This window comes from Marmota marmota, unplaced genomic scaffold (genome assembly GCF_001458135.2).
Source record: "Marmota marmota marmota unplaced genomic scaffold, marMar, whole genome shotgun sequence".
Classification (NCBI taxonomy): Eukaryota; Metazoa; Chordata; class Mammalia; order Rodentia; family Sciuridae; genus Marmota; species Marmota marmota.
The window spans coordinates 23,968,173-24,040,261 of NW_026000026.1; the positions used below are offsets into that span (position 1 = coordinate 23,968,173).

General features: G+C 47.4%; 1 protein-coding gene across 1 annotated transcript; it reads right to left on the reverse strand.

Moving 5' to 3' along the window:
* Positions 1–14,812: 14,812 nt before the first annotated feature.
* Znf341 (zinc finger protein 341) lies at positions 14,813–58,202 on the reverse strand. The gene is given in 16 exon segments (XM_015481634.2): positions 14,813–16,045; positions 17,667–17,737; positions 17,986–18,097; positions 22,076–22,208; positions 23,607–23,703; positions 35,641–35,849; positions 37,386–37,579; positions 39,516–39,709; positions 42,613–42,703; positions 44,251–44,446; positions 47,130–47,287; positions 47,290–47,380; positions 48,273–48,422; positions 51,326–51,522; positions 53,584–53,694; positions 58,080–58,202. Coding segments are annotated over 16 exon segments (2,577 nt in total). The 5' UTR covers positions 58,111–58,202; the 3' UTR covers positions 14,813–15,503.
* Positions 58,203–72,089: the final 13,887 nt, after the last annotated feature.

Sequence of the window (72,089 nt, forward strand, 5' to 3'; positions counted from 1 at the left end):
ATTATATTTAATGATGTTATAATTATAATGTTATAAAATATTATAGTTATGTTAAATGCTATATGTAATGTATAGTGTGTACTATATATTATATGATATTATTATTATATAATTAATGGGCACATTCTATGAACTACACATTGTGAAATGTGTTTTACACATATTATCATATTTAAATCCCATAAGCAGCCCATGATAGATAATACATGTTCCTATTTTGTAGATGAGCAAACTAAGACTCAGAACTGAGCGACACAAACTAGCTTCATGTACTAGCCCTATTTTTACAAATGCTGTTCCCTCTACAAGTAATGCCTTTCTACTCTTCACACACCTAACAGGTTTCTTGAAATCAGGGAGAGGCTAACTACCTTGGCACAGGGCTTAAACTGCAAAGCTTCAAAATTTGCCTTGACGACTTGGGCAAGTTACTTCCCCTACCCTGTGTGCCTCCCTTTCTGCAACTGTAACTGAACATGATGATAACAGGACCTCCTAGAAGTTTACATGAGATAGGGAATGTAAACTGCTTACTTAGCATAGACCTGGCACACAGCAGGCAGAAGCACTCAAAAATGTGTATTTGAGCCAGGTGTAGTGGTGCTTACCTGTCATCCCAGAAACTCTGAAGGCTAAGGCAGGAGGATTGCAAGTCTGAGGCCAGTTTTAGCAACCAGTGAGACCCTGTCTCAAAATCAAAACCAAAAAGGACTGGGAATGTAGCTCAGTGGTAGAGGGCCCCTGGGTTCAATACACAGTACAGGGGCGGGGAAAAAGTATTATTCCTAAGCATTCTGGATCATCACTATGGGCAATTATAATTAAAGCAGGGGGCAACCCAGCACTTTCAAAAGTAACAAAAGTGTTGAGGATTTTTTCCCTGTGCAGTAAATTTGCCCCACCGGTTCTAGGGCTGCATTTCATTGTTATTCCTTATCTTTGCTGTCAAGAATCACTTCTCAGAACTGTAGATAAGGCTGGAGCTGAGTGGTAGAGTGTGCCAAGGCCTGAGTTTCATCCCCAGCACTGCAAAAACAAAAAGAATCACTTCTCCTCCATTAATAGCCGATCAAATACATCATTCTAATTTGCTGCTTTCAATCTTTTGCATTTGTTAGACTCACATGAAAACAGAGTAAATCAGATCTGAAGTGTTCTACAATAAAGAAAAATATGATTTCTCAAAGGTCTTTTATTCCTCCCTGGACCTTTCTAAGTTACTTGGAAAAAAAGAATTTTAAATAAATGAGAATTTAATGAACTTCTCCTCTATTACATGAGAAAATATAGATGAATCTTGTCTCCTCCTTTGGCTACGATCCACATATAAATAATAACCACGCCTTGGATATTGTTGTGGTTGTTGTTTCAATATGCCACAATCCCCACCTGCACATTCAGACAGTCACTCCCAGAGGGGTAGAGTTCATGTCACCCAACTTTCCATGTTGGAAGAAATTTTCAAATGTGGAAGACATGCTAGAACTGTCAAGAACTCAAAGCAGCACGAATTGTGAAGTATAAGTCACACTTGTATTTGCTCTGTGATTGAGACATTGCAATGTTTTCATCAAAGTAAAGAGAGAGAGAGAGAGAGAAAGAACCAAGGATGTTTCAACTAAGCCCCATAATGGGTACAACAACCACTTCAGATCTAAGCAGTCTGCACCCTTGCCTCTTATCTAAGTCATGCTCGAAGGCACACAGATGATAAAAGATTTGCTAGGTTTGAGCCATTTACCAAAAAAATATATGAAGAGGCAGGTGCTGCAGACCTCACCATCCACAGTCTCACGGTGCTGTGGGGCAAGCTGAGCCCCTCATGTCATAACTCTGTGAACCCAGAAAAATGTCTTGGGAATATTACAGCAGAAAACTCAAATTTAATCTCAAGTACCAGCCCCTAAGCAATTGGCATTGGCCACCTGCGCTGCTTGGTTAAGAATAATTTTGAGCCTACCTCAGGACTCACCTTGGTTAAGAATAATTTTTTCCCTACCTTAGGAAAAAAGTGCCAAGATCAATTTGTGATGTTCACCTAAGATGCAGGATGGGAAGTGGTGACATGTGGGCAAAGGAAGCTGCATCTTGGCTGACATTTCAGCTGCCATGGTGAGGACTCACAGGGTGAACTGCTTATCAACGGGGATCCTTGGGCTTTAGTTTTCTGGTCTCTTGTGCAAATGCACAGCCTTTTCAAACCTTGACCAACTGGTATTAGTTCATTTAAAACTATGTGAAAAAGAATAAGCCACCAGTACATGTAAGCTTGGAAGACTAACAGGTATTATAGTGAGTGAAAGAAAGCAGACATAAAAGCCTATTAAGAATGTTCAAGCTGGGGATGTGGCTCAGTGGCCAAGTGCCCCGAGTTTAATCCCTGGCACACACACACAAAAAAAAAATGTTCAAGGGGCTGGGATTGTGGCTCGGTGGTAGCACAATTGCCTGGCATATGTGAGGCACTGGGTTCGATTCTCAGCACCGCATGTAAATAAAAAATTTAATTGTCTATCAACAACTAAAAACCAAAAAATTTTAAAAAAAAGAATGTTCAAAATAGGCAAGGGGCTGGGGTTGTGTCTCAGTGGTGGAGTGCTCGCCTAGGATGCATGAGGCACTGGGTTCGATCCTCAGCACCACATAAATGTAAAATAAAGATATTGTGTCCACCTAAAACTAAAAAATAAATATTTTTTAAATAGACAAAACTAATCTATGATGATAGGAGTCATAACAGTGGTTACCTCTGGTAATACAATTACGAGGTATTGGACAGGTTCAATAGCAGGATTCTATGGTGTTCACATGGTACATGAGAATTCACAAGTCTTTACACATAAGATCAATGCCTTTACACACTGTATGTACTTTACTAACATGTTATACTGCAATGTAAAAGCCATCTCTAGTAAGAGCAGCAATAGAAGCATATGGTTTTATTTGAAAAATACCTTTGCATACAAGATCCTATCTCATCTCCATGATCCTTCAAAGCCCTGTAATATATAAGCATACTATATCACCTCCTATTGTACAGCCCAAAGTTAATAGGAATTACCCAAGGTCACACAGTTTAGGATGCCCAGTCATCAATTTGTAGTCTTCTTTGAAAACTTGTCAAAAAATGAAAAATTAATAAAACCTTAATTATTATAAAACTTGGTCTCATATAATTATGTTAAATTAAATATGGAAGATTTTGCTGATTTTTAGTTGCCAAGACAATCAAGTGTAACCAACATATTCTCCTGATTTTAAAAAAAAAAATTTAAAAGGCTGGGGTTGTGGCTCAGTGGTAGAACGCTTGCCTAGCATGTGTGAGGCCCTGGGTTCGGTTCTCAGTACCTCACATAAATAAAATAAAGGTGCATTGATAACTAAAAACATGTTTTAAAAATTAAATAAATAAATAAAAATTAAAAAAAGATTTAATGAACTTTAGGAGAGATCTGCTCAAACTGGTTAAAGGATATATCTGAGAACCCAGATAATATCATACTTAGTAGTGAAAGACTAGAAGTTTCTCTCCTAATCAGGAATAAGATAAAAATACCTATTCTCACCACTTCTATAAAACACCATAGTAAAAGTTCTTGCCAGGGCAATTAAACAACAACAACAAAAAAAAAGATCCAGATTTAGAAAATAATTAAAACAATGTCACTTTGCAGATGACATGATCTGATATATATGAACTAAAACTATAAATCTCTTAGAAAGAAACGTGTAAACTCTGTGACCTTGAATTAGGTTAAGTTTCCTAAATATGACACCAGAAGCAGAAGCAAAAGCAATAAAAGAAAAAAATAGATATTGAACTTCATCAAAACCAAAAATCTTTTGGGGGCTAGGGTTATTGCTCAGTGGTAGAGCATTTGCCTAGCGTGTGTGAGGCCCTGGGTTCCATCTCCAGCTCCGCAAAACAAAACAACCATAAAACCCTACAAACTCCTTTGCCCATCAAAAGAAGTTATCAAGGGGCTGGGGTTGTGGCTCAAGTGGTAGTGCGTTCACCTAGCATGCACGAGGCACTGGGTTCGATCCTCAGCACCACATAAATGTAAAATAAAGATATTGTGTCCACCTAAAAACTAAAAAATAAATATTAAAAAAAAAGAAAGTGAAAAGATAACCCTCATAATGGAAGTAAATCTTTGCAAATCATGTATCTGATTAGAGGTTAATATTCAGCATACACATGTGTGTGTTTCTTTTTCTTTTTCTTTCTTTTCTTTTTTTTTTTTTTTTTGCAGTTCTGCAGTGCTGAGGATAAACCCCAGCATATTCAAGCACTCTACTACTGAGCTGCACCCCCAGCCCCCAGAATATACTTTTTAAAACTCAAGAACAAAAAAGACAAATAATCCAATTAAAACATAAGCAAAAGATTTGAATAGAGCTCTTTTCAAAAAAGTTACACAGTCAATAAGCACAATCCGCCCCAAAGATTGTTAACATCATTAGTCGTTAGAGCAATCAAATCAAAATCCCAATATCACAGTGAGATGCTTCATTCCCACTAGGAGGGCAGAAACTAGCCAACAAAACAGAAAATATTGAATGTTGGCAGGAATGTGGAAAACTGAAATTCTCATATATTTCTGATAGGATGTAAACTAATGTTACTGCCGTGGAAAACAGTTTGGCAGCTCTTCAAAAAGCTAATCATAGAGTTACCATATGACTCAGCAATTCCACTCCTACTTTTATACCCAAGAAACATATGTTCACAAAAAAACTTGTACACCAGTGTTCATAGCAACATTATTGCTAATAGCCAAAAAGTGGAAACCACCATTGATATCTAGCAATGGGTAATGAATAAACAAAATGTTCTGTATTCATACAATGGAATATTATTTGGCTGAAAAAAGGGAATGAAAAAAATAAAAGAAAAAAGTTAAAAACAAATAAAAAGGCATGAAATTCTGACTCATGCTAGATTCATAAATTAACCTTTAAAATGTAGCACTAAGTGACAGAAACCAGACACAAAAGGCCTTATGCTATATTCCGTTTATATAAAATGTCCAAAATAGGCAAATCTGTAGAGATAACATGTTAGTGGTTGTCAGGTGATCGGGAAGGGAAAATGAGGAGTGAATGCTTCCTGGGTACAGGGTTCCTTTTAGGAAGATGAAAACTTAATAGAACTAGAGAGTGGCAATTATCACACAAAATTGTGACTATGCTGAAAAGCACTGGATTATATGTGTTCAAATAGTTGAAATGATGAATTTTATGCCATTTTTTTGATACTGAGGATTAAACTCAGGGGCACTCAACCACTGAGCCACATCCCCAGACCTATTCTGTATTTTATTTAGAGACAGGGTCTCACTGAGTTGCTTAGTGCCTTGCTTTTGCTGAGGCTGGATTTGAACTTGTGATCCTCCTGCCTCAGCCTCCTAAGCCGCTGGGATCACAGGCATGTGCCGCCACACCTGGCTTTATCTCAATTTTAAAAAATATGTTGAAGTAATGAAAAGAGAATATGCTTTGGTGCCCACCATACACATCTAGATTGGAACTGGGGTGCAGGGAGATTTGTGGGGCTACTAGTGTAGCTCAGGAGCAGAGATAGGCTAAGCTTGCATGATATGAAGCCTTGGGGTTAACCCCAGCACCAAAAAAAAAAAAAAAAATCAAGGCTATGGCATTCTTTCATGTACTTTACTTGCCTCGGTTTCCTCATCTGTAAAACAAATGACATCATCTTCCTCACCAAGTCATTCTGAGAATTCAATGAGAACACAGAAAAAAAGTACCTGACACTGAGTGTGCATCCAATAAGTATTTATAAAATAAATAGCCATCATAGGAATAAAAATCAACAGCTGTCGAGCCCCCGCTCTGGGTTAGACAGCTCACATAGAATATCCTATTTAGGCTGGAACTGGGGCTCAGTGGGAGAGAGAACGCTGAGCATGCAGAAGGCCCTGGTTTCAATCTCCACCACTAAAAACACAACCCCAAAAAATCTCATTTAGGGGCTAGGGCTAGGGCTCAGTGGTAGAGCGCTTGCCTGGCACATGTGAGGCACTGGCAGTGTTCGATCCTCAGCACCACACTGAAAAGTAAATAAATAAATCAAAACATTAAAAAATTATAATTTAATCATCCAATGACAGCCCTGTGAGGCAGATAGGTTACAGCTGAAAAAACAGAAGCTTAGAGGTTGAATAACTTGCCCAAGATCACACCATCATTAAGTGGTGAGGCTGCCACTTGGACCCTGAGAAAATAATAGAAAATCCTTATGGAGCACTTTTTAAGCCACACCAGACACTGAGCTGAGCTTGCTACGTGCATTATCTTGTTTCGCCCACACAAGTGCCTGAAGTGGTCCCCATTTTAGACATTAGGAACTGGAGAAACAGGAGGAACAGCTTTCCAAGGTCACATGGTTTGTAGGCTGCAGAGCTGGGATTCATACTGTAAAGGGCAACAGCTCGGCCGCTGGCCTGTCCTGCCCGCATCCTAATGAATGAATGGACAGAGAGACGCAGGCACAGAGAAAAGTAAATGAAGTGTGGTCGGTCTAGGAGCAGGTGTGACCTCCCTGGGGAGTGGGTCAAGTTGGCAGTAGGGTAGATCAGACCCGACCCAGCAGAACCTAGGAGGGATGAGCAGGGGGTAGGGAGACCGTGGGTTGGAGAGGGGCCTACACTTGAGGTGATGGGGGTTGCAGGGCCTACTCCATGCCCATTCAGCTGAGCACATACTGACCAGCTGGCAAGTACTATGTTCTCTCAAGGGCCACAGAGGCTCCAGGAAATGACTTGTGACCTCCTGACCTTACCCCAGAGAAACTTCCTCACCCAGGCCTAGGCCCAAGGCCAAGGTAAACTAGAAATTCCCTTCTGCAAGGAAAGAAAGGTCCATGTCCAAACCTGTAGATTATCTGTAGATTATACATCCAGAATCCCACTATTCGTTACCATCTTCACAACTGTCCCTTCGGTCCAGGTCACCATCTCTTTTGCCTGGACTATTGCAGGAGTCTTTTGTTGAGGGTAGAATAAGAGTCTTCCGAAGTTGTCCATGTCCTTTACCCAGAATATCCCCTTAAGTGGACTTTGCAGGGCCTGAGACAGGGAGAATATTCTAGGGTATCTGGCTGGATACGATGTAATCATAAGAAGGAAGCAGGAGGGTCAATGAAAGCAAACATAACCGAAATGGGGACAGACCTCAACAGATGGACGATGCCTTTTATTAGCAAGCAGCAGGGCTAAGCATCAGAGGGGCACATTTTCAGGAAAGATGACAACTGGTTACAAGAAGTGTCTGATTTTTATAGGGTTTAAATGAGACTTGAATCATAGCAGCATCTGTCCTTGGGCAGCCTGTGTCCTTGGGCAGCCTGTGTCCTTGGGCAGTCGATCCTTTGTGAAAGTCCAAAGCCTACTGTTTTCCTTCCTCCCCAGGACCCGTCCCTGGGGGTTCTTGTTCCCCCTTTTCCCTGGGGGCTGCTGTTTTCCATATCCTTCAGTCAGGGTGAGAGAAAGACTGCCAGATGCTACCCTGCCTGCTCTGAAGCTAGATAACAGGGCCACAAAGCAAGGAATGTAGGTGATTTCTACCTGCTGGAAAAGGCAATGGAGCAGATTGTCCTCACCTCCCCCACAGCCTCTAGGAGGAACACAGCCCTGCCAGCCACCTGATTTTAGTCCAAGGATAAGTACAGACTTCTGATTCCCATTCCTATAAGATAATGAATTTGGGTGGTTTTACGTGTTTGGTAACTTGTTACAGCAGCTATGGAAGCCTCATACACTTTACCACTGGCCTTCCTTGCCCCTTCCACTCTCTATGTGGCAACCAGAAAAGTCCTTTAAAAAATATGTTAGATGCAGGGTGGGAGGGAAAGGGAGAAGGCAGGGGAGTAGCAAGGATGGTGGAATGTGATGGACATCATTATACAAAGTACATGTATGAAGACTTGAATTGGGTGTCAACACACTTTATATACAGAGATACAAAAATTGTGGTATATATGTGTATTAAGAATTGTAATGCAAAAAAAGAATAGCATTACCTTAGATTAGGTAGAGGGAAGTGAAAGGAGGGGAAGGCAGGGGATGTGGGGATAAGAAAGGTAGTAGAGGGCTGGGGATGTGGCTCAAGTGGGAGCACACTCGCCTGGCATGCGTGGGGTGCTGGGTTCGATCCTCAGCTCCACATAAAAATAAATAAAGATGTTGTGTCCATCAAAAACTAAAAAATAAATATTTAAAAATTTTCTTTTTTTTTTAAAAAAAGAGAGTAGAATGAAACAGACATTATTGCTTTATGTATGTGACTGTATGACCAATGTGATTCTACAATATGTATACTCAGAAAAATGAGAAGTTATATCCCATCTATGTATATTATATCAAAATATATAAATGCATTCTACTGTCATGTATAACTAATTAAACAAATTTTAAAAATTTAAAAAGTTAAAAAAAATTAAAAAATTTTAAAAATGTCAGATGCAGTCAACTACACTGCCCACAACCCTCCAACAGCTCTTCATGTCCCATCAAGAGTAAGAGTCAAAGACCTTTCAATGTCCCCCTATGATGTGTCATGTTCCTCCTGACTCCTCCCCTGCTAGGGATTGAACCCAGGTATCACTTAACCACTGAGCCAAAACCCATAGCCATTTTTTTTTTTTAGGGTCTCACTGTGTTGCTTAGGCCGTCCCTAAGTTGCTGAGCCTGCCTCAGTCTCCCAAGCTGCTGAGATTCTAGGCGAGCACCACCACACCTGGCCCCATCTTCCTTTTTCACACGTCATTCCAGACACATTGGCCACTCTGCTGCTCCTGGAACACGCCTGCCCCAGCCCCATGCTCCCCAAACCTCTCCTGTTTTTTTCTTTTCCGGTACTTAACGGCTGCCAACACATTCCATGGTTCACTTTGCTGCTTGACTTCTGCTCTCTCCACAAGGGATCACCACAGATCATTGTTTACGATGTCCTTTAAATGCCTAGAACTATGCCTGGCACATAGTAGGTGCTCAACAAATATTTGTTAAATGAATTTATGAAAGGACCAGGGTAGCAGTGACCTAGGGGGCAGCCTTGCCACAATGAGACCTTAGACAAGACCCTGCTCTCTCTGGGGCCCAATTTATTTTCTGTGACTCTATAAAGGACCCACAGCCTGAAGCTGGCCTTTGGCCACCAGCCCTGGGCTCTGTGTCTGAGTATACACCGAGCACCCTGGGCAAGTACCCTTAACTCAGAGGTGGCGCTAGCCTCCCTGGTCACCCCTCTCAGGTCCTGGGAAGCCAGGCCCTCACTCACTGGCTGGCTTCTCTGGCTGCCATGGGGGTTGGGACAACCTGCAGCTGCCACCTCCACTCCTTCCTCCCCAGGCAGGCAAACTGGTATGACCTGTTTTCCTGGTCCACAGGGACACCTGCTCTGTCAACTGAAACCTCCCAGCCACTGCCTCATCAGATTCTTCCTCTGTCTTCAGTTTTATCAATATTATCTCCCAGGATTTGGGGCCAGGGGTGTCTCAGCCTACAGGCAGGCTCTGCACCTCATTTCCCTACCATGGGAAAGAGGATGGGTCAGGTGTGCCTCGTTTTCTCAAGTGCTCTTGTTCTTCCGTCAACAAATACTGGTTGAACAATTCCTGGGCACTCCTAGGCACTGTAAATGGACCTGTGAACAAAAGAGGCAAAAGCCTTGGCCTTTGTGGAACTTTTGTTTGTAATGACAATAGACTATAAAGAACTGTCTAATGTGATGTCAAGGGTGATGAATAAAAATAAAACAGGACAAGGAACTAGGAGAACGTTGGGGGCCAGGCTATTTTAAATAAATCCACTGAGAAATGCCACTCTGGGGAAATGACTCTGAACAACTGTGAACAAAGGGAGTGGGGCTTGCAAAATGAAAATCTATAGGAAGAAAATTCTAGACAAAGGGAATAACAAGTGCAAAGGGCCTGAGGCAGGAATTAATTTATGTACTTGTGGAAGAGCAAGAAGATAGATGTGGTTAGAGTGGAGGGAGAGGAGAGAGTGGTGGGAGACAAGTTTGAAGAGTTAGTAGAGGCCATGTCAGGTAGAACCTTGCAATCTATGGGGGAAATGTTGGATTTCCTGTTGGGAGAGATCAGAAGCCACTGAAGGAGCCAGGTGTGGTGGTGCAGGCCTGTAATCCTGTGACTCAGGAGGCTGAGGCAGGAGGATTCCAAGCTCAAGGGCAGCCTCAGCAATTAGTAAAGCCCTAAGCAATTTAAGCCTGTCTCAAAATGAAAAATGAAAAGGTCTGGGGATGTGACTCAGGGGTTGAAAGAAAGAAAAAAAAGAAGCTGAAATTGACACTAGAGCCACTCAAGCAAGTCAGCCATGATGGAAACGCCCACTTTGTGTGTGGGGGTGGTTTTGGGGATTGAGCCCAGGGCCTTGGGCATGCGAGGCAAGCACTCTACCAGCTGAGCTGTATCCCCACTTTTGCTGCTAGAGAAAATGAGGCCAGCAAGCTCAGAGGGTGATGGAGGACCACAGGGGAAGAAGGGAAGGAAGCAGGTCCCCAGGGTCCAGTCCCGTACCCACAGAGTCCAGACAACAAGATGGATGAGTGAACCGGGCACGGAATGTCGAAGACCACGTGACTCTTCCTGGCCACCTTGTTTTCCTACTTTTGCGAGACATGGAACTTATAAATACTTCTCTGTAGTATAGCAGATAGCAACTGATATTCAGTTGCAATGTCAGGAAGACCGCAGGGAAGAACAGGGACGATGGCCACCTGGAATGCAATTGTCCACCTAAAGGGACTGGCTAGATCGGCTCCACCTGCTACCACACCGTACCAGATTATCCAATTTTCTTTTTCATTTATTTATTGTGCACTGCTGGGGACTGAGCCCGGGATCTTGCACATGCTAGACAAGCACTCAACCACTGAGCTTCATCCCAACCCTTTTTATTTTTTGAGACTAGTTCTCGCTAAGTTGCCCAGGCTGACCTAATACCATCCTCCTGCTTCAGGGTTCTGAAAAACTGGGATTACAGGTATGCACTTACGTCCCTAGGCTAAAGTGACTCCATTTAGAAATTCAGCACCTGCCCACCCAGGCATGACCTTCCCATTAGGCCTACCCTGAAGGAGTCCTTAACTACCAAAACCACAGATAAGACATCAAGTAACAATCACAGCACAGACGGGTTATTTTTTAACTACTCCACTGTATTTGACTACAGAATTAAAAAGTTTTTTTCTAGCAGGCTGCTGCGCCTTACAGAAGGGCAGCCTGGCAGATATTCTGTCAATAAACCTTTGCTTGAACTCAGAGCTGTCTCTCTTGTGGATATTTGTGCCAGATACCCTAACATGCACCAGTGGCTGAAATGTCACTTTTTTTTTTTTTTTTTTTGGTACTGGAGATTGAACCCAGGGGAGCTTAACTACTGAGCCACACCATGTCCCCAGCTCTCTTTATCTTTTTTATTTTAAGAAAGGATCTCACCAACTTCTTAGGGCCTTACATGTTGCTAAGGCTGAACTTGTGATCCTTCTGCCTTATCCTCCTGAGTCACTGGGATTACAGGCTATGTGCCACTGCACCTGGCTAAAATATCCTAATTTAATTACATTTTTAAATTTGCCTCTAGAGTAAAGGAACACAGTGAATTTGTATATATTGATCAGCTATTTCAGCATCCTTGCTATATCTTATCCTTTGTGATTCTTATATCTTTTTCTTCTCTTATTGCTCTGGCCAGGCCTCCAATGCTATGTTGGAATAATGATAGAAGGCATCCTTGGAGGCTGGGGCTGTAGCTCAGTGGTACAGCGCTTGCCTAGCATGCGTGAGGCACTGGGTTTGATCCTCAGCACCAAATAAACAAACTAAATAAACAAATAAAGGTATTGTGTCCATCTACAACTAGAAAGAAATTACAAAAACAAACCCATGGGGGGAAAAAAGGCATCCTTGTCTTATTCCTGACACAGAAGAAATGTATCTTACATTTTGCCATTGCAGTATGTATTTTTTAAAAATGTTTTGTTTTAGTTGTAGTTGGACAGAATACCTTTATTTTATTTCTATGTGGTGCTGAGGATCAAACCCACGTGCTAGGTGAGTGCTCTACCACTGAGCCACAACCCCAGCCTGTAGTATATTTTTAACTTCATAATTTTTATTAATTTATTTTCATAGTGCTGGTGACTCAACACTGTGACTCAACACAGTATGCTAAGCAAGTGCTCTACCACTGACCTACACTCCCAATCCAAATTTCATTATTTTTAAGTGTAAGCCCACTTTTTTTCAAAGATCATAAATGCCAATTTGTCTGTTGGCTGGATTCAATCCACGAGTTGCCAATTTGTGGTCTCTGCTTTGTTTGGATTATTTCCCTGAGTTATAACATCTGAAGGATATGGAAAATCCCCAGAGGAAAAGGGGAATAACAACCTTCAGGGAGAAAAGAAGAACAGTGTGACATGGGAGGTGTGGGAGGGGGGAGGCAAACAGCAGGCCCTGGGCTCTGGAGTTTCACCCTTTCCCAGCCACAGTGGTTATGGAACTTTTGCAACTGTTTCCCTGACTTAGGCTTTGAATTTGTGCAACTGTTCCCCCTGACTGCCCAACCCACAAACTTTGCAAATGATTCAAATCTTATTTATTATGAAATAATAAACATTATAAAAATAAATATATAAACATTATAAAAATCCCAGACATTTTTCTCACCTGAGAATGTGCCATTCTTCTGCTTAATAAAGAAAGCTTGCTGATTCATTGAGGTCTGTTCCCCATTTGGCTTTCAACATCAATCTCATTGGGAAGGTATGATTATTCTTTTTAGGGACATGAGGAGACTGAGACTCAAAGGTGAAATGACCTGCCACAGCCAAAAAGCTTGGAAGCAGCAGAATCAGCTCAACCTGATGCCACAGTCTGTGCTCTTTCTGAAGTGAGAGAGGGACCCTGGACCCCTTAGGCTACCTTCTCTTCACACTCTGCCTGGCTCAACATCTTGGGGCCCTCCAAGGGGGCTCTGGAGTCCCTGTCATCAATTCTCTGTGACCCTACCCAAAGGCCTCCTCATCTCTGGGTCTCAGCTTCCCCATCTGTTAACCTAGGAAGGACTCAGTAGGGGAGCCCCAATACTGTCCCAGCCCCGTCCCCTAATCCAATTCTTCATCTGTGAAATATCAGACCTGACCTTGTTATTTCCCTTATTCTGTGGCCTGCTTCTGCAGCTTACCTGCTGTGATACTTGGACTGCTTAACCTTGACGCACCTGTTACCTCATCTTGGCTGCAAAATGGGGTTAAAAGCAGTACCTACCTTGGTGTTATGGCTCAGTGGCAGAGCGCTTGCCTAGCATGTAGAGGCCCTGGGTTCCAGCCCCAGGACTAAGAAAAAAAAAGTAATACACACCTCGAAGTTCTTGGAATAATACCAGCCCTGCGATAAGTGTCTAGTAAGTGTTAGTTTTCATGATCACTAGTAAGTGTGTGTATGTGTACGCTGACAGGAAGAAGTTGTACTAGAATAGAGAAATGGTTCTATTAATGTCATTGCTCCAAATTAAAACCCTGTTTGCTGCGACCCATGACTCCTGCATTATAGAGAGTGAAGTCCAACTTTCTTAACCCACATCCAAGGCTCTCCTTCACCATCTACCCATGTTTCAAAGAGCGAAGCAGCCAGGAGCCCAGTGTGGAGGCAGGTCTCCTGGTTCTAACCCCAGCTCTGCAGCTCACTATCTACGTGAGCTTGGGTGAGGAACTTTGTCTCTCTGGGCCTCCGTTTCTCAACTGTAAAATGTGGAAAGTAACAGCACTCACCTGATAGGCTGAGGCAATGCGAAGTAAAAATAGCTTAGCCAGCACGGAGACGGCTTAAAGAACCGGCAATTAGTGGCTGGGGATATAGCTCAGTTGATAGAGAGCTTGCCTTGCATGCACAGGGCCTGAGGTTCAATCCCCAGCACCACCAAATAAATAAATAAAATAATAACTAAAAAAATACATACATATATAATTATCCCTGCCCCCATCCAAGTCTCTGGTCAGCCCCAGCCCTCAAGGTCTTGGCTCCCGCCTTGCTCTTCCCCATCTGTCCATCCAGCAGAGCATCCTCTGCAAAGGGCCCAGCTCAGATATCGCCGCCTCTGAAACTTACTGGTCCCTCCTCTGGCCTCTTGCAGGCTGAAATGCTCACAGCCCTCACCATCAGCTTTGTCCCCGCTGACACACCGCGTCCTTCCTGCCTAAGGATGCCAAAAGTGGGACCTGGCTCTGAGCTGCAGCCCTGGATGCCAACACTGAGGCCTGAGGGACGCGCTGGTCTCTGAGGAAACTCAGTGTCTGCCCTGGCCGCCCTCCAAACTCAGCTTCCTCGCCTGTAACAAAGGCAAAGTGGCCCAGGGGCCCTGAAGATACATGGGAAACCTGGTCAAGGCCCCTTTCCTTCCTCCTGTCTCGCACCTGTACTAGCTGGGGAGGGAAGAAGAGGGCCAGGAGAGGCTGGCGTTGCTGGCTATGCAGGGGTCCGCTCAGGATGGGCTCCTGGCTCTGGGCAGAATTCCTGGTTCTGAAAGGCTGGGGCGAGGCCCGGGATCCTGAATTTTTCTCAAGCAGGTATAAGCCTTCCCCGGAGTGTGTGCCCAGCTCAGGCTCTGTAACAACCATCCCAGGAGCACACACACTCCTCCCTCATAACCTCACAGTGGCTGCAATGTGCCAGCTTCCCAGCCCCAAGGCTTTGGAGGAGAAGACTGTCACCTAGGGGCTAAGAAAGGAACTGCCAGGCTCGGGTCTGAGCCATTTGGACACATATGATAGAAACATTTATTGAGTACTTTCCCAGCGAGGGCACCATACCAGACGATCTGCACATTTCACCATACTGAACCCCCAAACCAACCCCAGGAGGTAGGACCATCACAAGCCCACTGTATGGATGAGGAACAGGGGAGCTCAGAGAAGTGAAGTGACTTTACTGAGGTCACAAAGTAAGTGCTTGGCAGCTCTTGGATTTGAAGCCAGATCTGGCTCACAGCTGCCATCTACCTGCCATACTGAAGTGCCTCCTAAATGCCTACCTCACAGTTTTCTGGGGACACTGTGAGGAACCCTAAGGGAAAAGGTCCACTAGGTAAGGACTCTGACCATGTCCAGTCTCCTGCAGAGAAGCTTGATTAGAGGCCATCCCAGGCGGCTGGAGAAGGGTGGCTGGGGCCACCCTGTCTGCCTTGGAGGTGGTCTCACCACCAGCCTAGCTTAGCCAGGCCCGGGCTTCTCGGGCTCCGGACTTCTCTCTTGCCATTTGCTCTGTCCTGGGGATGAATCCCAGGATGCTGCAGGGCCCTCCAGCAGACTGGGGGCATAGAAGGGCAGCCAGGGGCCCGAGCTTACATTCCAAAAGGGCTTCTGCCACGGCTCACTTCCCCTGGAAGGATCTCTGGTCCTCCTGGGCCGCGGGGCCCACAGGCATCAGGTTGGCCTGTGGGAGCAGGAGCTCCACCTCACTCCGAGGCCTGGATGTAGACAGGTACCGCGAGCATGGCACACGAGCCCTCGGCCCCCGCCTGCAGCTCTGCCAGTGCCAAGTTGGAGCCCAGCCCCTCAGCGTGGCCTGGCACTACCAGCTCAGGGTCCCCGCCCACAGCGCCACCCACTACGATGGACAGCACGGCATCCTGCTCCGAGAAGGGTGGCTTGCCGGGGGCAGCCTCGGGCACTGGCCCGGCCCCTGCATCCTTCAGTTCCTCTAGTCCCAGTGGGTCCTGCAAGGGGGCCACCACCTTGTGCCCGCCACCGCTGCTGCTGCCGCTGCTGCTGCGGGGAGCTGCCCTCCTCCGGGGTGGCCGCCGGGTTTGCAGGTCCTTGTCCTTTGGGGGGCCAAGGCGGCAGCGGTGATCCTTGAGGTACTTGTGGCGGGAAAAGCCCTTGGCACAGCCGGTGCAGCGGAACTTGTAGTTGCCTGTGTGAGCACGCTGGTGCTCGGCGAGGTGGGCACGACGGCTGAAGGACTTGCTGCACAGGGCGCATTTGTGCAGCTTCATGCCTGAGGGGGTAGAGGCAAGTCAGTTTGAGGAAGCAGACCCTCGCCCTGCAGGGGTGCTTCGCCCAGGGAATGACACTCAGTGTCCTGCCTACTGGCCCTGGCTTCCTCCACTCTCCTCTCCCACCTCCTCCCAGCTAGTCACTCTTGCCAGCCATATACTTCCTTAATGCAGTAAGCTGGCTGCTGCCCCTGGGCCTTTGCACTTGCCATTTCCTCCGCATGGACCAGTCCACTTAATCCTTAAATCTTGGTAAACTTTGCAGGTCACCATGATCTCTCACCTGGATGACAGAGGCAGCTACCTCCTCTGGTCTGCCTACCTCACTACAGGGAGCTAGAAATGTCTTTGCAAAACACAAACGAGCAAGGTGTTCCCTGTTCCAAACCTCCCACTGATTCCCTATGTTCCCTAAAAAGCACGCTGCTGTCTGGCAGCCCTCTCACCTCTAGGCCCCATCTCCTGTCTCCAACCAGGCCCTGCGCACGGCCTCCCACCCCCTTCTCCCTCACCGTGAGGTCAGCTCTGTTGCCCCCTCTCCCAAAGAGCCTGGCTCTTCTCATCCTTCGGGACTCGGCTCCCAGGGGCCTCCCTCATCCCCACACCCTTCACTCTCCGCCCTGTTTCCCTCCTCCCTGCACCCAGTGTGCTTGCTGCTTTGTTTATTTGCTCACTGTATACTTTTGGTCTCCCCACTAACTGGGAAGTTTCCCAAGAGGGCTGGGTGGGTTCTGCCTGTCTGATGCCCTATGCCACCCACGCCTGAGCCAGGGTCAGGCCTCGAGTCACTCCTGAATGAATCCCTGGTGTCCACATCACCCTCAAGTCAACCTAGCTCCTGCTCACCCTGGTCCATGCACACACCCTTGGTCGCCACAGCCTTCTTGGGATGGAGGCTCAGAGAGGCAGTGACTTGCCTGAGGCCACCCAGCAGCAAAGTGACAGCCCTGATTCAAACCCAGATCCTGCCTCAACTCCTTCAACTACTCTCAGTTTTCAGGGTTTCTTTAGCCACTGGGTCCTGTCTGTGGCCAGTGGTTCTCACCCAGGGGTGACTTCATCCCATCCCCAGGAGACTCTTGGCCATGCCTAGAGACACAGCTGATAGTCACACTACTGGGGGAAAGCCATTGACACCAAGTGGACAGACACCTATCAGGGCACAAGACAACCTCCCACGACAAAGAATTACCCAGCCCACGGTGTCAAGGCTGCCAGGATGAAACATCCTCTTCAAGACTAAGCAGTGGGTGGAACCCCAGAGAGCTGCTCTAGGGAGCCCCTGGGAAACGAGGAGTGGTTTGAAGACCCTGCCCAGCCAAGGAGCCTCCCAGCCACATCCTGGACCACACCTGATCCACACTCCTCACACCGGGCACCACTCCAATTCAAATGTCCCTTCTCAGGCTGGCCTCCCCCTCAGACTGGGGGGCTGTGAGATTCGTCTGTACCCCTCAGATTCCGAGCACAGACTGGCTTCCAGCCCACGAGGGCAAGTCCGTTGGCTGGACTCCACCAGGCAGGGACAGTTGGCCTCGCGGGTGTGTCTGCTTTTCCTCCTCCTGCCGTCGTCACCCAGGGCTTGGGCTGAACCGCCCGCCTGGCAGGCCGTGGGTCCCTTACCTGAGTGGGACAGGATGTGAGCCTTCAGCTTGTCTGGCCGGTTGAACTCTTTACTGCAGCCCGTGTGCGTCCTGGAACCCACAGCCATGAGTCAGGGGAGCGCAGCAAGCTTGGAGCCCTCTTGCTGGCCCCCCCAGTGGCCCTGGACAGGACGGAGGGACACCCTTTTGCCCTAAGGGCTGGGAAAGGAAGCAGAGTGGGGAGTGAGCAGGACAGGCCCGAGGAGAGAGGCCTTCTGCCCGCAGGCCTGGCATCTTTGGGTCCAGCCCTCCCTGTGGGGACTCCACACTCCGCCACCACCTGCCGCAGCTCTACTCACGAGAAGGGGCATTTGTATTTCTTGAAGGGCTCGTGGATCAGCATGTGCCTCTTCAGCTTGTCCTTGCGGTTGAAGGCGGACTCGCACACGGGGCATTTGTAGGGCTTCTCACCTGCAGGAGACACCCCGCCAGTGAGGGTCCCAGGGCTCCCCACGGAGCCTCTCAGGGCGGCAGCTCCGCCACGGAGGTGGGCTGGGAAAAACGACTTCTCATTTCTCGATTTTGTTTTGCCAGGGAGAAGAGAGGACTCTTTTATTTATTTTTTTTAAGATGGGGTCTCGCTGCATTGCCCAGATGCCTCTGAACTCCTGGGCTCAAGGGCTCCTCCGAGGGACTATTTTAGACAGGCTGGTGGGAGACGCGCCTCCGGTACAGCAACTCATGAAGAGAGACCCCGGGACAGGGAGCTGCCAAGGAAACGCAGGCAAGGGTCCAGGCAAGAGGGAAAGCAGAAGCATGCTGGGGTTCCTGAGGAGCCCCGGGAGGCCCGCATGGGGAGGAAGGGGCATGGGTGAGGTCACCAGGCAGCTGGCCTCATGGGAGGATCTGGGCGGCTGAGGTCGGACCGTGGCTTGCATTCTGAGCCGGATGAGAAGCCAGCAGAGGGTCGGAGCAGAGGAGGGACAGGCCCCTCTGGCTGCGTGTGGAGAGCAGACTCGGGGGAGTCGGGGTGCGGGCTGGGTGGAGGCTAGGCAACAGGGAAGCGGCAGAGGACAGGCCAGGTCGGGGAAGTGGGGTCAGCAGCCCTCACCAGGGGATTGGCCATGCATGAGAGGAAGAGAACGTCCAGCATGAATCTAAGGTGTGCCTGAGTCACGGTGGATGGTCACAGCGTCAAAGCCATCGGGTCCACAATGGAGAGGGAGACTCACACTTTATCCAATCAAATCCCTGAGGTAAGGACTACTATTGTCCCTGTGTTACAGCTGGGAAAGAGAAGGTCAGGGTGACCAGCCCGCAGTCCACACTCTGGCTGGGCAGTTAGGATTCCAGCCCAGCGGTGCGATCCAGAGCCCACCTGAGCTGCCCCAGGTCTTCCTGCTGCTAAGCTGAGCCTATCTGACAGTGGAGGGGTGTGTCTCACCTGATGGCTGCAGAGCCCTCAGGACACCAAGGGAGGTGCCTACAAAGCTCACGTGCGGTCACAAGCTGCTCTTTGGAAAGGGCTATTCCGGGGCTGATTTGATTTTCTGCCCTTGTGTCCTCTCTGTCCTCCCGCAGAAGGAACAGTGCTTTGGAAAAACTTCAATGCAAGTGCTTACGGGAATTCTGGTGCTTACTATGGAATGGTCTGCAGCCAGCAGGGTGTGCAGTGGCGCACGCATGCCTGTGATCCCAGCGCTCAGGAGGCTGAGGCAGAGGGATTGTGAGTTCAAAGCCAGCCCAGGAAAAGCAAGGCCCTAAGAAACTCAGTGAGACCCTGTCTCTAAATAAAATACAAAATAGGGCTGGGGATGGGGCTCAGTGGTTAAGTGCCCCTGAGCTCAATCCCCAGTACCAAAAAATAAAAAATAAAAAAAGACTAAGGTCAATCTGTGTTCTGTTCTCTCATCTGGCAAGATCCCTTAGCCAAAGTGGCAGAGGAAAACTATAAGGTAGTTTAACAAAGTCACTTTCTTGTTAGGAAAAAGTATAATCCTTATGCCTCATAAAACCCCAGGGGAAGCTGGGTACAGTGGTGCACACCTGTAATCCAGCTAACACCGAGGCTGAGGCCAGCTTGGGCAATTTAGTGAAATTCTGCCGCGACAGGTGACTAAATCAGTCAGGGTCACTCCAGGTGAACCGGGTTGGCACTGAATAATCACACAGAGACAGAGAAAATACCTTTTTCTTGGGGTTCAGTGAGGGCTCCTTGGCCCCAGCTCCCACAAGGGAAGCAAGAGAGGCAGACAGAAGAGCGCCTGCCGGTGGCCGTGTTTACTGAGGGGAAGAAAGCTCCACCCACATGAGGCCAGGGATTGGGTTTCAGTCTCACTGGGTGACGCCCACTCCCAGAGCTTCATTCCTCTGCCAATTTTGAGATCCACCTGTTTCTGTGTGCAGGGGAAACCAGTGGATGTGCGCGCTCAAGGCTAAGGGTGCTCAGCTCCTATGTGGCAGCTCCTGACAAAATCTTGTCTCAAAATAAAAAATAAAAAAGGCTGGGAATGTGGCTCAGTGTTAAGTACCCCTGGGTCCAATCCTGAGGACGAAACAACAACAACAACAAAAATTACAAAGCTTAAGACTTTCCTTTTTTATTAAAGGTAAAATATATATAACATAAAATTTACCATCTTAGCCATCTTTCAGTATTCATGTCGTTCAGTGGCATTAAGCACATGTGCACTGTCGTGCAGCCATCAAGACCATCCATCTCCAGAACTTTTTCCATCATCCCAGGAAGAAACTCAGTACTGCACTTACATTTTATTTTTATTTTTTTATTTTTATTGATACTGGGGATTGAACCCAGGGCATTTTACCATGGAGCTACATCCCCAGCCCTTTTTTTACTTTTACTTTTTTTAATTTTTGAGACAGGATCTTGCTAAGTTGTTGAGGCTGGCCTCCAACATATGATCTTCCTGCCTAAGTGGGGAGTCCCTGGGATTACAGGCATGTGTGACCACACCCAGCCTGCACATACGTTTTATTTTATTTTATTTTTTTTTTAAAACATTGATTCATACTTGTTTTCTATGCAACATGTTCAAGAGATCTTCCCACATCAGCACATTAGTTCCCGTGATTTCTTTTTTTCTTTTTTTTTAAAGAGAGAGAGAGAGAATTTTAATGTTTATTTTTTTAGTTTTTGGCAGACACAACATCTTTGTTTGTATGTGGTACTGAGGATCGAACCCGGGCCGCACGCACGCCAGGCAAGCGCGCTACCGCTTGAGCCACATCCCCAGCCCCACATACGTTTTAATCTAGCACTTTCTTTTTTTTAATATTTATTTTTTAGCTGTAGTTGGACACAATACCTTTATTTTATTTATTTATACGTGGTGCTGAGGATCGAACCCAGGGTCTCGCACGTGCTAGGTGAGCACTCTACCGCTGAGCCACAACCCCAGCCCTTAATTTAGCACTTTCACTGCTGGGAATATATGCTACCGATCTATACCCGAAGTTTGCCAAAGGACCCACATCGCATCGTGTGAACCTTACAAACTAACAGCTGAAAAAAAACTGAAGGGCCTGCCCATTGTTCTGCTCGACAAAGGAATACTATACGACTATGAAGACAGAGTTGCTATTCAAGAACATCTTCAGCTATACTGACAAGGAATTCTGACACAGAATTCCAAATTATATTCTATGTTTACCTACATAAAAGTAAGCAAGTATGTTGTACAGATATAAAATAAAACCAGGGCAGCCCCTACTAGGTCCTCTCTCACCCTGTGAGAACTCTGGCTCTTTTCTTCTCACTTGAATAAATCCTATTATTTTACACTGGAATGAATGAGTGAATAAATAAATAAATAAATAAAACAAAACAAAACTAGATTGACCCAGACTAGACAGTAATAGCAGTTACTTTCAGGGAGGGGATTAGGAGTATCTTACAAACTCCCAAGTAGCTGGGACTACAGGTACATGCTGCCATGCCCAGTTAGTAGTTATTTTAAAAACTGAACACAATTGAAAATATTGCTTTGTGAAACTTTGGTTTCAACATATCCTATGTGCATGTACATATTTCCTGGGTTGTGATATAAAATATGCTTTACTAAAAAGAATTTGAAAACTGGATTGTCCATGTAATAGAGCACTAGCCTAGCAAGCGCAAGGCCCTGGGGACCGTGGGGGGAAAATAACATTTAAAGATTAAAAAAAAAAAAAAAAAATCAATGTCTCAACTGAGGAGAGAGGGTTTCGCCCAGATTTGGTGGGAATTTTGCTCTAGACTCCCGGAGCAGTCTACGGGAGCCGACTCTCGGGGCAGAGCCAAGGTCCCCCCCCCCAACACCAGCCTCTAGGAGCTTCTCCCTGCTCTAGTGCTGGTGGGGACCCAGGGTTCATGAGGGAGAGCTGGTGGGCGTAGGGCGGGGAGGAGGGGCGGGGCCTGGGCAGGAGTGGGCGGGGCGAGGTACCCACCTGAGTGGATGTGAGCGTGCAGCTTGAGGTAGTGCTCCCTCCGGAAGAACTTCTTGCACACCTGGCACTTGAACCTGCCTCCGCTGCCATGCGTGGGCAGGTGACGCCGCAGATAGCGTTCACAAGGGAACACCTAGAGGTAGAGGGCTCGGCTTCAGTGCTGCCTCCCCAGGCCCCCTCCCGCGCACCTTCAGAGCTCACGAGCCCCTCGTGTCCACCCCCAATGGAGATACCCTTCCTTCTGCTCACCTGAGACCAGGCCCGCAGCGGCAGACCCAGCCCTCAGCACCTTGTGGCTTCTCTACTCACCCAGGAGACAAGCCCAAAATGCACCTTCTCTGAGTTTCTGCCCAGGCTGTTCTTCCTACCCACAGGGCCTTTCTCTATTAGTCTCACAAACTCCTACTCATCCTTCAAGACCCAACTCAGATGCCAGTGCCGCTGTAAAGCCTTCCCTGAATTCCTGGTGCCAAGCTAGACAAAGAAGATCCTGCCTCCCGGTGATCACTCACGTTTTAAAATCAGCATTTAACCCACTGGACTAGGATCCCTGGCTTACATGGGGACTGTAGGAGGGCAGAGGGACTTTCATTCCTCAGCAAAGAGCCCGGGTCAAACGACTGTCGGGTAAAGGAATGAACAGGAAGGTAATGAAGACCCAGAAAACACAGGAACCCAGACCTTTCCCTGTAGACAGAGGAAAGGCTTCACTCACTCACTCACTGGGTTAAGAGAAGCTGTCAAGGGCACAGACACAGCGCCCCACCCTCATGAGCCCCATCACTTCCTAGCTAGGTGGCCTTTCCGGGTCTTGTTTCCCCCTGTAAAACGGGGACAGAAAGAGTATACCTGCCCTCCAGTTCTAAGTGGGTCAATTCAGATAGAATAATGGCACCTGGCAGGTGCTTTTTTCTCGATTCATGATACTTTTTGCTTAGACCACAAATTCTGAAGTTAGGTATGTAATTAGAAACATCTAGAACAAGGCTAAAGTGGAGAGAAAAAAAAAAAGGCTGTCCTGGAAAATCTGCATGTAAGGTTGTCTGTCATGAGTAGAACCTGGTGACGGCAACCCAGGGGAGCAATCAGCAAACCCAGATGGCAGGAAGCCCCACAGGGCCAACGGCCCAGTTCCTTGGAGAGATAAATTAAAAGGGGGAATAAAAAAGGAGGCGCTGGGGCAGGGGCGCGGGTTAACAGAAGCTTCTGTTGTGTGGATAACTGCAATATAGGGACTGATTCAAATCAACCATGACACTTGAGCCGGGGACAATGGAAACACTTCCTGGATGTCTGATGGCATAGGAGCAGGTTTTAGGAAGGACTTCCAGAGTCACCAACAAGAAGGTCCAATGATGACGACAGGATGGTACATTGGGAAGCTGGAGGCCACACTCAGATGCCTGTCGGCCCCCTGCACCCACTGGCACTTCCCGAGGTGGAGGAGAGACAGAAAGGGCAAGGCGTTTACCCGCCACCTCCCTTGTCACCACCCGTAGGGCCAGCACTGGGGGGGAGGGGCAGCACCCACCTTCTGGCAGTGCGGGCAGGGGAAGTTGTGAGTGGCGGTCTGCAGGTGGTGCTCCAGGGCCTCGGGAGTGGAGTACTTGTTGACACATTTGACACACCTGAGTGGGGAGGAGCCGCAAAGGTGAGAGCAGCTGGGCAGGCGCAGGTCTGTCCCCAATGCCCCAGGCCATCGTCCCTCCTGCCCCAGGCCATCGTTAGGAGGCAAGGGCCTGAGTTTCCCTGATTCTCAATCCACTCCTCTCTCCTGCCACTGCCTCCATCCTCCACCCAGCTGCTGCCACCACCTGCTGGGACATGCACAGTAGCCTCTGATTCAAGTTCCTGTCTCCAACCTGTCCCTGAACATCCATTCAGAGGGCAGCCAGAGGGAGCCTTTAAAAATAAAAATCAAGGGCTGGAGTGGCAGAGCGCTCGCCTAGCATGTGTGAGGCATTGGGCTCGATCCTCAGCACCACATAAATAAATAAAATAAGGGCATTATGTCCATCTACAACTAAAACAAATATTAAAAATAAAAAAACAAAAACAACAAAAATCAAGCCAGCCATGGTGAAGAACACCTATAATTCCAGCTACTTGGGAGGCTGAGGCAAGTTTGAGGCCAGCCTCGACAACTTAGTGAGACACTGTCTTAAAATAAAAAATAAAAAGGGCTGGGGTATAGTTCAGTGGTACAGCACACTTGCATTTGGTCCCTAGCATGACAAAGGAAATCAATCAATCAGTCAGGGCTCTGTGTAGCTCGGTGGTGGAGCGCTTGCCTAGCGTGCACAAGGCCCTGGGTTCCATCCCCAGCACTGCACACACATACACAAATCAACAAATAACTAAAAAATGAAAGTGAGAGTGTCCCCCAGTTGCTTGCACTTTGTTGCACACCATGGCCTATGAGGCCCTATGGTCTGACCCACTCCTACCCCTCAGACTTCTTCCCCTACTCCCTACCCAAACCGCTCTGTCCCAGCACCCTGGCCTCCTTGATGAACCTTGCACACAGCAAGATCATTCCTGCCTCAGGACCTTTACACTTGCTGTTCCAGTTCAAATGTCACCTCCTTGGAGAAGCACTCCTTGACCATTCTGTCTCAAGTTGCCCCCCACAGTCTACCCCAGGCACCCCCTGTTATGTCACCCAGCTTATTTTCTCCTTAGCACTAATTACTAGGAATTATTTTATTTGCTTGCTTGGTTATGAACAGTCTCCTCCACTACACATGGTCCCTAACAATGGAACTACACCTTTCCTATTCACAGCTTGCTCAGGGTACCAGTGAGAATCTGTCATATGCAAGAGCCACACAAAGGGACGCAGGTCCAGCTCCTTCCTGCCTGATGCTCCAGGTTTCCTCACTTGTGACATGGCCCTGCCTGATGGTCATTCTAAGATTGCCACAGAGTAGAAGGACACAACTGTGCCGAGTGGCTCATAACTGAAAAGTGTGGTACACACAGCTCCTGTGGCTGACATGCCCCTGGAACAGCATGTTCAGGGACTGTGGAATAGCCTATGTTTAGCCTGTACAAGGCCTGGGTTCAATCCCCAGCACCACAAGGAGAAAAACGGAACAGCACTTGTAGGTCCTGAGCCACTCTGAAGGAATAAGACCACCATCTCCCACCACGAAGACATTCACCAGCCAATGGACCCTTATATAATGAGATACCTGTGGGGCATGTCACAGGTGAGCAGGCAAATCATGCCAAAACAGAAACACGTTGAGCCCTGTCGTCCTTACACTAGTGCCACCCACGGGAAGCCCCAGGAAGATGGCACCCATGGTGGATCTAAGGGCCCTCAGACCATACTCTGAAAACCACACACAAAGTTCTCCAGACAGCAAGAGAGGGAGGGGGGTGGACTGGAGGGAGATACCAGGGGAGCAGAGACCCAACAAGCTGGTGAGGGGACAGGACTAAACCTCAAGTCTGGGGCCGGGGGAGATCAGCAAAAGCCATGAAAATCAAAACTCCCTGCCAGAAATACCTCCTTCACTAAGTCATCCAAGGCAGCACAACAAGTTATGGGACACATGATCATTACGTGCCTCCTGAGATGGTGCCCGGAGAGGGACAGTGTCACTAGTGATGTTCCTGCCAAAAGTACACATCCTGGATATAATAGCAAGGTAAAATCAGGCAGACCCAAACAAAGGCATTCTACAAAACAACTCAACGACACTCTAAAAATATCAAGGTCAGGCTGGGCACGGTGGTGCACGCCTGTAATCCCAGTGGCTCTGGAGGCTGAGGCAGGAGGATCATGAGTTCCAAGCCAGCCTCAGCAAAAACGAGGAGCTAATCAACTCAGTGAGACTCTGCCTCTAAATAAATACAAAATAGGTCTGTGGATGTGGCTCAGTGGTCGAGTGTCCTTGAGTTCAATCCCCGGTACCCCCCCCCACCAAAAAAAAAAACCTAGGTCAGAGCCAGGTGTGGTGACACACACCTGTAATCCCCAAAACTTGGAAGGCTGAGGAATGAGGATCAAAAGTTCAAGGCCAGACTGGGCAACTTATCGAGGTCTCATCTCTAGATCAACAACAGGAAGGGCCGGGGATGTGGCTCGGTGGTTAAGCACCCCTCGGCTCAATCCCTGTTCTCTCTCTCTCTCTCTCTCTCTCTCTCTCTCTCAAACACACACATACACACACACACACACTCAAGGTCAGGCTGGAAATGTTGCTTAGCACAAGAGCACTTGCCCACGTGCCCAAGGCCCTAGGTTCACTTCTAGTTCTTCAAGGTCATGAAAAGCAAAGAGAGCATGAAACTGTTCCAGCTTCAAGGAGGTGAAAGAGGCATGACAATGAAGGTGAGGTGTGATCCCAGGCTGGACCCTGGGCCAGAAAAAATGTGTGTGCTTTTCTTTTTTTTTTTATTTTATAAAGGATATTAATAGAACAATTTGGAAGTTTTAAATAAGGCCTGAAGATGAGCTAATAGAATTATACTGATTTTTTTTTTTTTTTTGGTACCAGGGATTGAACTCAGGCGCACTCGAAAACTGAGCCACACCCCCAGCCATATTTTGTATTTTATTTAAAGACAGGGTCTCACTGAGTTGCTTTGCGCCTCACCATTGCTAAGACTGGCTTTGAACTCTCAGCCCTCCTATCTCAGCCTCCTGAGCTGCTGGGATTACATTCACCCTATGCTTCCCTTGTTTGGGGCAAATGTACACAGAAGATAAAAAGGAAAGAACATCACATCTTCAAATGACTCTGAAATGCTTCCAAATATGATAAAACAAATGGGATATGACGTGTGCAATTGGGAAATTGGGTGAAGGTAGATATGGGAATCTCTGTACTAGTCTTATAACTCTTTGGGAAGTTGGAAATTATGCCAAAATAAAAAGTTTTAAAAGAGCTTATTTCTTCACAGTAGGGCCTCATGCATACAAAGCTTTTTTTTTTTTTTTAATTTTCTACCTGTGATATTGTTACTGGAGTAATGTTTACTTTGTGTATATGTGGTACTAGGGCTTGTAGCCAGATGCCACATCCCCAGTCCTTTTTTCTTTATTTATTTTGAGACAGGGTCTCACTAAGTGGCTGAGGCTGGACTTGAACTTGCCATTCTCCTGCCTCAGGCTCCCAAGTCACTGAGATTACAGGCGTGTACTACTACACCTGGCAGTTTTTATTTTTGAAGTTAAATTTGGAACATGTGGATCAATGGGATAACTATAATCAAATGGTTCTGTTTTCAACAAGGACTACATAGGTTAAAGCATTGGCAAAAATCAAAGGATAGTTCTATACCTCTCCTACGTGGAGGCGACAGTGCCAGTGACTCGGTAATAAACAGTAATAAAACACTTATTCAGTTGAAGCTAACAGACCCAAACCAGATTTTAAATGGCTGGCATTTTTCTCATCTATATGGTACTGAAAACAAAATTCTAAAAGTTTCATTGACCATTTTATATGTTTAAAGTTCAATTTATGTTTAAGGTCCAGATACATGCACATGATTTAAAAGAGTATTTATTGGTTATCTTGCGTGTATTAAACCTATAAATCTTTAACTCTACAAAGTTTTTTTTTTTTTTCTCTTGTGGTGCTAGGGATTGAACCCAGGGCTTCATGCATGCTACACAAGTATTCTACACTAAGCTGTACCCCACTCCACAAACTTCTGCATGATATTTTTAGAAAGCTCAAACACGTCATATTTAATCCTGAGATAAATATGCATCTTCAGTCACAGATACACAGGGTGCCAAATACACCTCAGAAACCCAAAATAATATTTGTTATTTAACTAGATTTATAAAGTGGTCATTTAAAAAACAAAGAGACAGGGACTCAGTAGAGCACTTGCCTCACACATATAAGGCACTGGGTTCAATTCTCAGCACCACATATAAATAAGTAAATAAAATAAAGGTCCATCAAAACTAAAAAATATTTTAAAAAATAAAATAAAAGAGACACTTACACCAGGTACAGAAGCACACACCTATAACCCCAACTACTCGGGAATCTGATGCAGGGGAATGCAAGGGCAAGTTCAGGGCCAGGCTGGGAACCTTAGCCAAACCCTGTCACGAAATAAAAAATAAAAAGGGCTGGGGGCGCAGCTGAGTGATAGGACACCCCTGGGTTCAATTGCCAGTATCTCAAAAAAAAAAAAAAATCTTTTAAATTGTAGCCAACTTAATCACACATAAATGTTCTAATATTTGTTCTCCACAGCCTTCTGCAACCTGCTTAGACATTCTACAACTTGTTTTCATCCTTAGTTTTCTGTCCCATTTTTCTTTTTCCCATCCTGGAACAATCCAGTTACTTTATTTTAGGACAAAAATCTTACTTTACCATTCGAAATCTTTTCTCAACCAAAAACATTCTCCAAAATATGTCCTCATACTCATAACCTTCTTAGGTCTTTCTCCTACTTGCTAATTCTTTTCTGCCCTTTTTTTCTAAGTTTGCATTTTAAAACAATTTTACAGGGGCTGGAGTTATAGCTCAGTGGTAGAGCGCCTGCCTCGCACTTGTGAGGTACTGGGTTCTATCCTCAGCCCCACATAAAAAATAAATAAATAAATAAATAAAATAAAGATATTGTGTCCATCTTTAAAAACAAAACAAAACAATCTTACAAAATTTCTGAATTTAAAAAAAATCACTCCTTTTTCTCAAAAAGATGAAATACTAGCTGGGCGTGGTGGTGCACGCCTTAATCCCAGCAACCTGGGAAGCTGGTGCAGGAGGATAGCAAGTTTGAGGCCAGCCTGGGCAACTTAGCAAGGCCCTAAGCAATTTAGCAAGACCCTATCTCCAAATAATAAATAAATAAGTAGGGCTGAGAATGTAACTCAATGGTAGAGCGACATGGCTCAATCTCCAGTACTGGGGGGAAAAAAAGATAAAATATATACTTTTCATAATTTTTTCTCATTAAAACACAGCTCAAAGTGTTAGAATTATAATTTTTAGTAATCTTTAATGAAGACCCAGGAAGAAAGCAATCTTGAATATTTTTTGATACATCAACAACTTATAACCCCTTGTAAGTGGACACAATATCTTTATTTTATTTTTATAAGGTGCTGAGGATCAAATCTAGTGCCTCACGCATACCAGGCAAGCGCTCTACCACTGAGCCACAGCCCCAGATCATGAAAACACATTTAATGACCAAAATATATTATATTTTTATAGACTTTAAGATACTTATTTGCAAGTTTTATGTAAACCTTGAACTAAGCAGTTTTCCATAGCAACAGCTGGGTTTTAGAAAGCTTTCTTTCATCCGGTTGTTTTCCCTCAGTCCTGAGTGGGTTTGAGAGTTAACCCTTGTATACCAGCTCTAAAGTTGAAGGTTAACCCTTGAATAACCAGATTTTGAGAAAAGATGGGGGAGGGCAGTAGTCAGAGAGCCCCAAATTTCCATTTAGACAAAACAAAAAGCTCAAGTTCCTATGAACACCCCAGCCCAAGGCAGGATGAGCTGATAATCTCACTCTGATTTTTAGATATGGCCATATTGATTAAAGTTCCATTCCTACAGACCCCAAAACCGAATCCATCAGAAAAACCATGAGCTCAAAAAGGCAGAAGAAATTATTTTTCTTAATCATAGGTTTATAGCTATAAACAAACAAAACAGTAAAAAAATTCTCTCTAGTGGGCACTGAGACAAAATCGGTACTTTCCATTATTATGCAAAACACAACAGAGATATCCTCAAACTAGCCTGGTTTCTCTGTGTACCTCATGTCCCTTCCCTGCTAAGTGGTACCACAAAGTTACAGAATCCAAACTTCCCTATTAGACAAAGGGCAGAGGCCCAAACTGGTTTAAAAGAACCACACTGGTTCAAAGGAACCCCAAACAATAAGGAAAAAGAGGGGTGAGGGCTGACGTGCACCATCAGGGAGAACTTACCAGGGCTCAGAGTTCAGGGCCTGTAGGTCCAAAAGTTTATTTCTCTGCTTCACCAAATCATGGTAAATGCAGCCAATGCTGGCCCAGAGTGGAAGGAAAAAAAGAAATCCCTGAAACAAAGATAGTTTCAGTAGCTGCAAAAAACTGCCCTTTCCTTCCCCTTGGCCAGGCTGTCCAGGGGCAAGTAGCTGATGCCCAAATTTCTCCTGGCTGGCTTGCCAAAATTTTTATCAAGAGTCCTAGGCTGGGAGGCCTGACTCCAGGGGTTCCACCAAACCAAGTCTAGCTATTCACCCAAAAATTGAAACCAAGAAGTTAATGGTAAAAAGCAGACAAGGACTTTAATCAATATGGCCAGACTGGGAAGCCAAAGTGAGACCATGCAACTCAGTCCTTTGGGGTGTTCACATGAGTTTTAGATTTAAATAGAGGAAGAATCAGGGGAGGGGAATGAGAGATATGCAGAATTAAACGGTTTTGATCAAACTGTGGTCTGGATGATCATGATCTCACTCTGGTTCTGTAAGGTGTGGCTCAGGAGAAATCCTTATTACTCGAGGGGGCAATCTCCATTTTCTTCTTAGAATGCAGGAGGTTTAGTTATCAGACCTGTGATCCAGGAAGCGGGTAACTTGGTTCCTATGAGACAAGTGCTTCTGCTTAGGGGGCAGTCTCATCATGGGTGATGTGTCTGCAAGATTCCACTCTTTCTGGAAGGTATGGGGTAGACTGGAGATTTCTTTTTCTTTTCTTTCTTTTTTTTTTGGGGGGGGGGTGTGAGTGTGGTGCTGGGGATTGAACCCAGGGCCTTGTGCATGAGAAGCAAGCACTCTACCAACAGCTATATCCCCAGCTCAAGACTGGAGATTTCTAGGCACCACTCCAAGGTTCTGAAACAGGATGAAATTCAAATGTCCCTACAGATCTTTCCTCAGACTTGAAAGGAGACAAGACGGTTTAGGTAATTTAGGGCTAATAAACCTTATATTGCCAGCTTTTAAATGAACACTCCTTAAAGAATCAACATGCCTAATGCAGAGCTGAGCAGGTCACAAAGTTTAAGGTGATAAAGGAGACAGATACAAATGAAGGCAGAGAAGCCAGGTTTTATCATGCTTTTAGTTCCCCATTGGGCACCTGAAGGCCTAAATGAAGAATCAGTGCTGTTAGCAAAAGCACCTTCTCTAAGTTCCTGTTACAATGTGGAGAAGTGGGTCAGGGTAGATAAGGAATTCCTACTCACTCTGTGCCCATTTATGGTTTTTAAATATTGTACTATTTGCACATAACAATTAGTTTTTGAAGGGGGCAATTAATCTTTTTTTAGAACCCCCATGGGTCTCTGACTTGCAAAATTGTTTCTAGGAACTTACAAATGAGTAAAGATGTATGTCCAAAGTTATTCCCTGTAGTACTGTTTATAATAATGACAACTGGAGATAACCAATTATCTAGGAATGAGGGATGGTTTAAATAAGTTATAGCACATCCATGTGCAAAGGAATACTCAGCAGCTGTCTAAAAGAATGAGGCAGATCTGCTTATGCTGAAAAGTAGCGATGTCTATATTACAGTTTAAGTTTTATAGTTTAAAGGTTGAAATGATAACACAAGGGAAGAGTGGATAAAGGGAGGCTGGAATTGATTAGTGAACACTACATGCATGTGTTAAAATATCACACTAAACACCATTTATGTGTACAATATGTTAATCAAAAATAAAATTTATACTACATATATAAGCATGTGCATGTGTGTTTGTGTGTGTGTGTGTGTGTGTGTGTAAGACACAGAGTCTTTCTGTGCTGCCCAGCTGGACTTGAACTTGTGATCTTCCTGCCTCAGCCTCCTGAGTAGCTGGGACTACAGGTATTTACCACCATATCCTGTTAAAATATATATTTTTAAAAATAACAACACTGAAGGTACAGAGGAATCCCTCTAAGTTTCAGTCCATTTGTCATAAGCTGCACAATAGAAAGATGGCGTGATGAATTTTCACCAAATCCTATGACCATGTTTAGGATTACCAGACTATATATATATATATATATGATATTTATATCTGTATCTATATCTATAATCGTATACATTACAGATATATACCAAAATACACCAAGAGATTAACAGTGGTTATCTTTGGGTGATAGGCATTGTGAGTTTTCTCCTGTGTAAGGTTTTTTAAAAATCCTTTCTCAGGAGGCATGATGGCACTCGCTTGTAATCCCAGCAACTCAGGAGAATGAGGCAGAGGATCACAAGTTCAAGGTCAGCCTAGGCAACTTGGTGAGACCCTGTCTCAAAATAAAATTTTAAAAAAGGGCTGGGAGGGCTGGGGACATAACTCAGTTAGTAGAGTGCTTGCCTCACATGCACAAGGCCCTGGGTTCAATCTCCAGGGGGAGGTGGGGCAGGGCTGGGAATGAAGCTTAAAGGTACAGCACCCTTGAGTTAAATCCCCAGTTCTGCCCCCACCCCAAATCCTTTTTCTCGGTATTAAACATGGATGACTTCTGCAATCAGGAAGGAAAAAATCAATTACATATATATGTAACTTACATATGCATATAAGTTTCATATAATGTAACATGCATGTGTGTATGGGTGTGTCTATATATATATATATTTTTTTAAATCAGGCACACTTTACTACTGAGCTACATCCCCAGATCTTCTTATTTTATTTCTCATTTGAGGCAGGGTCTTACTAAGTTGCTGAGGCTGGCCTTGAACTTATGATCTGCCTGCCTCAGCCTCTCAAGTCATTGGGATTACAAGCATGCACCACTACACCTGGTGATACTCCTTATATTTAAAATAAAAATATAAGGTTGGGAAAGCAGCTCATTGGTAGAGCATCCACCTAGCATGCACAAGGCCCTGGGTTCAATTCCCAGTGCATCCCCCCCACCAAAAAAAAATATAATCCTCAGCAACAAAAGTGAGGCAGGGGGCATTACAACATCAGAGCTTAAATTAAACTACAGAGCTATAGTAACAAACACAGCATGGTATCAGCACCAAAACAGACATGAAGACCAATGGTACAGAAGAGAAGACACAGAGATAAACCCACATAAATACAGTTATCTCATACTAGACAAAGGTGCCATAAACATACATTGGAGGAAAAACAGCATCTTCAACAAATGGTGTTGGGGAAACTGGAAATCCATACATAGCAAACTGAAATCAGACCCCTATCTCTCACTCTGCACAAAACTCAACTCAAGTGGATCAAGGACCTAGGCATTAGACTAGAGACCCTGCACCTACTAGAAGAAAAAGTAGGCCCAAATCTCCATGTCAGCTTAGGAACCGAATTCCTCAACAAGAGTCGTAAAATGCAAGAAGTAAAATGAAAAATAAATGGGGAAAAGGTACACTCATACATTACTGGTGGGACTGCAAATTGGTGCAACCACTATGGAAAGCAGTATGGACCCAGCTATCCCACTCCTTGGTTTATATCCAAAGGACTTAAAATCAGCAGCCACATCAATTTTTATAGCAGCTCAATTCACAATAGTTAGACTATTGAACCAACCTAGGTGTCCCTCAATAGATGAGTGGATAAAGACCATGTGGTATATATAGTCAATGGAATACTACTCAGCTTAAAAAAGGAGTGAAAGTCTGGCGTTTGCCAGTAAATGGTTGGAGCTGGAGAATATCATGCTAAGTGAAATAAGCCAATCCCCAAAAAACCAAAGGCTGAATGTTTTCTCTAATATGCGGATGCTAATTCACAATAAGGTGGGGGGCACTAGGGAAGAGTAGAGTCACCTTAGATTAGGCAGAGGGAAGTAATGGGGGAGGGGATGTGGGGATAGGAAAAACAGTAGAATGAATCAGACATAACTTTCCTATGTTCTTATATGAATACATGACCAGCGTAACTCCACATCATGTACAATCACAAGAATGGGAAGTTATATCCATGTCTAATATGTCAAAACACATTCTACTCTCATGTATAACTAAAAAGAATTTAAAAAATTAAAAATGCAAAATACATATAGCATAAATACAGCAGCAGATATAAGATTCACTTCTGAGCTCTGGGGAGGTACTCACAGGCAGGCCAAGGCTACATGACTCCCAAGGAACAGAGCAACCACAGGCTCGGACAGGCCTGGACCTCTGAAAATATGAAGGCGCCACACCTGCTCCAATATTAGAGAAATTCTCACCTGTTTCAGTTACCATTACTCTGGGTCTCTATTGTAAGTAGCCAAACCTACACTGAAGTAATCCAATAACTGTAGCAACCAACTTCACTGAGACCCACGATGCTCCAGGCACCACGTCCACATGCCTCATGCCTGTCTTTCTAGATCATAAAGGGTCCAACACGGTAGGCACTATCATGATCCCCATCTAAAAGATGAGGAAACTGAGGCCCTCGGTAGCTGAGTGCTTTGCACTCGTCCATAAGGCTTGCAGTTAATGGGATCCTAACACAGGTAGTGGCTCCAGAGCCCTACATTACCCATGACACCATTCCACCCTCGGGTTTTGCTGATGGCCATCTGCTCCTTGACCAAACTTTGGGACTAACAGGTCAGCCTTTTATCACAGTGAACAGTGTTTCTCCCTGAGCAACGGTGCTTTCTAACCTCAAGGCCTGTGTTTATTTATCTCTAAATCTCAGAAGCCTCACCCAGGAGTTCCAGGGCTAATGGAAGTCACCAACCAAGTCCCTAGAAGGTACAAGTTTGTACAGAGAAATGTACAAATGGCCTCCAGACAGACATCCCTCTAGGTTCCCAGGCCCCATCCCCATGCACAGGATTACAGGCAAATGTACAGAGGAACACCTGCAGGGCCAAAGCCCAGGATGGGGAAAGGTGGGAAGTGCGTGTCTGCAGAAAACGCCCACTAGAGGGGAGCGCCTGGCAGAGGGCCTGGACAGCAGCCGGGGAGCCCTCCAAAGGACCACCACAGGGCCAACACCCCAAGGAGAACTACCTGAGGATCTAAGGATGAGCACGAGGCACGGGGGCCTGCATCACTCCTGCCCGAGGGACCTTCTTAATGACTCAAAGCAAGACTCAAGTGATGGGAAGGGGGATCTGAAAAGTCACCCCATGTCCACCTACACGAGGTTCACTCTTTATCCATCCCAAGAATCAGCACCCAGCTCCAACTTTAACCCACATTTAACAGATCATTAAACCAACAAATCTTATTTTTAGGAGTTTTGCTTTCCAACATGTGCTTGTTTGAATTTTTTAGTTTAGAAAAAACAAACCTTTTTCCCATTACAAAAGAAGAGATATTAGTTTCCTTTTTTAAAAAATATATTTTTTCTAGCTATCAGCGGACTTTATTTTATTTATTTACATGTGGTGCTGAAGATGGAACCCAGTGCCTCGCACATGCTGGCAAGCGCTCTGCCACTGAGCCCCGCCCCGCGAGGTTCACTTTTTCAGGGTGTCCTTGTCTCTAGTGAATGTCCACCAAGTTGGAAGCCACGTGAGCCGGGCAGCACTGGCTCCCAGCTGTGCCAACATGCAAACTTGCCCCACCAGGCTGGACCGAGGCTGAGCCTCGCTTCCCCCTGAGGACCACAGGCCCCCCTGCGCTGTCCCCTGCCCCGCCCTGTGCACTGGGATGGCAGGTGGAGGCACGTACTTGTAGACGGCACTGTCCTTCTTGGGGCTGTGCTGCGGCAGGAGGCTGTGGGAGTACTGGTGCACGCCCAGGTCGTACAGCGAGGGGAAGTCCTTGCCACAGAGGTGGCAGCGGTAGCTGAGCTCCTCCTGGTGGCTCTTGATGTGTTCCAGAAACGCGTCAAGCTTGGGGAACGTCTGGGCGCAGCTTTTGACCACACACTTGTACACCTTGAGGGGAGACTCAGGAATGAGGGGAGGCGGCTGGGGGGCGCGGTAGGAATCTGTGACACCAGCCTGGGGCACTGCTGGTGGGCACCTGACCACATTGCCCCGCTCCCTACTGCCGGAGCCCTGGTTTGCTTTGCTTAGTTTTACTTGATTTGATTTGATTGATTTTGTGGCATTGAGGGCTGAACCCAGCTGCTCTACCACCGAGCTACACCCGTGGCCCTTTTTATTTTTTGAGACAGGGTCTTGCTAAGTTGCCCAGGCTGGCCTTGAACTATGATCCATCCTCTCACCTCAGCCTCCGGGGAACTGAGATCACAGCGTGCACCACTGTGCCCAGCTTGTATATGGATGTTCTTTTGAACCGACTTTAATAAGTAAAATTCTGACTTATATCCAGGGTCTCATCTGTAGAAAAGGTATGTTTCTAGCATTTTGAAAACTATATTTTGATAAGTATATTGTGGGGTGCCCACATAATATCACACACTCTTTCTTTCCAACAAAATGAACCCCAATTTACTCAGGGTAACAACATACCTACTTCAAACACTGGATTCCCCTGGCTTCCGTGAATCTAGTGTCAGCCTCGTGACTCCTTTTTGACAATGATATGTAGGCAGCAGTCTTTTAGGATGGCACCCCTCCCAGAATGAAAAGGTAAAAGTTTCCTAAGAGAAATCCCCTCTACCTTTTGCATTTGTCCTGACTGGAATATAGATGTGATGAACAGAGATATAGTAGCTATTTTGTCACCTTGAGAAAGCACACTACCAGCTAAGGTAGAAGAGAAGAAAGCTAGGAGCTGGAAGAATCCTGGTCCATGATACCATGTTTGAATTGCTATGCAAGCCCAGCTCTACCTACGTATGGGCTTCTGATGTGAGGGAAATTAAACTCTTAATATTAATCCAATTTCCTCTTATTTGCGGCATAGTAACACATTTCTCAATGACAGAGCACAGGCACTGGCTCTGGATAATCAGAGATCTACAGAATGCCTCTAGGAAAGGTTTCCTTGCTGCTCTCAAGGTTTCCATGGTTGGGGACATAGCTCAGTGGCAGACTGCTTGCCTAGCAAGCCCGAGGCCCTGAGTTCAACCCCCAGCACAGCAAAAAATAAGTAAAATTCAATGAAAGAAAAAAAAGGTTTCCATTGTTTCCAAATAATATGATTGAATTGCTGCCTAGGAAGAGTGGCCACGATCCAGCAAGGCAAGGAGAGCCATGGCAGAGGACAATGGTGGCAACCAGAGGAGGAAATTGGTTGAGTCACCTGTCACTCTATCTCAGGCCTCTTGTGCCACAGATGACAGACTTCTCAACTGTTTAAGGTCTCTGTGATTTGCCCTAGGGTGACCGGACTTACTCCACCAACACCCCTAAGAATCTCCCCTAAGGAAAGAGAAGGGATGGGACCAAGCTGCAGAAAACATTGTGACTGCGTCCTGTCCCTTCAGGACAGCATTCAAGACCCCAGCACTGGCCAAGGCTCCTGATGACGGCCGTGGCCACTGCCGCCCGCCACAGGCCTACCTGCTGGTTCTTGTGCTGCGTCATGTGGGACTTGAGCTGGAAATAGGTGCTGAACGTGCTGGGGCAGAACTGGCACAGGTAGGAGCTGTCGATGAGGACCACCTGCCCGGGCCCCAGCTTGTCCCCCTCTGCCTCACCAACAGCGGGCAAGGCCTGGGGCTGCGGGGGCGCACTCGACAGGCTCTGGCCCAGCCCTGTGGAGGAAGCCAGGGGAGGAAGTCACCGAGAGGCCGATTAAGGCTCCAACCAGGAGCCACACATTCAGGTGGGACTCAGAACACCTACTGCACACTCCTCCGGGTTTTCCCTGCCGACTGCCACGCGCCTGGTGTGGCACAATATCCTCAGGTCCACAGTCACAGCCAGCGGGTGTGCACCAGCACGGCCAGGCTGGAGGCACACAAGCAAGGCCTCAGGCGGACCTCCTGGCCTTGGCCTCCCCTCCTGGCCTTGGCCTCCCCTCCTGGCCTTCACCTGGGACACCGCCCACGTCTCTGTGCTCTGTGAACACCCTGCACACGCTCCTCGCTCACTCCTGCCTCTCCAGGCCCTTGTTCCCATTACAATCATTGCTTCATTGACTTTCTTCACTAGACTGCTCCTCACTCCCCTGCACCTCTGATCTCATCTCTGTGTGACCTGATGCACAGTAGGCTCCATAAAAACTTGCTCAGTGGTGGAACCTTTGGTGCTAGGCACTGTCGGGGTTGCGAAAGCACTGGGAGAAGGGTTCCTTCTCTACGGAGCTCACAGAACTCAGGGCATGTTCCAACAGGAAGCCCCGATGGCCAATCGGACAAAAGTGGCCACACACTGTCACCCAGCAAAAGTCCCCGTTCAGCAGCTGTCATGTGGTTGGCATTGCTCACCCTTGGTGCTATGTGGAAAGGACTTTGGCTCTGCTCTCCACTGTCCAACACAGTGACTGTGAGTCACACATGACAACTGAGAACTTGAAGTGTGGCCAGTCCAAATCCACATGTGCTGTCTATGTAAATACACACGGCTATGGAGACTGAGCAAATTTTATTATGTGCCTTTATAAACATGGCATAATGAATCCCACTATCATGTATGATTATAAAGTACCAATAATTTTTTTTTTTTTTTTTTTTTTTTGCAGCAGGGATTGAACCCAGGGTTGTTTAACCACTGAGCCCCGTCCCCAGGCCTTTTTATATTTTATTTAGAGACAGGGTCTCGCTGAATTGCTTAGGACCTTTCTAAGTTGCTGAGGCTGACTTTGAACTTGTGATCCTCCTGCTTCAGCCTCTGAGCCACTGGGATAATAGACATGCACCACCACGCCCAGCAGTAAAATTTTTTTTAAAAAGTAAATACACATTGGATTTCAAAAATTTAGTATAAGAAGCATATAAAGCATTTCAATATGGCTGAGAGCACAGCTAGGTGGTAGAGCACTTGCCCAGAGAGCATAAGGCTCCAAGTTCAATTCTCAGCCCCTCAAAAAGAAAACAAAACAAAACAAAACAAAAAAAAAATCACACCTCAATAATTTCTTTATGTTACATGTTAAAATAATAATATATTGGACTAAATAAAGTATATGATTAAAATTAATTTTGTGTTTTCTAAAGTGATTTTAATGTAGCTACTAGAGAAGCTTTAACCCTATGTGGTGCTCACGTTATACTTCTGTTAGACAGCATCACTCCAACCCTAGTGAGTCCCCAGTCCCTCTGCACAAAAGAAATAAATCAATACTAGGGACAGAAGCATTAGCTCTGGAAAAGTGACAGCTTCAATGAATGAGAACCCAATAACATACACAGAGCTCTGGAGACCAACTGTCCCCAGGTTTCAACTCCTAATCAACCGGAGTCACTGCCTGGAATAATATACTCGAAATGAATTGTGAGGTGGGATTCGGGCTCAATGAAAAAAGAGACAGGTAGTTAATTAGGGATGTCTGCCCGGGGTACAGTGCTAAGGTGATGCCTCACATATGTGCATCTGTCATCTTTCCTTTCACCATATGCCCTCTTTTATAAAGTAGACTGAAGCCCAGAGAGGTCGGGAAGTTTGCTCAAGGTCACACAGCTGGCAACAGAAACCTAAAAGCTGTAGGAGCGATGAACTGGGAGAGTGGCTTTCCTCACATCCACCCACCTGTATTCTCCTCTTCCTCTTGCCTGCTGGGGTCTAAGGCCATGACTTGGACAGTCACTGAGTTGCGAGAAACAGTGCCACCACTGCGCCCTGGAGGCCACACCTTATGGGTCTGCATGTGTTTCTTGACGTTGGACTTCTGAGCGAAGGCACGGCCACACGCAATGCACTGGAAGGGCTTCTCACCGGTGTGGCTGGGGAAAGAAGGCCGGTTAGCTTGCCTGTGTAGGAATGGGGACCCAGCCTCTGCCCAGGAGCTCCCAGCCGCAGGAAGGCTCACGGAGCAGGCCCAGATGATGTGGACACTCTGACCCCCTGTGGGTACATCCTCTGGCTGAGGAAGGCAGACGAGGGGTGGAAAGACCCTGAGCTCTGGATACCGTTACTGAGCTGCTGAATCAACAACGCTAGAGCTGACCTGCTCCAAGGCTATCTAATATCTAATACCGTGAGAGCAAACGTTTCTTAATTGCTCCAGCCCATTCAATGGGGACTTCTGTTATTTGAAGAAAACATCATAGCTGCCAAAGCACAACACCTCTACCTCTTTTTTATCAAGTTGGGCGTGGTGGCACATGCCTGAAACCCAGCGGCTCCAGAGGCTAAGGCAGGAGGATCACGAGTTCAAAGTCAACCTCAGTAACTTAGCAAGGTCCTAAGTAACTCAGTGAGACCTTGTCTCTGAATAAAGTACAAAAAAGGGCTTGGGACCTGGTTCAGTGGTTAGCAACACTGGGTTCAATCCCCAGCACCAAAAAAAAAAGAAAAAGAAAAAGACACTTTTTATCAAGTCAATTCATTTTTTTTTTTTTTGGTTGTCAATGGACCTTCATTTATTTATATGTGGTGCTGAGAATTGAACCCAGTGTCTCACACATGCTAGGCAAGCGCTCTGCCACTGAGCTAGGACCCCAGCCCCAAATCAACTCACTTTTTAAAAAATTATAGCAATTCTGAAAAGTCCTATTGTTACTGCATATGAAAAACTACTCGTCATAAATACCAAGTAATCAAAATTGCAATAATTCTAAAATAATGTCAATATCCAGAGATGCACTGTTCAATAAGATGGATACCAGTCACATAAGGCTATTTACATTTAAATTCGTTAAAATAAAATTTTTTCAGTTCAGCTTCTCAGCTGTTTTAGACACGCTGCAAGAATTCAACAGCTATATACGGCCAGGAGCTACCCACAGTGGACAGCACCAGTTGGCATTTACATCACCACAGAAAAATCTACTGGAGAACAGCAGCATAGACCGGTCATACTCAACAGAGGATGACCTTGCCCTCCAGAAGAGACCTGGCAATGTATGGAGACATTTTTGGCTGTCAGAGCTGTGGGGTGGGCAGTCACTGGCATCTAATGGTTAGAAATCAAGCTTGCTGGGCTGAGGATGTGGCTCAAGCAGTAGCGCGCTCGCCTGGCATGCGTGCGGCCCGGGTTCGATCCTCAGCCCCACATATAAACAAAGATGTTATGTCCGCCGAAAACTAAAAAATAAATATTAAAAAATTTCTCTCTCTCTCTCTCTCTCTCTCTCAAAAAAAAAGAAAAGAAATCAAGCCTGCTGCCAGGCATGCTGGTACATGCAAGCCAATGAGCCCAGCAGCTCAGGAGGCTGAGGCAGGAGGATCACAAGAACAAGGCCAGCCTCAGCAACTTAGTGAGGCCCTAAGCAACTTAATGAGACCCTGTATCAAAAAAATAAATAAAAAGGGCTGGGGATGTGGTCAGTGGTTAAGTGCCCCCAGTTTAAATCCCTGGTACCAAAAAAAAAGACAACAATGAAGTCAAAGATGCTGCTAAACGGTCCACAAAGCACAGCTCGGCCACCAGGAAAGAATGAGTGACTCCAAATCCCTAAAGGCAACAGAAACATGGTCTGGAAAGAAGTCGTCCCTGCCACGGTTGGAATCTGAAGCAGCCTCTCCTCCCCGGCCTGAGAAGAGCAGGTATGTGTGAGTATCAGACAGTCTAGCACCAAAGAGAGGGTTGCTGTCGATTCTCCAAGAGCTGAAACTGCAAGGGGAATAATCTTTAGATTTTTTTTTTTTTTTTTTTTTGGTACCGGGGATTGAACTCCAAGGAAGTTTTGCCCCTAAGCTACAGTGGCCAAAATTTTTTTTATTTTTTTACTTTGAGACAGGGTCTTGCTCAGTTGCTGGGGATCACACTAAATTGCTAAGGCTGGCCTTGAATTTGCCATTCTTCTGCCTCGGCCTCCCGAGGTGCTGGGATTACAGGCACGTGCTACTGTGCCTGGCTAGAACTTTTCAACACTGTGTCTATAAAACACCTAAATCACCTCACGGATCAACATATGTCACTGTTATAGTTTGGAGATGTGGTATCCCCAAAAGCTCATGTGTGAGGCAATGTAAGAAAGTGCAGAGGTGAAATAACTGGGTCAGGAGACCTTAACCCAATCAATGCATTAATCCACTTGAGTGATCAGCTGGGCGCTGACTGAAGGCAGGTAGGGTGTGGCTGGGGGACGGAGGTCACCGAGGGCCTGCCTTTGGGGTCTCCATGCTGCTCCTGGTGACCAGTGCTCTCTCTGCTTCCTGGTGCCATGTCCTGAGCTGCCTTCCTCCTCCACGCCCTCTGCTAGGACGTTCTGCACCTCAGGGCTCGGAGCAGGGGCGTCAGCCACCTATGGGCTGAGACCTCTGGAACCCCGATCCCCAGTGAGGTCCCTCCTCTACAGTAGGTCCCATCAGGCCTTGTGGTCACAGTGGCAAAGAAGCTGCCGACGACCCCCAGGTCTGCGGAGCTCTCGACACCCCTCCACTCACACGTGGAAGACGGGCCTAGACAGGCGGGCACGCTCTTAGGACAAGAGGCCCAGTTCAGCCGAGTGGCCCAGGCAGCACAGGTGGCCTGGCAGCTCCCCCGGGCAGTGCAGGACTGAGGTGCCTCACGCAGGCGCAGAGCCCCTCTTGCTCAAGCACATCGCCCGCACCCTCTACCCACCCTGATGGTCCTCTTGCACTGCGCCCCGGCCTGGGCTGCGCCCTGCACACCGTGACAGTGCAGAGGGCCGGCCGAAGTGACCCCAGCCTCAGAGGGAGGAGGGGCTCGCCCACCTACCTTCGGATGTGCTGCTGCAGGTCGAAGTTTTTGGTGAAGGACTTGTCGCAGTAGGAGCACTTGAGCTGCTGAGCCTTGGGCTTCCCTGCAGCTGAAAGACAGTGCCAGGAGGGGCTGGTGAGACTGGGGCACTGCTGAGGGGACCACCCCATCCCCCGGACCTGCGGCCACACAGCCCACACCCAGGAAGGCCACGTCCATGCACAGGCAGGGCGAGAGGCATGGGGGGCTCCTCCCAGTGCCCCGGGAAACCAGCGCGTGCTCTGGCTGGAAAGCAGGACGGCACCCTCAAAGGCTCCCCTCGCCCCGGGGGAAAATCCCACCTTTCCTATGGCCTCCAGCACCCGCACCCTCTGATTCTCCTCAACCTCTCAGCCCTCCACCCAGCTGCAGTGGACTCCTTACTAACCTTGAAAGACCTCAAGCAAGGTCCCATCTCTGGACCTATGCACCCGCAGGTCCCCTTGCACAGATACCCACAAGGCTGCTTCCTTTCCCTCCCCAGACGAACAGGTGGCATCATTTGGGCCCGGGCACTGGGGACTGAACTCAGGGGCGCTTAACCACTGAGCTACATTCCCAGCTTTTTTTCATTGTTTATGTGGAGACAGGGTCTGGCTGAGCTGCTTAGAGACTCACTGAATTGCTGAGGCTAGCCTTGCCCTTGAGATCCTCCTGCTCAGCCTCCCCAGACTCTTGGGATTATAGGTGTGCGCCACCACGCCCAGCCAGACCGCAGCACTTCCCAGCCTCTCCCCAGCACCTGAATCACAGAACCCTGCTAATCTCCTTCCTAGAGTGACTCCCAGATATTTATTTCCTGTCTCGCTCTCCCAGTAAGCTCTGAGTAACTGAGGGCAAAGGCATCGTGGACCAAGATCTGAGACCCCCAGTGCCCGACGTGGAGCCTGGTGCTCGCAGGTCAACACATATTTGTGGAAGGAAAGAAAAGGAAAAATGGTTGACTGGAAAGCCTCTGGGAAATTCTCAGTATCTTTCCCTCCTTCTACCTCCTGCTTCTGACACTGTCACCCACCCCATACTCAGCACCTCCAAAACGGTAACAGACACTACTACTTGTCTAACAGCCATTCTCTCCTTCTTCCCTCAAAAATTCCCTTACATAATGGGAACATCAGTGCTCCTAGCTAAAGCAGACATTTCCCAGCTTCCTTTCCAGCTAGGTATGGCCATGTGACTAAGTTCTCACCAATTAGATGTAAGCAAAAGTCTCATACAGAACTTCTGGAAGCTGGGAGGTACCCCTTTTACCCTTCCTTTCTTCCTCCTTCTTACTGCCTGGAATATGAAATTGATGACTGGAGCTCCAGCAGCCATTTTAGATGATGAGGCACCCTGATAAATGAAGCCATGCTCTGGGGATAGAGGAACAGAAAGACAGAAGATACATGGGTGCCTGGTGACCACGTCACATTATCCCCAGATTGCCTGCTTCTGGTCTTGTTCTACCCAAGACAGAAAAGAAATTCTATCACTTTTTAAGTCACTTGTTTTAGATTTTTCTATTACATGCAACCAAAATTAATCCTAACCATTACAAAAGGGAAGACCAGAACCAAACAGCCTGCGGATAGGCTAATGCCAAGGGAAGATGCTCATGGCAGGCTGGGGGCCCACCTTCCGGGAGTCCACTGGCACCTTTAGCCCGTCTGGTCTTCAGTGTTGGTGGGGAGTCAAAGGTGGCCACTGTGCCCCCAGTGGCGCTGGTCATAGGGACAGCAGGGTTTGGTCCTTTCGGTTTGAATCCCTGTTTGCCAGGGCTGTACACCGGAGGTGTGGGGTACACTGGAGCTTCCACACACTGATTTGGCACCTAGAAAGACAGCACGTCAGGGAAAGAGCCTGGGGCAGGAGAAGAGCCCCCAGCCTCACCACCAGCCTCAATGGGGTTCAGGCACCTGTCACTCCAAGACCCCCGGGATCTTCAAAAGCCTTGCCTGGGACCAAATCCGGGCTCTGCCACTTACTATTAAAGTGGCCCCTGGTTTTAATCTCTCTGCCTCAGTTTCCTCCTCTGTGAAATGGGGCTCATCACAGCTCCCTCTCATGGGGTTGTTGTGAGAATTTAAAAAGGAACAATTAAGAGCTTAGAGCAGAAGTTGGCACACATCAGGCACTGATAAACATGAGCTGTTATTAATGCTATTATAACTCCTTTTTTTTTTTTTTCCTTTTCAGGGCTGGGGATTGAACCCAGTGGGGGCACTTTACCACTGAGCCACATCTCCAGTTATTTTTTTTTTCATTTTTTATGTTCTATTTTGAGAGAGGGCCTTGTTAAGTTGCTAAGGCTAGCTTCAAACTTGCAATCCTCCTGCCTCAGCCTCCTGAGCCACCAGGATTATAGAAGTGTGCCACCACACCCAGCTATTATTGCTCTTGGTGATAGTTTTAGCACAGGAAGCCCAAAGGGCCTGTGTCCTCACAGCTAACTAACACCACCAGATGCTGCAGTAACAGCCTCCTGTCAACTGGGAGCCGATGCTGATGCCACAGAAAGCTGCTGAATGAATTCTGAGTCATTCACAAAACTGAGTTAACTAAGCCGGGATCATGACTGGCACATTGTGAAGAACTCGTTTGCATATCATTCATGGGTCTTTCTGGGATATTCTACCCAAAATGACACTTCCTATCCCTCTCTGCTTTATTTTTCTCCTTATACTTACTATTATCTGAAATTCTGAGCCAGGAATGGTGGCACATGCCTGTAGTCCCAGCAACTTGGGAGGTTGAGGCAGGAGGATTGCAAGGTTGAGGCCTGTTTCAGCCACTTAGCAAGGCCCTAAGCAATTTAGCAAGACATTGTCTCAAAAATACAAAATAAAGGGCTGGGGTTGGGGCTCAGTGGCAGAACACTTGCCTAGCATGTGTGAGGCACTGGGTTTGATCCCCAGCACCACATAAAAATAAATAAATAAACAACATAAACGTATTGTGGCCATCTACAATTAAAAATATTTTACAAAAAAATTAAAAAATAAAAAAGGCTGGGGATGAGGCTCAGTGGTAAAGTGCCCTGGGTTCAGTCAATTAAAATCAGACATTTTTCCTGTTTGTCCGGCTTCATTCCACAGGGCAGGGAGTTCTGCTCCCTACTCCAGGCCCAGGCTCAAAGCCATGCTTGGCTCGAGCAGGGATTTGATAACGGTCTGCTGAACGAGCGCCCTCCCTAAAGTGCTCAGTGGGCACCCGACAGGGCCCAGGCTCAGCCCGGAAATGCACCTCCCTCGAGAGCAAGGTTTTGAACTTAAGACGAGGTTCTGCCCAGCAGCAGCTTCTGCATGAGATCTGGATGCACAGTGGGGCAGAGAGTGCCTTGTCCAGCAGCCACGTGGGAGAGGGCGGGCTGTGCAAGTCACAAGCAAAGGAGCCGCTGACCCAGCTCGACGTGCCCCTCCTGCTCCCCAGGCCCCATGCCCCAGGCCTCGGGCAGCAGCAGACTCCACGCCCCACGGGCCCCTGGCATCAGGGCGCAGCAGCCACACCCTGGCTCCCTGGGCTGAGCTCTGACAGCGGGCCTGAAAACCAGTGGCGCTTCTGCAGCCCTTCCTCCAGCGCTGAAGACACCTACCTTCTGTATTAAATCCCTCTGCCAGAAACGCACAGTGTGGTGTGCACTTCCCTGATCGACCCTGACCAGGACTGCACTCGATCAATATCTGTCCCAGGCACGAATTCACCTATCACTCAAGGCCTTCCTGAGCAATCAGGTGACCACCACTGGTCATGACACACTGACTGTGCCGTGGCCCCGACTCTTCCCTCCCTGGACCCACACCTGTGCTGGACCTTTGCAGGATGACTCTACAGCTCTTCCCACTGAGAAGCGGCATCAGGTCGGTCCCCTGAATCTAGGCTGGCCTCATAGCCTACTGTGGCTGGGAGAAATGACTCGTGTCCTTACAGGTCTAAGCTTAGAGTGGCCTCAAGCATTTCTGTGTATTTGCCTCCACCACGGCCAGGAGAACCCGCAGGGGGATGAGAGCCACAAAGAGCAGAGCTGAGTCTCATCCTTGTCGCAGTCCAGGCCATCCCAGGGCAGCTGACACCCAGCCAAGGTCAGCAGAGGTGCCTGGCTGACTGGTGTGAGCACTTGGACCTAAACACTGAGGTCCTGGGGGGTTCTTACACAGCAATAGATAATTGATTCATCTCACTTGTAAAAGAACGAGACAGTTATGCTGATAATTTGGGGGGATCTTCTCCCCAAAGGCAAGTATCCTGACCGTTCTAACTGCCCCTGAGCAGGGCTAGTGTTTCTGCTTCGACCTCTACTTCATCCCACCTCCCCAGTCGCGTTTTCCATCGGTGGCTATGATGCTTCTATCGAGGTCCAGCTTTCTCCCACGATGCATCTCCCATGAGGGCCGGGGTGGGTCTGGTTCACTATCCCACGGTACCACAGCCCTAGCACAGAGCCCGGCACACAGCCGGTGCTCAGGAAAGACCTTGGCCATGCCCTGCTCCCCACACCCCTCCCTGCCCTGGCTCACCTCCAGTGGCGGGTAGGGCTGCATCCCCAGGGCCTGGATCTCCACCGTCCCACTCCCAGCCATGGGCGCAGCAGCACTGTACACCTCCACCATGCCACTGCCACCAGGGTTGGGACGCCCGGGGGGGCCCAGGCTCTGGGGTGGGGGTGGCGGGGGTTGGGGGGTGGGGGTGGCGGCAGAGGTGGTGGGGGTGGAGGAGGTGGCGGAGGCTGAGTGAGGTAGCTGGGCACAGAATGCATGTTCAGGCTGCTCTGAAATCAGAAGCAAAGCAAAGCATTAGAGCTGCTGGCTGCCACCAGCATCGATGAGGAAGACTGTGTACCTGCGCCTCCTCAGGGGACGGGAACGACTCACAGGGACCTCAGAGGGGACAGGGAAACAAAGTCCCAGAAGAATTCTGAGGGGGCATCAGCCTGGAGCCGCTATTCTTTTTTCTAAGAACATCAGCAAAACCGACCAGCATGTTGCCATCTTAAGGAGGCCTGTTTACAGGGCTGGCTCTGACGGGCACCTGAGAACGCAGCTTTGGGACACTCCTGGCTGATACAGCTGCTCTGCCCGCCAGCGGCACAGACCACACTGTGCCAGTACCAGCTCATCTAGACGCTTTGTACCAACAGTGTGGTTTACTGGGAGCATCTCCGCCCCTCCTGGGAGTCTGGAATTGGTGTCACGGTGGTCGGTCGCCTATGGGTATTAGAAAAATCCCAAGGAGCCCCGGTGTATCTTCTAATATTTGGGGGCGGGAGGATTTAACTCAGGGACACTTTATGATTAAGCTACATCTGCAGAGACTTGAACTTGTGATCTCCTGCCTCACCCTCCCAAATCACTGGGATTATAGCACACCCAGCTGACAAGGGACACTTTTAAAAAACAAAAGCAGGAGTCAAAATAGCCAAACTGTGGCGGTTCCCTCACGGCAGTGAGGCTGGCCGCGGGAGGCTGACAGGCCCCTTCAGCATGGAGAAGGCCGGCCCAAGCCCCCTTTTTTCTACAAGGTACTGAACACAGGCCTGGAGACAAGACCCAGTGAGACTTGCTTAGCTTGTGTAAGGTCTCCAGTTTGATCCTCAAGACTACAAATAAACACAAAGAACAAAGCAAGAAAAAGACCCTGTGAGAAGCCCGCGGTCTCCTTACCTGCACAGGCGGGGGCCCCTGGGGCATGGGCTGGTCCAGGGACGTGAAGGCTGACATGGCGGACATGAGCACGTCATCGCTCACCAAGATGTTGCCCTGCACCAGGGTCTGGATCAGTGGGGACGGGGGCACTGTGATGTACGTGGAGATCTGAGCAGCAAGAGAGACAGACAGACAGGAAGGGATGTGTGAACACGTCTGAGGCTCTGCAGGGAAGCTGAGGGAAAGATCCAAGTTCCCGAGTCCCACAGACCCGACCGTGTGACCCTGGCCCTCCTCCTCTCCGCTCAGTCCTCCCCAAAGCAGAATAACTGACACCTCTCTGCAAAGTACAAGCCTCTGATCCAGCAATAACACTTCCGGTTTCTAGACCAGGGAACCGCTCACACGCTGCACAGGGAGCCCAGATGAGAGGCTCCCACGAGCCTTGATTCTTTACCACGGAGCCACACCCCTGGCCCTTTTTCTTTTTTGAGACAGGGTCTTGCCAAGTTGCTGAGGCTGGCTTTGAACTTGCTATCCCCCTGCCTCAGCCTCCCCAATCACTGGGATGACAGTGTATGCCACTGGGCCGGCCACACAGCCTGTTTCCAACAGTGGAAAACTAAATAATGTCCACCAATGGGGGAATAACCACAGGGCTGGTGCTGGGGCTCTGTGGTGGAGCACTTGCCTAGCATATGTGAGGCACTGGGTTCGATCCTCAGCACTACATAAAAAGAAATAAATAAAATAAAGGTATAAATTTTTTTTTTAAATAACATCATATTCCTGGAATAGAATACTGTATGGCATAAAAAATAAAATTGCATATAATACGAAGATTATGTGTTCTTATTTAAAAAAAATCTAAAACAATAGCATATGATTCCTTAGTTACTTAAATAAAATATTTGAATGTACCTTAGATCATGAAGGATATCTGCCAACAGCAACCTGGGGGCAGGGGAGAGGAGCAGCACCAAACGAGTCTTGATTTGTAACCTTCTAACTTTCAAAAGGTACAAGGGGGCTGGGGCTGTAGCTCAGTGGCAGAGCACTTGCCTCACTCGTGTGGGGCACTGGGTTTGATCCTCAGCACCACACAAAAATTAATTAATAGACAAAGATATTGTGTCCATCTACAACTAAAAAATACTTTAAAAATAGAAAGTAGGAGGCAAGGTCTATATTACCAGCAAAGGTACAAATCAATAAAAATTAAAATATCATGCTTACAATAGTGAGGGGACAGGCAGATCTTACAAGAAAGCGTCAAACTGGCTGGGTGCGGTGGCACATGCCTGTAATCCCAGCAGCTTGGGAGGCTGAAGCAGGAGGATCGCAAGTTCAAAGGCAGCTTCAGCAACTTAGTGAGGCCCTAAGCAGCTTAGTGAGACCCTGTCTCTAAATAAAATACAAAAAAGGGCTGGGGATATGGCTCAGTGGTTAAGTAGTGGGTTCAATTCTTGGTACCAATATAATAATAATAATAAATTTTTAAAAGTAAATAAATAAAATAAAATAAAAAATGTTGTTGGTAGAGCACTTGCCAAGCATGTGTGAGGCACTGGGTTCGATCCTCAGCACCATATATAAATAAATGAATAAAATAAAAGATCTATCAATATGTAAAAATATAGAGGATGTAGCTCAATGGTAAAAACCCCTGAGTTCAATCTCCAATACTAAAAACAAACAACAAAAACAGAAAGAAAGAATTTTTCTTCTCTTTTTTTGTTGAAAAAAAAAAAAGTAGGGGAGGGGAATATTTTCTTCTAGTAAAACTCATAATCGAGGAGTTAGAGAAATGACTGTGTCCTATGCTAGGAGATCCTGTGGCAATTTGAAAAGTTTCAGTCTGCATGTCCCAGTGGGCTGGGGGTGAATGCTCTTTCTGATGGCAGAACTGTGTCCATATAATTTTTGAGAGATTCTAAAAGAGTAAGGAGAGAGGAGGAAACCACAGGTAAATTCAGCTCCTTGACTCTTCCTGAGACACGCCCAGCCTCCTTCATAAGGGATCCTTTAACCCAGGCCCCCACCAGGATGTCCTTGCTCTAGAACCATGTTCCAGCCTGCCCGCCTTCTGACCTCAGCCTTGGGGTCTGCACAGTCTACACTGCCTCCCTCTACAGCTCCCAGAGCTCATCCAGATGAACTCCTAATACCCTGCTGAAATATTCTCCTGGTAGCTTTCCCACTTTGGACGATGCAACTCCAACTCAAGTCACCCTTGACTCCTCTTTATGTCTCTTTATGTCACACTCCTCACTAAACTGGCCTACACACCCTTTTGTTAACACCTTCAAAATATTTCCCAAGTCTCCTTCTCACCCCGTCCTCAGGCACCACCTTAGTCCAGCCGCGCCGCCCACTGCCTGGAACTAACTGCTGTCACGGCTGCCTCCTGCTCTCCTACCTGTCAGAATCTAATCTCTCGATAGCAGCTGGAGAGACCTGGTTAGAGCATAAGTCAGACTACACCCCTCTGCTGCTCAAAGCTTTCTGGCACTTCCCATCTCACTCCAGGTGAAGCCCACAAGGCCGACCCACCTGCCAGGCCCCTCTTGCGGCCCCTGTCACCCTCCGTCTTCCTCACTCTCCCAGCCGCTGTCCCTTCCTTGTACCTGGAATGACCTGGCACACTCTGCCTCAGATTTTTGTACCTGCTGATCCCTTCACCTGGAACACTCTTCCCCTCACCTCCTTGGGTCTCTGCTCACATATCACCTTTCCACAGAGTCCTTCCCCAGGTACCACTCTGCCTTGGCGTCCCCTAGCTCCACACTCAACACAGGAAGTACAGCTTCACGTATTTGTTTGCATACTACCCGTGTCACTCAGCTCCACAAGAGCAGTGACCTGATCTGTTTTATCCACTGATGTACCTCCTGGGCCCAGCAGTGCCCGACACACAGTAGGTGCTTGGAAAGATCTGCTGGGACAGATGTGGTGGCACACACCTGTCATCCCAGCTCAACTCAGGCAGCTTGGCAAGTTCAGCCTGGGCGACAGCAAGACCTAGCTTAAAAAAAAAAAAAAGCTGGGAGGATAAATGAGTGAATGAATACCTGGCGATTGGCAGGAGGCGGGGCCTGCTGGACTGTGGCAGGTGCTGCTGGAGGCGTGTAGATGCTGTTTGTGGCCAGCGAGACAGTGGCCAGGGCAGGTGCGTTACCCTGGCACTGTTCTCGCTTGTGGGTCATAAAGGCTGGCAGCGAATTGAACTGCTTCTTGCACTTTCCGCAGAGAAAGACATCCTCATCATCTAAGGGTCATACCCAGATGCAGGAAGGGACCATAGAGGGATTGAGTAATGGGGGAAAAAAAAGCAAGATTAAGTCAGGGGCATCATGGTGAAGAGTGGGAGACCGCAGAACAGAGAACAGCAATTCTGGACAGCATTCGCGATTTGTTGAGTATGTCGAACATCAACCGGGAGCTTCCTGGGAGCTACACAGGCTCCTGTGGGAAGAGCCAGCCATGTGCAGCTAGGTAGCAAACCATTAGACACCAGGAAATAATAGAGTGGGTTCAGTTCAAAGTTGATAATTTCAGATTTTTTTTTTCTTTTTTGGTACCAGGGATTCAATACAGGAGTGCTTAAGCACTGAGCCACATCCCCAGCCCTTTTTTGTATTTTATTTAGAGACAGGGTCTCACTGAGTTGCTTAGGGCCTCACTCAATTGCGGAGGCTAGCTTTGAACTCACGATCCTCCTGCCTCAGCTTCCCAAACCCCTGAGATTACAGGCTTGTGCCACTTCACCCAGCTAGGAATCTTTATCCTGCCTGAATTTATTCCTCTGTCTCCAAATGGACCAGGTGAGCACACTGCCCGCTGCTGAGCTGCTTCTCTTAGAACAACTCATTCTGCAAGGCTCACCTCCTCCAGGAAGGCTTCCCAAAGCCCTTGGCCAGAGTTCCTTCCTTTGGGTTCACCTCTCATATATTAGCTTTCTCATCATCACCAAACGGTGAGTCCCCTAAGGGAAAGAAATGTGTCTTCTTTATCACCACAGCTGGGATATCTTCTGGACACTTAGGAGGTCCTCAATGGATGTTTGCTGAATAAATGAAAAGTTAATTGAGCCAGGCATGGTGACACATAATAATCCCAGCAGCTCGGATCACAGATTCGAAGCCAGCCTAAGTAACTTAGCAAGGCTATAAGGAACTCTATGGGACCCTGTCTCCAAATAAAAAAATAAAACAGGCTGGGATGTGGCTTAGTGGTTAAGTGTCCCTGGGTTCAATCTCCACTACAAAAGAAGGAAGGAAGGAAGGAAGAAGGAAGGAAGGAAGGAAGGAAGGAAGGAAGGAAGGAAGGAAGGAAGGAAGGAAGGAAGGAAGGAAGGAAAAAATTAGTGGGAAACATGGCTTCCTAGTTAAAGGTGTGAGTGACAGACTTCCCAGCCTGCCTTGTAGCAGCATGTCATGTGACTGAATTCTGACCAACAGAATGACAGCAGAATGTAGGGTATGTGCAACTTCCCCTTAAAAGGAAAAGGCTTGATTTCCACTTCTTTCTTTCTTCCCTTTGTGTTGGCCGGGGGGTGGTGACCACAGTAGGAGCTGGGTGGGGTGGCCACCCTGGACTGCACGTGAGGACAGCAGATCCACAGAAAGAAATCACCAGACTCACCTCAAATGCCCACCAGGGCTTCACCCAACAGAGAGATAAAGTTAATCTTCTAAAAACCATAAGAAACTTTCCTTTCTCATCTACAACAGTTGAAACCAAGTCCCGAGTACTCTCATAAGGTTCCTATGAAACAGGACAATTATCCTCATTTAACAGACATGGAAACCGACGCATAGGGAGGTTGATTCACTTGGCCAGGGCCACAGAGCCAGGGACTATGGACACAAAATTCAAACCAGGTTTTTATCCTTTTGTCCCGAGAGTGCTTCCTAAGTGCTTAAGAATGTTTGTGGAAGAAATAAATGAACATGCAGTCTCACATAAGGACTTGCAACAGAGTTTTTCCCTGTGTCTTAGGGACTTGGTCTTTAAATTGAAGACATTCATGTTCAGCCTATTGTTTCTGGAGAGTTGAGAAACAACTTCCAGAGAAAATGAAAAGCATTGCCCAGCATCGGGCTCCCACAGCCACTAAGTAAGTGAGAGAGCGTCCTCAGAGCTACGCAGAGAAGGCCTGAATAAACCTGAAGGTCCAGGCTGGGAGGGTGGGAGACAGGGTTCAGATTCCCAGGGATATCCTGGGGACCCAGTGACAGTTTACTCCCACGCCCCCTCAGGAGCTCTACGTGCTCTTCCTAAGCTCGGAGCCACTGAGTCTCCACTGGTGGGTAGAGCAGATACTCACCCAATGGCTGGATGGCAGGGGGCGCACTGACATTCTGGCCTGTTGGATCAGGGACTGCTCCTTGGCCATCCAACAGTGACTGGACGGCCAGAACAGTCTGATTGTCCATTCCTGAAAAAGACAACACGGGCTCTGAGGAAAGTGGGCCCAGACCTTGCAGTCTTCATCCTCCCGAGCCAGACCCACTGCAACGCCAGGGTAGAGACAGCTGGCAGCGCCCAGTAGATGTTCTCTCCTACTGCCCTGTAACAGATCCCAAGATTTGCTGGGCACGGTTGCACACATCTGTAATGCCAGCAGCTCAGGAGGCTGAGGCAAGAGGATTGAGAGTTCAAAGCCAGCCCCAGCAAAAGTGAGACGCTAAGCAACTCAGTGAGACCCTGTCTCTAAAGAAAATATAAAATAGGGCTGGGGAGGTGGCTCAGCGGTTAAGCACCCTGGGTTTAATCCCTGGCACCAGAGAGAGAGAGAGAGAGAGATTTGGAAAGATTCTGGGCCTGTGAGAAGCCTGTACCTGCCATTCTCACACCGCAAACTGACTTCCGCTGGATTCTCCCATGAAACAAACAATGTTCCAGCCTCTTTCCGTCACTGCTAGTTTGGATTCCTCTCTTACTGATGGCTACCTCTAATCCTAAACCGTGGAGCCCCTCTGGAAATCTTTCTCACCCATGCCGCATATCTCAAAGTCTGTCTGCATCCGGGCACCCTGGCCTTCTTTGTTCCCATCTGTCTTCCCTTCACTATCAAGCATCTGCTGAAGGCTGTCCTGCTCTTCATCTACCTACCTTCCAATCCTCCTGCTCCAGAGGGACTTAAGCTTCCACCTACACCAAAGACCACCTGGCAGCATCCAGACACGCCATGGAACACTTCCTTCTTGGCTCCAGGTACCACCCTTCCAAGGTCTCCTCCTCCTTTCTGGGGACTTGCTGTAGTTTGGATAAGGAATATCCCCCAAAGCCTCATGTGTTGAAGGCATGGTCCCCAATGCAGCAATAGTCAGAAGTGGGGCTTTGGGAAGTGATTGGATCATGAAGGTCTGATCTCATTAACAGACTAACCTCTGATGGGTTCATGCTTGAATGGACTACTGGAAAGGGGTGGAAACTAGGAGGTGGGGCCTGGTGGGAGGAAGTGCGTCCTTGGGGACATGCTCTGCAAAGAATACATTCTTGTCCCTGGCCCTCCCTGCCAAGATGTAGTGAGGCAATGTTCTGCCTTATCACAGGCCCACAGCAATGGGGCCAGCTGACTAGGGACTGAAACCTCTGGAATCATGAGCTAAATTAATCTTTCACCCTTTAAGCTGTTTATCTCAGGCATTTCATCATAGTTATAAAAAGCCATCTAGCACACACCTCCTTTCCTCTCCTGTCTGCTCCCTAAACATTGCTATTTCCAGAGGTTCCTTCTGTCTGGACTCTTTCCTATCCTGTCCCTGAGCGGGATACAAAACTGTGTTTTAGAATCTGGGTACAAATCTATACATGAATGTCCACAGAACTTTTACTCATGATTTTAAAAATCTGGAAACATTTCAGAAGACCCTCCAGTGGACAAATGGTTAAACTGGATCATCCATACCATGAAATATTCAGCAATATGAAAAAACTAGCCACGCAAAAGGGCACACATCTATTATCCAAGTGGCTCGGGAGGCTGAGGCAGAAGGATTGCAAGTTCAAAGCCAGCCTCAGCAAAAGTGAGGTGTTAGGCAACTCAGTGAGATCCTGTCTCTAAATAAAATACAAAATAGGGCTGAGGGTGTGGCTCAGTGGTCAAGTGCCCTGAATTCAACCCTCAGTTACCCCTCCCCAAAAAAGAAAAGGAACAACCTATTGATAGCCACAACAACTTGAATCAACCTTCAACTGAGATGTGTGGGAAAAAAAGCAAGTCTCAAAGGTTATATATTCTACAATTCCATTAATAGGATGTTCTTTTGTGAGTGTGTGGGTGCTGGGGACTGAACCCAGGGCCTTGCACATGCTAGGCAAGTGCTCTGCCAGTGAGCTACCCCCCAGCCCTATAATATTCTTTAAATGACAAAACTTTAGAAACAGAGCAGATTAGCAGTTGCCAGGGGTCAAGGATGATGTGAATGGAAGAAGGATTTGTGATGTGGCTAGAAAAGGACAACACCTGGTAGTGACAGAACTGTTTTGTGTTGATTGACAGTGATATTCTCTAGTGTTACAAGATGTTACCATTGGGGGAGACTGGGTATAGGATATAGGGGATCATTCTATTATTTTTTAATTGGTGCATTATAATTTTAAATAATAGTGGGATTCAACTGGGTGTGGGGACACACACCAATAATCTCAGAGACTGTGGAGGCTGAGGGAAGATAGAAAGTTTCAGTTCAGCCTAAATAACTTAGCAAGACCCTATTTCAAAATAAAAAAAATACAGAAGGGCTGGGAATACAGCTCAGTGGTAGAGCATCCCTGGGTTCAATCCCCAGTACCACACACAGACAGAATAGAGCACCACTCCCAAAATGCCTCTTGGGCACCCCTTCATTCTTTCCTTACCTACTGCTCCCTCCTCCACTTTCTGGTCTTTTAGCAAACCTAGCTACCAAATTTGTCTCAGATCCACTCTTTCAATCCCCTCAGCTGTCCCCTGGCCAGGGCCACCATCAGTTCTCAGCTGACTCTGGGCAGAGTCCTCACTCACCTCCCAAGAGCCACTCTGGCCCCCTCCAGTCTGTTCCCCGCAGAGGCCATGGTGAACTTTATAAAACATACATTAGCTTGTGCGGCTCCCCTGCTGAAAATCTTTTCTTAGCTCCACACTGATCCCAAGATAAAGTTCAGAAGCTTCATCAAACCAATGGAAGCCTCTTCTCTAGCTGCTCCCCTGCATGAGAAACCAGGGGAGAGCTTTGCAAATGCAGTTCCCACTGCCTGCGTCATTCAGATGACCCTCTCCCCTGGATCTTCAGGCCTGCTGCCCTTCCCTCGCCCAGCAGGCATGGTGATGTCCTAGGGGCTGATTTCTCTTTTACTTATTCATTTATATTTTGGTGTTGGGAACTGAACCCAGAGCTTGTGCATGACCCTCCTCTACCACAAGCTCTAGTCCCAGCTGATTTCTCTTTTAATTTCTTCTTTTATTCAATACACAAATTAATTCTTGTAATTATCATTCTAATAGTACAGATGAAAGAGAAAGGCCTCACTCCATCTTCTTATCCTCCCACACAGAACCCCCACTGACCCTCACCCTTCACATCCATCACCCCTATTTTCTTCATTTTGCACAAATGGCCAGCTGAGATCTTCTTTCACCATCTACCTTTTCTAGAATTCTATCATTTCTACAATTGCTTTTTCTATGTCTCTCTCCACCACAACCACTAGACTGGGGGGTGCAGATGGGAAGTGTGTCTGGCTCAATGACTATTCTTGAAATTGAACCCCCCTCCATGGTGAGAACTCTTAACCGTTCAAGAAGTAAAGCAAGTGGCCCAGATTTCCAAGGGAGGTGCAGGACTCAAAGTCTCCTCCCACCACCCACCCCACCTCACCCCACCCCAGCCCCACCAGCCCAATCCACTTCCGTTTGCATTCTAGCCAATTACTCATCATTCTAGGGTCTGTATTTCCCCCAGGGTCTACTGTGTGCCCTGGTCCGGGGTAGCTAAGGCTACCCTTGCCCCCTGATGCCAGCAGGTGCACACGGAGGCGCTCCAAGTTTGCTGTATCTGAAGCCTCCGATTCTCTGAGGCTAAGAACCACTCTCCATCCCGGGATCCTGCAGATCAAGGGGCAGTCAGTGGGCACCCAGTATTTACAGCTTGGATCTGAGAGCACCGCATCCCGCCAGGCACACGCCGGTGGGCATCGTGTGTTGGTCTGAGTGTGCAACAGTCGGTGCCCCAGCAGGGCACACGCGGTAGAAGCCCAGGTGTGCGGGCTTGGGTCTGTGAACTGCTAGTCTCGAGCCTGCACACCGATGGCGCCTCTCCCTTGCCAGTCTGCATATAAGGGACTACGTGCCAGCACGAGGCACAGTTCGCACAGGGAAGCTCTTCATGGGCAGGGCGCTGGCCCAGCTGCCCAAGCCCTGGCGCGGGTCAGCGGCTCCTGCACCGCCTCCCTCCGCGCCCGGGTCCTGCGGAGCAGCGGCGCGGCCCGGCTGTTCCCGCCGGGACACCCCTCCCGCGCCGGCCCGAGGCCCTGAGGCTGGAGCTGTTCTGGGCCCGCGGCCCCCTCCCCGCTGGACCAGCTCTCGACGGCTGTTCGGGGACCGGTGCCCACGCCAGGCCTCGGCTCCCGCGGCTGTTCCGGTCCCGCTGCGCCCTCCCCGCCGGACCGCGGCTCCAGCGGCTCTTCTCGCCTGCGCCCCTCCCGCCCCGCGGCTGTTCCGGGCCCCGCGCCCTCCGCCCCGAGGCCGCCGCGCGCCCTGGGCCCGGCGCTGCGAGGGCGCGGCGGGAGGGGGCGCAGCGCGGAACAGCCGCCTCCGCGGGCCCCGTAGCTGCTCACCCTCCAGGGCCTCGAAGATCGCCTGCGCCATCTTGGAGCCGCCGCCGCCGCCGCCGCCGCCGCCGCCGCGGGAGCCCAAGCGGGGCTACGCGAGCATTGTGGGAGCAGCGGCGGTGGCGGGGTTGGGGCCGCCAGGGGGCGCCCGAGAGCCGCCGCCGAGCCCCCGGCCACTGCTGGCGGGACCCCAGCGTCCCTAGGCTCCCGCTTCTCGCCCCGGTGGCGCAGTGTCTGGCGCCTCCGGGCCCCTTCCCCACCTCCATGGAGGACCTCAATGGGCCGCGCCCACGGGACCCTCCCGCCCTGTTATCTGAACCACTCACCAGACCAGACCCCCCACCGACACCCCGACCCTGCTCCCATCCCAACTTTGCAACACCAGCTCCAGCTCACGCGGACCACTCGACTCTGTCACAAGGACTCCCGCAAACCCCAACTGGGCGACCCAGGTTCCACCCCTTGTCACAGACTTCCCTCCCGCGGAAGCCCCCATCTTTCCCCACCACCGGTCTCTCCTCGTGTAACTTCCCATCACTGCCTGGGCTTAATCAGGGCAGCAGAATAGAATAGACATTATGATTGATGTATGTATATAGGTGACTCTATGACCAGTGTGATTCTGCAATCTGTACAATCAGAAAAATGAGAAATTATACCCCAATAATACAAATGTATGAATTGCCAAGATCATTGTAATGTCATGTGTAGATTAAATAAATAAATAAATAATAAAAAGCTTGTGACACTGAAAAAAAAAATCCCCTATCACCTCAGATTCCTCCATGGCTGAAGACCCCCCCCCATTTCCACCTTTCGGGGGCCTCCTATTTTCCTTTCCTATGGATCCATTCCTGCTTCCCCAGGGACTCCCATTTTCTTTTTTCTTTTTTGAAACAAGGTCTTGCTGGATTGCTGAGGGTCTCCCTAAATTTCCTAGGCTGGCCTCAAACTTGAGATCCTCCTGCCTCAGTCTCCTGAGTAGCTGGGATTACAGGCATGTGCTGAGCCCTGCTAAAGACCCTATTTTTGATACATAAACCCCCAGTGCTCAGCCAGTCACTCCCAGCCCAGCCTCACAGAGGTCCATTCAAGGTCTCACAGGGACCCTCCCACCTACCTCTCTCTGTATCTTCCCCCAGATTCATTCATTCTCTCTCTCTCTCTCTCTCTCTCTCTCTCTCTCTCACACACACACACACACACACACACACANGTCCCTCTAGAGAGACAGAGTCTCTTTCTCTCTCTCTCTCTCTCTCTCTCTCTCTCTCTCTCACACACACACACACACACACACACACACACACCCTCACCCTCTATGCAACCAAATTCTCTTAGCTCTAAAAATTCACTGATCCTTTCCCATGAAGGAGTGGGAGAAAACAGACATTCAATCTTTTTTTTTTTTTTAATATTTTTTAGTTTTCAATGAACCTTTATTTTATTTATTTATATGTGGTGCTGAGGATCATGGAATCATAGTCTAGCAGGCGAGATAGGCTGTAAACAGTGCCCAGTGCCTCAAACATGCTAGGCAAGCGCTCTACCACTGACATTCAATCTTAAAAATTATTATTTTTTTAGCCGGGCACGGTGGCGCACGTCTGTAATCCCAGTGGCTCAGGAGGCTGAGGCAGCAGGATCTCGAGTTCAGACCCAGCCTCAGCAACAGTGAGGTGCTGAGCAACTAATTCAGTGAGACCCTGTCTCTAAATAAAATACGAAATAGGGCTGGGATTGTGGCTCAGTGGTTGAGTGCCCTTGAGTTCAATCCCTGGTACCAAAAATAAAATGAATTTTAAAAAAATCTTTAATGGTTCTGGGGATTGAACCCAGGGCCCTGGGTCTTGCTAGGGAAGTGCTCTACCCCGTGCTGTGCTGAGGTGCATCCCCAGCCCATCTACTTTCATTCTGCAGACCCCCAAACCACTACATACAGATCCCCTAAGGAGGGTGTGTAGCTCAGTGGTAGAACACTGCACAGTATGTGTGAAGCCCTGGGTTCAATCCCCAGCACCCAAATAAATGAATAAATACATTTATCCTAAAAATTAAGCAATATTCATTCAAAGCTTCTCCCCTTGTGGAATGCTGCCAGTTCACTGTTCTGATGACTTGCTGCACAGACCCTCTGTTTATCCACCACCCAAGACTCATTTCTAACAATGAACTCCCCATCCTGCTCTGAATCACCCCTGTTCCCCCACTACTACCACCACCCTCTCCATTCCCCCTTGCACATGAGCCCTGAGCAAATATCTCCCACAGAAAACCCCCTCTTCTAGACTCTATACCTGGCTCCTTTCCTGGGAAACTTGAGACCCAGGGCCTACCTATTGCCTCTCTGGTAGGAGTAAGAGCAGGGTTCCCTCTTCGTATAACTTTATTATTATTATTATTATTATTATTATTATTCAAGTAATAATATATCCACATTCATTTTTTAAAATTTTGGACATCTACTATGTGCTGTACTGTTCTAAATGCTGGGGACACATCCCTGACAAAAAGACAAAAATCCTTGCCTTTATAGAATCATGGTCTAGCAGGCGAGATAGGCTGTAAACAAGAGAGAGAGAGGTGTGACTTTAATTTTTTCTGAGAGAAAACGAGGCTGTTTTAGTGAGGGTGATCAGGAAGGGTCTCTCTGAGGAGATGGACCTGAGAAATGAGCTGGAGTCAGCTATACGAAGAGAGAACACGAAGAACAGAGCGGACACTGGGGTGGGGCTCAGTGGTAGAGCACTCACCTGGCAGGTGTGAGGACTGGATTCCATCCTCAGCACCACATAAAAATAATCACACAAGATAAAGGTATTGTGCCCATCTACAACTAAAAATATATATATATTTTAAAAAAGAAAAGAAAGGCAGAGGGGGCAGGTGCAGTGCCTTAGGCCTCCAGCTACATGGAGACTGAGCACAGAGGATCAAAAGTTTGAGGTCAGCCTGGGCAACTTAGCGAGCCATTGTCTCAAAATAAAAAATAAAAAATGGGGCTGGGGTGGTAGCTCAGTGGTAGAGCGCTCACCTTGCATGCATGAGGCACTGGGTTCGATCCTCAGCACACATAAATGTAAAATAAAGATATTGTGTCCACCTAAAACTAAAAAAAAAATGTTAAAAATAAATAAATAAAAAGTAAAAAATGCTGGGGATTGGGCTGTGGCTGTGGCTCAGTGGTAGAGCACTTGCCTAGCATGCGTGAGACACTGGGTTCCATCCTCGGCACCACATAAAAATAAACAGATAAAATAAAGGCATTCTGTTCACCTACAACTACAGAATTTTTTTTTAAATGCTGAGGATGGAGGCTGGGGTTGTGGCTTAGTGATAGAGCACTTGCATAGCCTGTGTGAGGCACTGAATAAAATAAAGTCATTGTGTCCTTCCACAACTAAAAATTACAAAAGAAGAAGATTCCACTAACAAAAAGCAACACAAAACATGGTGGTTTTCCAACATGCACATAGTATATCTTGATCACAGCATATTTAAATTTTATTCTTATTTATTTATTTTACAGTAGAATGCATTTTGACATATTGTACACAAATGGAGCACAACTTCTCATTCCTCTGGCTGTACATGGTGCAGAGTCACTCTAGCAGTGTAATCATACATGTATATAGGGTAAAATGTCTGTCTCATTCTACTGTCCTTCCCATCCCCACAGCCCCACCCCTCCCCTCACTCCCTTCTACACAAACCAAAGTTCCTTCCTTCTTCCCTCTCTCCCCCTCCCCCACCCTTTGAGGATCAGCATCCGTTTATCAGAGAAACCATTTGGCTTTTGGTTTTTTGGGATTGGCTCATTTCACTTAGCATGATATTCTCTAGTTCCATCCATTTACTTCCAAATGCCATAATTTCATTCTCCTTTAAGGCTGAGTAGTATTCCATTGTGTATATATACCATATTTTCTTTATCCATTTATCTGTTGACGGGCATCTAGGTTGATTCCATAGTTTAGCTATTGTGAATTGAACTGCTATAAACACCGATGTGACTGCGTCCCTGTAAGTATGCTGATTTTAAGTCCTTTAGGTATAGACTGAGGCGTGGGATAGCTGGGTCCAATGGTGGTTCCATTCCCAGTCTTCTGAGGGTCTCCATACTGCTTTCCATAGTGGTTGCACCAATTTGCAGTCCCACCAGCCATGTCTGAGTGTGCCTTTCCCCCCACATCCTTGCCAACCCTTATTATTGCTGCTATTGTTCTGACTGGAGTTGGTTACGGTATACTTTTATCAGCTCTACAGGGCATTTGCACATGCTGTTCTCTCTTCCTGAAAGGCTGTTTTCCTACCTTCATCAGAACAATGGGAACGTGCCTTCTTGCCTCCTCTGACAAGCTCTCCCTGACCTCCAGGATGGCTTTAAACCCTCCTTTGCCATTTTAGGTTCTCCAGTGCCTGGTACAAATGATAGACCCAACCTGATCTTTTCTTAAAATTGGGAGCCATCTCGCCACAAAGCCATGAAAAGATAATTTCGGCTTTACTATAAATTACTGCGAATTCTGAACCTGCTTGGAATGCCTGCCCGTGCCTTGAACTCACCCATGCCTGGCTCTCTGACCAGATAGCAGCCCTCTCTGAAACTTTAGTGACGCCTCACAAATCTTGGCCTTCCCTGGCCAGACAACGACCCTCTCTGAGGCTCTAATGGTCCTCATAAATTCTGATGTTGGGGCCAGCAAAAAATGTAAACTACCATCAGTGTGATGCTCGTCAGAGTTCTGTTATCTGTAACCCCCCTTTGTGTAACTTTCTGGGCTATAAAGCTGGGCTGCAGGAAAGCTGGGGTGCTGTCTTGTTCCCGCCGTTTTGGGAGGGAGAGGCAGCCAGGCCGGTCGAAATAATAAGCTTGCTTTAATTTGATTTTAATTGGAGTCAGTGGTCTTTTCTTGCGTCCTGGTCTAACAAAACCCCTATTATGTGATACTCCGCTATTGGCGGTTCTGTTTTTCTCCACTCCTTCCATAGGGAGCCCTATGTTGAAGTGAAAAGGTCAGGTGAACGTCGGAGGAAAAGACCACCAAGAGACTGTCTCATGCAACAGCAAAGGGTTTATTGGGGGTCCAGCATGCTGGGGCTCAGAGCTCACTTCGGAGGAGCGGAGAGCAAAGAGCCCTCCGCAGTACAGCTTGAGCAGGGCTTATATACATTTTTTGAAAAGGGGCAGGGACTTCACGTTCAGCATAACAAATCATCACACGCCGCTGGAAAATCAAACAACAACTCAACCATGATTAGTACATTCACTGGCGGGAACAGGTCGGGTAGGGGTGATTGGTCAGCACAAAGAAGGGTATACATATGAACTGATTGGCTTAAGCCCTGAGGTGTGTACATGCCGGACTGCACGGTTTCTGGGTGGGGAGGGGGTTGTTTTTACAGAACAACCAGATGGTCAGGGGAGATTTCAACATACATTTCAGTGGCTTTTTCCGGGAGTTGTTTTAAACTTCCACATGAATTTTGGGTTCCAAATACAACTTAACAGAACTTAAAAACTTTACAGAACTTGAAACAAATCTTATCTTTTACATTTCAATTTCTTTAACCTTTCAGAAGGAGTGTGGTGGGGGTGGGCACAGTGGGCCACTTCACCTTTTGAATATAGCCCTCCTTGCTCTCAGGCTTATTTTTAAAAGAACATGTTTTTTCCTCTTCTCCCCCTCCCCCTGTCTAACAAGATTAGGGTGACTGTGTTATCTTCCCCTAGTTAATTGCCCATGAACACACTTGCCAAGGAAGGAGCTATCTGCCAGAGGATCTAAGAAGTGAATACCTAACACAGTTAGGGTGGCCCCGGACCCCCTACTGATGCAACCCTTGAAGGAGTTCTTTAAAATCCCCCTGTTCCTCCTGATGGACAGAATTGCAGCCTCTGGGACAGGAATCCCCTGTGTTTCTTCTTTACTTGCAAAGCAATAACACTTTTTTCCTTTTTCTCAAGACTGTGCCCTCATGATTAAGTTGGCATGAATTGGCATCACCGGGGACAAGGACTGAGATTGTGGTAACAGTTGGATCTCAAGGCTTGGCACAGAGGCAACCGTGGAAATGCCCTGACTTGATGGGACAGCTCATGAAGGGCTCCGAGATGCAGAGCTCTAGAGCCCCACCCCAGCAGGCAGGCAGCCTCCTGCCACAAGCTTTCAACACCAACATTTTATTAGTCCCATGTCCCATTTCCTCAAGGCCACCTAGTTGACACTGAACGGCTTAGTCTGGTGGCTAATCGCAGCTTAGAGACTTCTGGGACAAGGAGTCATGTAGTAATTCCAGGCATAGAGCCAAGTAGGGAAAAGGGAAAGTTTGAGGAATTTCTAGTGTCCCACTCCACAGTGAGTGTCCCAGCTACCCCAGATAAGTTGACTTCTGTATCGGGAGGGGAGAATCATGAGGCACTGGAACCAAACTCCCAGTGGAAGAGGAGTAGAGGACACACAGGGAGCAGCGATGGGTATCACCCTCTTGTTAGACTTGTCGGCATTGAGACGAGGCAGAAAAGCATGGCAACTGTTATGGACTGAACTTGTGACATTCCCCCACTGCCACCAGAATTCACATACCTCAGAATGTGGCAGTATTTGGAGATAGGGCTTTTACAGAGGTAACTAAAGCTGATTGAGGTCACATAAGTGGGCCCTAATCCAATATGATGTGCTTATATGGAAAATGCGAGGACCCACCGAGGTGGGCAGAGCCGGCAATCATGTGAGGACACAGAAGGTGGCTATTAGCAAGCCAAGGAGAGAGGCCTCAGGAAAAAGTAAACTTACTGACCCCCTGAATTTGAACCTCTAGCCTCCAGAATTGTGAGAATATTTATGTTGCTATGCCACCCAGTCTGTAGTATATTGTGATGGCAACCTTAGAAAACTAATATAGTGGTTAAGATAAAGAACTCTGGAGCCAAGGCAGGAGGCTTGGACTCCAACTTGGCCCCATCCCTTATTAGCAGTATCATCTTGCTTTTCTGTGCCTCAGTCTCCCAGAGGATAAGTGGGCATGGTTATAGAAACTACTTCTTAGGTCGTTGTGACAAGGAAATCATTAACAAAGCATTCAGGGGCTGGGGCTAGGGCTCGGTGGTACAGCACTCGCCTACCATGCAGGAAGCCCTGGGTTGGCCTCAGCACTGCCAAGAAACAAAAAAAAAAAAGGTGGGGGAAGGGGGAAGCCAGGCACAGTGGCGAATGCCTGTAATCCCAGCCTCTCGGGAGGCTGAGGCAGGAGGATTGTGAGTTCAAAGCCAGCCTCAGCAACGGTGAGGTGCTTAGCAACTCAGAGAGACCCTGTTTCTAAATAAAAGACAAAAGAGGGCTGGGGATGTGGCTCAGTGGTTGCGTGCCCCTGAGTTCAATCCCCAGTACACCCCCCAAAAAAGAAAACAATTTCTGATATTCAATAAGTATTCCAGGATGCTCATTAAATAAATTTTATTTATCTGGTCAAAGGTCCCTATTATTGAGAGACTCAGAGTTGTGTAAATTAAAAAGTGTCACGAGGTAATAAGTGTTTCTATTGTAGCAACTCTTTACCCTTACCACCCTGGGAGGCTGGTGAGGGCAGAATTTTTTCATCTAGGTATGAAAGGGATTAGCAAAAGATGCCACCTGGAAGAACTTACCAAACCAAAGAATTTCCAAATATCCTCTGCTGATGCCAGACTATGTCATGGCTTAGTGACAAATTCTCCATGCAAATAGCAGGTGACATTTCTAAAAGTTTCTATGTAGTTCCTTTTCAAATTAACTATATTTTTAAAAGTTTTTTGTTATTTGTTGCTATTTTCTAACTTTGAATTTTGTGTGCACTATTTTCTTAAAACCTGTCTGTATATTATAATATCTGAAATCTATGTTAATCTGTTGGTTCTTCGCATTGTCTTGGGAGTCTGGTATCTCTGTGATGGGCATCATACTTGAAGAATTATTTATGGTGGTTCCCTGAAACCAAAGATGGATATGCCCTTCTCCAGAGAGGGTTTGTATTTGCTTTTGTCAAGGGTGTGGGTCACTCTTCATTATTTATCACCTCAAGCCAGGTTCCCCGTTTGTAGCTTGATTCACCAGTCTCTACTTCCTGGGCTGCGCTAGAACTCGTCAATGGTTACAACTTCCCAAGGAAGGGCTTTCAAACAATTAATTTGTCCTTTCTCTTCAACTTTTCTGCTCAACCCCAGACAGTGTTTTCTGCACTTCCCTGGGCCCAGCCAATCCGGTTGCACAAGTTCTTCATGTTGTCAGTGGGTTCTTATCGCATTAGACCAAAAAGTGAAACTCTTGGGGGGCAGTATCTCAGCTTAATGTGAGGAGATTCTGCTTTAAGACTCCCCACTTTGGGCAGGCCATGGGCTGACACTTCTCTCCCTCTTTTCCTGTGTGGTTGACAAACTGAAACTCACAGTTTCAATATTTGCAAATGCCCTCATATCATAAGTGGCTTGAGTGCACCAGTATTTGAATTCTATTGTTTATTATCTTATTACCAGCTTGCACTCAATAATTGGCCCAGACATTCCTCACACTGTTTAGCATGTCAGTGTTTATAAGAGGATATATATCACACATACATATATGTGTATACAAATACATGCCTTTTTGGTATATAAAATCTTTATTAATAGAAAATGCCTATAGACTCATTTCTTCTTGGACACACTATGGTACAGACATGGTGACCAGTGGTCTTGGTGTTCTGGCCTCAAATGTGAAGTGCCCACAAGTGGCACAGGCCTCTATCTTCTTCAGTTGCTCCCCATCTTCACAGAGATTGTTGTGCAGATCATTGGCCAGAACTTTGGGTGTCTGGTATCTCTGATTTTTTGCTGGTCATCATGTGCTGGCTATATTTTCCACTCTTTACATCTTTCTATCTGTTCAAGAACCAATCTGGAAGCCAGCAGCTTGTGAGGCTGAGCAGGAGGATCTCAAGTTCAGAGGCTCTAAGACACTCAGTGAGACACCGTCTCTAAATAAAATACAAAATAGGACTGGGGATGTGGCTCAGTGGCCAAGTGCCCCTGAGTTAAATAACTGGTTATCCCCTCACCCCCCAAAAAAAGTTTTATATACTATCTAAGAAAGTAACTTTTTGGAGGAATGATTAACTAAATAAATTAGTTCACCATTACTAAAGGGGAAAAAAAAACCCAGAAAATCCAGTTTTAATAATAAAATAGATCCAGCAATTCTCTTCTTCACTGGGCTTTGATGTTGTCCTCTGACATTGCTTGATCCACCAGTCTCTACTGGCAATAATATCATGAGGTAAATATCGTATGGTCCAAGGGGACACTAGTACAAGTCACAGCCATCAACCAGTCGCAGATGCTCACTCCTGTAATCCCACTGACTCTGCGGAGGCTGTGGCAGGAGGACTGAAAGTACAAACCAGCCTGGGCAATTTAGCAAGACCCTGTTTCGAGATAAAAAATAAATAAATAAATAAACACAAATGGCAATGTAGCCTAGTGGTAAAGCACCCCTGGGTTTGATCCTCGGTCAAAAAAAGAAAAGTCACAGCTATCAGTCAGTGTGTAGCTGTTAGCCAGTGTCAACCCCGCACAGTAATGTCATATGTAAGTGTCACCCATAAACGCTATGAAACATGAAAGCCCCAAGCTGTATTGCCAAGTCGTATTGCTTCCAAAAGCATGTATGGATTAGGGTTACATCAAAAACAAAACGAAAAACGAAAAAGAAGACTAACAGTGAGCAGTGCTATTTTCCATGGCATATCTAGGAAGGCCTCTCTGATAACATGGTGTGTGAGCTGAAACCTGAAGGTTGAGAGGAAGTCAGCCATGGGAAGAGCTGGGGGGGCGGGGGGACGCATACCCGGTGGGGAAATAGTTACGTGCCAAGGGTTTGAGGCAGAAGGGTTCTTGGCAAGCTCAAGGAACAGAAAGGAAGCCTGTTGGGTGGAGAGGAGCGAGTGAGGTGGCAAGTGAGGAAGGTAGCACTAGTGAGGGAGGCAGGGGCCAGGGCATAAAGTTCTTTTCCTGTGGACCCTGGGGAGGAGTTTGGCTTTTAAGAGTTGGTGGAAGTCACTTAGGGTGTCACTTGATTTACGCTCTGAAAAGATGGTCGTGATGTGGGCTACCAAGTCAGAAGCGTCAAGCCAGGTTCCTCCTAATGTCACCACCTAAATCGTCTGTTCCAACTACAACAAGCCCACCTCTTCCTGGAAGCCTCCCTGCTGGCCCATGGCTGCCACACCCCCTTCCAAGCCCCTCGGTGAACAGAACACGCCTCTAAGGAAAAGTGGCTTCTAATTGGACAACTGCAGGTTTGCCAACCTTCCGGAGGCAAAGTCATTGTGATTGGCTAAAGCTCTCCTCTCCCTTCCAATCAGACGGTTATTTTTAAGAGTGAAAGCATCCTATTATTGTTGTGGACGAATAAGCTTTTGTGATTGGCTCACTCTACATGAGTGACGGCAGATGTAGCCTATGGGTACAAAGACGTGGCGGCGCTTTCCGTAGGCGGTGAGCTGTGCTACCTCAAGCCGGGCCTGTCAGTGTGAGTCCAGCTGAGTCCATCAACCCCATTTGCCTCCCGCGCTATGGCCGCTCCGCCGCAGCTACAGGCTCTACTCAAGGCGGTCAACGCACTGCTGCGCAAGCGCCGCTACCACGCTGCGTTGGCCCTGATTAAGGGCTTCCGGAACGGGATCGTGTGAGTGGGGCGATAGGGCTGGGAGGGGCTGAGGAACCCGGCCAGGTTGAGTTGGAGACGCGAGTTCGAGGCCCGGCGCCGCTGCCTGTTGTGCCCTTGAGCAGCCGTCGCGTGTCTCTAGGACTCGGTGTCCACCATCTGTGCAGTGGGAGCCGGGTTTTGACTTCCAAACGCCTTGCCATCTCTGAGCCAGGGCTCCCACTGCGCTGTTTCTGGATCCTCCCGTGCCAGCACCTGTATCCCCTTATTTGGGCCCAGTTCATTCAGCCTGGCAGTGCACCCTTTGGCCTATCTGGCTTCTGCGGCCCTTCTACACAAACTGGACTCTGGCCTCTAGCAGGCACCTTCTGTCTATGTGCACCCATTAGGCTGCCTTTGGGCTCACATCCTTCGGCGCTAAGTCCTCATCTGACACTGGGGACTCCTGGGGGAAGTCAAAGAAAGTAAGAAAAGCAGCAAATATTTGCTGGGCAAATTGATTTCACCTCTTTATAACCTGAGGAGTGAGGTCTTGGGGTCATTTCACCTGGCTGGTGCCCTAAAGGGAGCTTGGCCACCTTTAAACCTCATGCGTGACAGCCACCATTTATTGACAGCCTACTGTGTTGGAACTGGCGACCAAGCAGAGAACCAACCAAAGACCTGTGTTCCCCTGAGATGACATTCTTGGTGGCAAAATGGCATGGTGGCAAGCATTTGCACTGTCAAGATTTGAATCCTGGTGCCACCTGTCTGTGTGATCTTGAGCAAGTCATTTAACCTCTTTTAGTCTCAATTTCTGTAAAATGAAACAGTAGTTCTTAAGTCATACTGTCAGAGGACTGAGTCAATATGTGTGGAATATTTACCCCCACACACATAATTGTTGGCCATTATTGTGTTACAGTCACGTGATGTCTACCTCGCTCACTCCCTCACCTTTCACAGGCCTCTGCTTAATTGTCACCTCTTCGTTGAGGCCATCTCTCCGCTGGGGCCATCTCTCCGCCTCCTTTTCTATTTGTCTCTGTGGTACTTGTCACTATGGGATGCTAAAGCATTTGCTTATCTATCTTGTTTTATGGTCCAACTGCCTCACTAGGAAGTGAACTTGATGAGGACAGAAATGTTTACCTACTGTGTCCCTTGATATACTCACAGTACCCGCTACATAACTATAAATTCTCAAATATTTATTGAACGAATGAATGCCAGCAAAGTAGGTATTGCCATTGTCCCCATTTCCCATATGGGAAGATTGTGGCTCAGAGAAATATACTCATTGCTCATGGTCCCATCACTTGGTCAGGACTTGAGCCAGGATTCGAGCCCAGGGATGCTCAACCCCAATGACAGACTCTTGGCTTTCATAAAAACTCAGAGGCAGGTGGAAGCTAGTTCTTGCTGGATCTGACCAGATCATATCAGCCACTCCTTTTGTGACCAGGGTGGGGTGAGTCCTGAGATAACATCAGTATCCCCTTTGCCAACATGTTCACAGGACAAAACAGAAGTGAATAGGAGTCACACAGCCCCAGGGTCAGCAGGCATTGCCCAATAATGTTGTCTTTCTACATCTGCCTCTGCTCTAGCTGTCCCTGTGCCTGCAGTGGACCTTCCCAGCCAAGGCCAACACCTTCTGGGTCAGATCCTTGGGCTCTAATCCCAGATCTTTCATCTTTGAAGCTGAATGATGCTTCATCTCTTTTGGCCTCCATTTCCTGCTCTATAAAACGGAAACAGTCAACTCACCCACTCAGGAGTGTTCAAAGGCAGCAACTGGATTACTGGTTGGTGCTACAAAACTATGCCCATCTGTAAGGACCTCAAGTCCAAAGGGGAAGTCTGAGTTAAACTACCAGGTAACAAATGTCTTTCACAGGAGGTGGTAGTTGTTTTCTGAAGTTGGGATTTTTCCAGGGAAAGAAGGGCATCCCCAGCAAGGGAATGACCAGAATGAAATCCGGAGGTGGAAAAGAATATCCTGTTTGTGAAGAGAGGGTATTCATTTAGAGAGGCAACTTAGATGAGGTGTTTGAACTTGGTAAAAATTTAACTCACTCTGATGTTTCACTCCTCAATATTTCAATTGTCAAACTTTACTCCTGAAATATTTCATAGTGCTTCTCTAAAACTAAAAGCATTAAGCATTTTCCTATACGGCTAAAGTGTCATGATTGCATTTAATCAATTAATGATAAGAATTCTATAATATTGACCTTTGCTCAGTTAATAGTCAGATTGTCTCAGTTGTCCCACAAGTGTCCTCTACAGCTAGTTTATCCAAGTCAGGACTCTCCAGGACATGACATGTCCTATCATTATGTCCTTTAAGTACTCTTTGATCCATTTAAAAGAATAATCCTATGAACAGGAGAGTAACTGACTGGATCTTGCCGGATCATATCAACCACTCTTGGCTATGACAAATCTCATTATAGTTTGAGGACTTTGGGAAGGGGCTTGGCTGATATAGGGAGTTGGGGGCACTGTTCTGATTGTGTTTGGGGTAAAAGGAAGGGCCATTTAGCTTTGGTCAACTGGAGAAGGCTCAAGGCCTCTCTGTGCAGGAGACATAGATGTGGCTCTGGAGGGTCCTAGAGGAAGACAGCTTCCTGAGCTGAGATGGGGCTCTGGGCCTCCTGCTTACTGTCAGGCGAGGGAGAAGACAGGAGGTTCAGTGGCCTCTGCAACCATAAACCAGTTTTTTTGTTTTGTTTTGTTTGGGCACTGGGGATTGAACCCAGGGGCACTTAACCACTGAGCCACATCCCCAATCTTTTTGTTGTATTTTTATTTGAGACAGGGTCTCATTAAATTGCTTAGGGCCTCAGGGCTGGGGATGTGGCTCAAGTGGTAGCACGCTCGCCTGGCATGCGTGCGGCCCGGGTTCGATCCTCAAAACCACATACAAACAAAGATGTTGTGTCCACCGATAATTAAAAAATAAATATTAAAATTCTCTCTCTCTCTCTCTCTCTCTAAAAAATAAAATAAATTGCTTAGGGCTTCACTAATTTGCTAAAACTGGCTTTGAACTGTGCTCCTCCTGCTTCAGCCTCCAGAGTTGCTGGGATTACAGGGGTATGCCACCACACCTAGTTTATTGCCGCGACCCCTCGCCAGCAAGGGAAAACACGACACAGGATTCTTCTTTCAGCAGTTTATTCAGGCCTTGATTCATGTATCATCTTCTTGTGACCCGCCGCCGAGCGCCCAAGCACAGCCTAATAAAGCCTCCAGCATACCAATCTTAAGCTGCCACGTGGACCTTTCTCATAGGGTGGGAAGGGATTGCGTGCCAATTCTCCATATTAGGAGTTGTTTATCACAGGCC